Genomic DNA, 51708 nt, shown 5'->3' on the forward strand with positions numbered 1-51708 from the left:
AAAATATTAACCACTGGTCTGTGGAAACTGAAAAGTTGCAAAGGAAAGGAAACTAATTTTCTCAGTGGGTACTGAGCAGCTGAATGGTTGGAAGCGTGTTTGGGAAGCCCTAAAATTGGTGTAAGCCATCTGAGAAGTGCTAGTGGATTTAAAATCCTGAGGGAAAGGTGAAAACTTGTTGGTGTCACAAAGTGCCTTAAATATCTGTGGTTTAAGTGATCAAAATTAACCCCTTTCCTCTCGCACGCAGGCAACTATGTGGTGTTCTAAACCAATGCTTAGATAAATACCACAGCTGATGTAACAAATACCTGAAAGGGCATGTAATAAATACAAGAAAAAACCTGTCTTGATTATTCAGGTAACTCCTGCTAGTTAATTAGCATGCTCATGGCATTTGGGCCAAAGGATTGTTGCAGTTTCCTTTCAATAGATTGTCTTACCAACTTTTTTTTTTTTAATCTCATTGGACACAGTGATGCAATGGTGCTCAAGCAATTTAATAAATTCATTATAAAAAGCTAATTTTTGATTCAGGGAGATGATAGTCAATATTCCATTGCAAATTAGACACTTCTGGGGTTTGCTTGTGCAAAAAGAATTCATTCCTCACCAAAAAATGGCATTCTGTCAAATACTAATTGCGTGCAAAGGATCTTAAACAAAAATAGGTAGCATATGTATGTAACATACTTGTGTGATAAAATGTGTAACTTGTGTAATGTTGAAGGTGGGAAATACCTGAAACAGTAAGAAACCAGAGGAGGGTAATTTTTTATTTTCTATTAAGTTTTTCAACTGTACTCCTACTTGGGTGTTGTTTTTGTAGTTGTTGAGGGTTTCTTGTTTTTGTTTTTCAAAGAATGCCTGAAAAATGAGTAACATTTTTTCCTAACTTTCAACTGAACCTCCCACGCTGTGATTTATGGCCATTGCTCCTTGTTCTGTGTTATGACACTACCTACCCAGAAGAACTTGGCTGTCATCTCTGTGACTGCTCTTCAGGCAGAGATCAGTCTCTGGCCTCTTTTTTGCCAGACTAAGCAAGCCCAGCACCTTCAGTCTCTCCCTTTGGGTCTTGTGTTCTTGACCCAGAGCATCTCAGTACCCCTCTGCTGAACCTCCTGTTGATTCCCCACACTGCTCCTGAATTGGGGGAGCCAGAACTGGGCACAGCAGAACCAGCCCCATCTTTTGGAATATGCCCAGTTTCACCAAAGAGTCCCTGCATTGCTCCACCACTGCCCTTTTCCTTGCCAAATTGTGCTTGATACACAGAGATGTAAAATCTGTGTAAATCAGAGATGTAAATCAGTGTAAGAAAGGGTTTAGGAACTTCAGCCTTTTCCTCATAGTAATCTTCAGGTCTCCCATTAGCAAAGCCATATTTTTCTGCTACATTTGGCTTTAGAGACATTGATTTCTGTGCAGGACACACCAGAGACAGAAATTCCATCCCTCTATTACCACATAGATAGAGGCATGACTAGAAAAAAGGAGAGTATGATGGGTTTTTTTCATGGATGAATAACTTCTGTGCCCTGGGGACTGTAAATAGCTGGTATAAATCAATGCAAATTGGCTATTACTAATCTTGCCAGTAATGAAGTGAGAATGAATGGAGTACAAAGATGAACTTTACATATCGTTAGCACCAATCTGCCTCGCTGCATTTATGGGCAAGGCTCTACCTAGGAGGTCAGTTGGCAAAACTTACAGGTTTTTCTTTTTGAAAGTAATGATTAAAAAATGGATTTGTGCTGCACAGAAATGCCTCTCAAATATCGAGTCCGTTGGGGGATTTTACAACTATGAAAACTTGAAAACAGTTGTTTCAGAATTTCTCAAACACTCAGCAGCATGTATTTTTATTACATTTTTTTAGCATCACTGACCTCAGTATATAATTTAAAATGTTTATTACAAGTCTGTCCTGTAAAACACTGAAACTTATGATTTCAGAGTAAAAGTTTGCTTTTGGTTTAATTTTCCAACAGAAGACTGAAAAAAAAATCAAAGACCCTCTTATTGTTACCCCATATTAGTACAAAATTAGTATAAATGAGGATGATAACTGTATATTCTGCAAGAATGTCTCTTGTAAAGCAGGCACTATAGACCTTATGAAATGAGAAGTTTTCCATTAGGACTGGAAATCAGTTTAAATATCTATAAATAATGGCTTTTGCATCCTGTAAATGACTTTTTTTTCTTTTAATTCTACATTAGCAGTGACTAAATCCCTCTGACAGGAATACAGTGACCTCCTTGGTTTGTGTTTTGTTGTTTTTCTCTCTGCACGAGGAGAATAAGTACAATATGAAAATGAAATAGGTTCCTGAGACATGCATACCACTGAAATGAAAAGATGGGAGCAGAGTGTTATGACAACCTTCTGGTCAGTCATCTTTCTCCAGTCTCTGAATTTGAAGGCTATGCCCTGGTTTTCCAAAATACATTCCAAGAGAAAAAAAATACGATGTTTTATTCTATAATTGCACCTGTTTGTATAACTGAATTCTCCTATTTTGGCCTTTTTTTAGTACTGTTCCTTTCACTTCTAGCCTGAGAGATGTCATTTGGCCTTCCAGCTTCTAGTTATCATTATCTTCTTACTGTCCACTCTTTTGGTCCTTCCAGTGTAACAGTGACATGAAAGGGTTTAGGTAATAATCTGATTGCTTCACCAAAATGAAACCTTTATTTCTTTTTAGCCAGGACTCCCTGGGAATCCTTTTGCCACAGCCTTGTTCACCCCATGGAGATTACACAAAATTGTTTTTGTGACCATTCATTGAGTGGACAATCTGATTCACATCAGTTCCTACGGATAGAACCACAATTCCCAGAAAACACCATCAGCACAGTACTTGGAATCGTTAGAATTACTTCCAAATGCCAGGCCAGAACTGCCTGTGTTTCAGAGTGTGTCAGTAATCCCAAACATACACAAATCTGTAGGGATTTGGATTCTTCCAGACAACTGATGTTGTGTCATTGTCTTCCTCCTTTTAATTATGCAAATTATTTCATTGCTAATATGTTTCTGTGAAGCTGAGTATGTATTTTCCTTTGGCAACTTTTTTGTTTGTTTGTTGGCAGAAAATGGCTTTATGTAAAGTTTTGCCTTTCTCTGTCAGAACATATAAAATACATATTTGTAAATATATTGATATCTATTTTAGATTTATAATCAAGAGTACTTGAAAATCTATTAAAAATCAAAAATATTTTTGAAGTTTCCAAGAAGCAACATTTTGTTTTTCTTACAACTCCCCTCAAATGTTACAATATAAGGTTTGGCAAACCCAATTTTCTGGAAGTCAATAAACATTTCAGCAAATGTAGTCTTTATAGGATAAGCATGTTCTATAGGAATTGAGGATTTTGATGTATTGGCTGTCACAATATGGCTGAAATATCTAGGAAACCAATGAATTTAAAACTTAAAGGAGCAGTTCTCTCCTGCTTGAATCTTTAGGAGGGAAGAGCCAATATGGTGTAAGAGCAGCTGTTCAGCAACACCTATTATTTGCTTATATTACATGACTAACATGAGGCACCCTGTCGTTAAAATGAGAGTTAGGATTTGGCTCTCCTGATTTGCTTCTTAGCATTCCATAATTTTGGTGAGGATATGATCTCATCCAGCTCTCCACATCAACTAAGAATCTGGATTGGTTGATGAGCTTGTTCATTTTCCTTTTTATGAGGTATCAAACTTTACTAAAGGGATGAAAGATGACCTTCAGTTTAATTTATAAAGAAAGCTTTAGATACTCTTTTCTTAGGACTAATGGATGGATGATAGTGTCTTCATCCATTGCTTCATCCAGCAATGCCATTTCTGTATTTTTTGTTTCTTCTCCTTGGCCTATTATGGTCCCAATCTTGCATTCCTGGCACTCAAAACTCCTCACAAGCAGATCCAAACATGGAAGCCTTCCAGTGCAGTGCATGGGAGACCCTTTAACATTCCAGAGTAGAGAACATGCAGAAAAGTATTGAAATAATAAATTAACACTACATCAGATTTTTAGAAAGAAACTCTTTCTGCTAACAAGTGCTAGACCCACTTGTCAGCCACCTGTTCCTAAGACACAAACAGGAATTCTTAACTTAGAAAAGAATTCTTAACCTAGAAAAGGTACGAGTGCTATTAGCAAGTGGCTGTTTATTGTTCATTTATTGTTTATTAAATTATTGTGCCAAACTGAAAAATAGCCTGGCTTTTGCAGAGGCACAGAACTGTTGCCTATTTCTTTCTAACAACATGTATGATGTTATGAGAAGGCTGATGACCGAGATGTGAGAGCTGTCAATCAGAGACTTCAGCAAGTAATTTCGTTAATATTTTTGCACTGACTTAATTAGATATGGTGGGGTTCTTAAAGATTTAGTTAAGCTGATGCAACATCCTGTAATGGACATAGTCTTGCAGATGTGGAGATGTTCTTAGTACGTAAGTAATCATAGTAAATTATAATAATATATCTTATATTAGTAAATTAAATAAAGGGTCTTAATCAATTGCAGCATGATCTGATTGAAAGTTCCCTTTCTACTTTACCATTTTGTCATATACCATTTATCAGACAAAAAGTGTTCTTAAAAAAACAAACCAGACTTTTTGCTTGCTGCAGCTATGCATGGACACTGTACATTTGGCAGTGTGGGAAAAGTGATCACAATAGCTATTTCTGAGTAAACTATCCATAATAGCTCCCCGTGTAGATATTCTAGCCTGGAAAAGTCACGGGTCAAATAAGTTGTTGCAGAATAGCTTTTTCTGCAATAGCAATTCCAGTTCACTTTCCAGTGTAAAGAAGCCCTAAGTCCACAGCTCCAAACTCCCATTTCTGCCAGAAGATTTTCTCTTTAGAGAATAGTATAAATTTGTTCTATTCAATTCTTTAAGGCCCAAATTCAGCACTGAACTCCCTTTGGGAACAACGCATGAGATCAGCCAGGGAGAGATGGGACAGAAATACAAACTTCCATAATATAAAGTTCTCCATAATATAAAGCTGGCACCATCCTTGTGATTATTCTGGTCCACTACCTTCTGCAAAACAGCCAGAAAGTTGCCTGGAAGAAGATCCATCAAACCAAACCCAAGGCAGTTGGTAGCTGTCATCACCAGCTGTAGTGAAAAAAAGGCAAAATGGAGCAAATGCCACCCCTTCCTCCACACCCAAGTACAGGGGATGGGTTGCAGCAATGCCATCCAGCTGATACATTTGAGTTTGCTCTGAGTACAGCTCAGTAAAACATGTTTTGGGCTGGATTTGTATTTATACTTAAATCATGTTTTTTCTCTTCTCCAGAAGAAAGAAAGAAAAAAAAGAGAACAAACCAAGATAAGACATCTGTGCTATTTTTTAATTTGACATACTTTTTACTGAGCCTTAGGACCCTCAAAAGCAAAGGTTGCCGTTTATCCAAAATTACATCACAGTGCCCCTGGCATTTTTGTGGTGTGGACCAATTAACACTAGTAGCTTAATTAAAATCACCAAATGCACTTTAAAGGATGACATAAGGTTGATTTTCATCTAGGCTTCCAAAACTGAAGTGGAATGTTAAGCAACTGCCCCACCTGTTTTTGTGATTCCTACGGCCCACAGTATTCAGTGTCAGACTCCTACGTCATCCTCTGACTTCATTTTCCCCAGGCATTATTAAATAGTTAATAACAAAGCTCTAAAGCCCATCCTGAGTTTTACCTATTGGCATAAATCTGGGGCCATGACACCACTGGTGTAGGAGTCACATAAATGAAATAACAGATTTTGGCTCAAGTATCTTTAACATAGAGCAGGTGGCATTCTGGGGTTTAAAGAGCAAAATCACACCTGTGTTTTCATGCTTTCTAGGATTTTGCCAACAAAAGGAAAACAGAAAATAAACAAGCCATTTTACCTCTTGAAAGCCAGAAGAAATGGTGCAGCTGTTTCCAAGACTGCTATGTTCAAACACTCACATGAACATGGAATAAAAGACATTCTTGCTTTCCAGTCATGTTTCAGCACAAATATCTTCCATTTGTTTGTTTCAACATATTTTGCCTTTAACACATTTTTTTTAATAAGAATTTTTCTTATTAGGCTGGAGGAGTGTCCCATCTTAGTGTGAGACCAGTTAAGGAGTGAAGAATAGTGGCTATGATATTACTGGGCAAGCCCAGACTTCTCAGCACATAAAAATTGTATGTCCAAATGTTCAGTTGTACAGTGCTGCCCATTTTTAATTTAATTACTGTCAATGAACTAGAGTGCATGTGGCATTTGTGCTGAATTGGGAAAAGGAATTATTTTATTTCATTTATTTTGTGTTTCTTTGTCTCAAGTACCTGTCTTGCCTACCACTAAAAATACATTACTACCTCTAAAAACATTAGAAAATATGGATCTGAAAATTGACAGAGGTTAGATGAAAGCTACTTTTCCCTTTAAGAATGGCCTGTAGAGTTTATTTTTGGCTGAAAGATAAAACACCAAGAGAAAGGATAGTAACAAAACCTCACTTCCTCTTACAGTGATCTGGCTCACTGCAGAATAAATATTTTGCAGGTGTTTCTCGCTCTGGAGCCAGGTAAACTGAAAACATGCATTAGTTTTGGGTCATTCTTTTTAACCACCCATGTTATTTGGAAGGAGATATCTCATTTGAAGTTGTGAGCTGTTAGCAGTGAATGACTTTTCATCTCCTATTTCTCTGGGCTTTGCTCATTAGAAAAAGATCAGTAACTTTTTGTGTAAGTGGCAGGTGATAGATCTGGCTCCTGTTTCATCCTGACTGTTTCACAGTAAAATCCTTTGGCTCACAAATTGTCTGCCCATCCAAGGATTGTCCAGATCACAATTAAGGGTGTTGGAAAGAAGTTGAAGCTTTCTGGAATACATTAGGTATACTCCTAAGAAGCTCTTAAGTGGCTGGTGGGGAGTTTTTTTGTTCTGTTCTTATTGTAGTTTTTAAGCTTCCAAATATCTCCTTAACACTCCTGTCTGGCCCAAATCCTTCTGGCTTGCACTGGATCACTACCTTACACAGATGTCTCCCTTTTTAGGCTTTTAAACTTGATTTCACCTGCTGTTTGACATTCATTGAAAATAGACAGATCAGGCCCACTGGTTTTCCCACCAGCCTATGAAAGGAATAAAGGACAGATCATTTGGAGAGAAATACTTATCCCAGCAATCATGAAAACTTAATGTAAGATATTAACTACCTATGAAAAGAGGAAAAATCTTTTCAAAAGGTATGCAGTGAAGGAAACTACAAAATGCACATATCTGTTTACGTGTCATTTATTCCACTGAGGCAGCTATTTATACATGCAAAATCAGTAACAAGCAATTAAAAATCTTGGCACCAAGATAAATGCACATTTTTGTTCTATATCACTCTTTTTGTGTGTAGTATGTACTGATAGCAACAGGTTTTGATCCAGACAGGCTTTTCTTCAGCAGTTACAGTCTTTGAAAGTGGCATCAGACAGGTCATGCAGAGTATTCCAGAGCATAGCTCCCTCTAGAAGAGTCCTGATAAGAGCATGCATGGGTTATAATTGGAGAAAATGTTAAGGGAACTTTTTGATAGCAAGGTATCTTTCAAAGCAAACAAATCTGAAAGTGCTTCATTACCTATCATACTTGTTTTATCAAGGATTAGTGAAATCACGGGGTTAAATTTGACAGCCTCCAAGTGGGAATATTTTCTCTGCCATCTGTGGTGCCATCTACTGCACAGCTTTGTAGAGGCAGGATGAGAGATCTGCATTGCTTCACTGCTGCTTTCACGTCTTTCTTTCCATCTTAATATTTAATAATAGTTCTTTTTGTATTTTCATATTAATTTCCCTTCTTTTATACATATATTAGGTCAATATTTGGAATTTAATTTTGGTGGGTTTTTTTGATGAGCAGATGTTAAAAAGGGAAAATAAAGAAAGAGAAATTTAGGAAATTAACTTGCTAGTTAATTTATTGATTGCAGTTCATTTACTCATATTCTGGATATGAATTTATTTAGTTAGAAATATCTATATTTGTATTTATATGTGTAGTATAAGGTAGAAACATGGAAATTTTTTGTTGTTGTTACTTGTTTTTCAATCTCTGGTTTTTTAAAACTCAGATAGAAGCATTGAGTATTTTAGTTGTACCTTTTTACAGTTCTTGTTTGCTGCTATGAGGAAGAGATAAGTCATTAAATTGGCTTCTCGCAAGTGGATGTGTTTAGTTTTGTTTGCAGTCTGTTGCTGGGGGCATGATATAATTTTGTCAGTTCCATATCAAACAATTTTTTTTTATTTTGATGTTGAATTGTTGGAAACTGCAACAGAAATTTTACATAAATATTTCCGGAGTGATCTCAAGATACCTAAAGGCCAAAGATTTAAGATGAAAGATCTGAAAATTTCAATTTATTACTCCCATTTCTTTCACTTGCCTCTGTTAATTGAAGCACCTTGTGCTCATATCATCATAGCCTGAGGTTTTTCTTGAATAAACCAATGCATGAATTTTTTAATTACCTACCCAAGCTGGATTTGGACGGCTTAATCTCAGAAGTACTAAAGAAGAAAGGTTCAGTGGTAGTAGCTAATGGAGCAGCAGGAGAAACCAGCTGCCTGCAACATTTTAAACACTACATCATCCAACTTGCTAACAACAAGTCTAAGCACCACAGTGTTTGAAGTGCTGTTGGCTGTGAGCTGGATTGAGCACAGCTTCCAATATTGTTGACTGCTGTGCATAAAAGATGGTATCAACAGTGGGCTTTGAAAATTTTCCTCTAGAAAGGACAAGGCTTAAGTTATTTATGTCCTAAGTAACTGCTAACGTGCTCAAAGTGAGCACTATCAGAAGTCAATTATGATGACGTAAGTTAGGAGTTGAAAATACGCCTTGGCATATCATAACTGCAAAAGTAAAAGCTGTTAAAATATTTAGGATTTGCTTTTTTTTCTTAAATCTCAGCTTCCCTGGAAGCCAGTGATTCACAACTCTTAGAACTGGGGGTTTATTGTTTACTTAGAACACAAGATTTTCAGAGTGTATTGAAAAAGATTTGAATATGTATCGTGAGACCATTGCAAACCTTTGGAATGCTGAAAGCTAATGACAAAAATAGTGTTAAATCTTTAATCTCAATAGAAGTTGAATTCCATTTTGGGGAAGGAAGTGGAGCTGGAGCTTTCGGCTCTCTCAGCTTTCCTCCGGCCACTTAGAACAGTCAGGAACAGGCGTTTGACATTAAGAGCAGAAGGAAATGGCTGGTTGAGCAGAAAGGATGAGGAAAGTACTGACAGGCCATTCGGCTGCTTTCTAGGCCGGATTTGTTCCAGCAGTCTGGGTGCTGTGGAGGTTGTGCTGGGACATCTCCTCACACACGGCGGCTCCAGGGACGGGTCTGAGGGGAGGCCATGGTTGGGCGGGATGGTGGGAGAGGGGCCTGTCGGGGGGGCGGGGCCATCACCTGTCTGTCAGCAAGAGCGGGAGACGCCATTGGTCGGTCAGAAAGGGCGGGAAATGCCATTGGTCGGTCGAAAAGGGCGGGAAAAGCCCTCAGAGGGTCGGAAAGAGCGGGAGGAGCCCTTGGTCAGTCAGGACAGGTGGGGAAAGACCTCTGTTGGTCAGGAAGGGCAGGAAAAGCCGATCGTTGGTCAGAAAAGGTGGGAAAAGCCGTTGGTTGGTCATAAAGGGTGGTTAAAGCCCTCAGTTGGTCAGGACAGGTGGTAAAAGCCCTCAGTTGGTCATAAAGGGCGGGAAAATCTCTCAGTCAGTCTGGAAGGGCGGGAGAAGCCCTCAGATGGTCAGAAAGGGCAGGGAAAACCCTCAATTGGTCAGGAAGATTTGGAGAATCCTTTGGTTAGTCAGGAAGGGTTGATGAAGCCCTCAGTCGGTCCAGATGGGCAGGAAAAGCCCTTAGTTGGCTGGGATGGGCACAAAAAGCCCTCAGTTGGACAGGATGGGCAGGAAAAGCCCTGAGCTGGACAGGATGGGTGAGAAAATCTCTCAGTTGGACAGGATGGGTAGGAAAAGCCCTCAGACGGACAGGACAAGCAGTGCCAGCTGCTACTTGTTAGAAATGGAGGGAGAAGCCCTCAGTTGGTCAGTCAGGAAGGGCGGGAAAATCTTGACCTTGGCTGCTACAGAAAATTTCTGCCTTTTCTCTCTGCCCCTGGTTTGAGCTCGGATCATGAGTTTTACATCCAGCATGCAGAAGAGCAGCTTCTAACTTCTGTGGTAACCTCTTTTGTCTCTTGTTAGCATGGCTTCATCCCTTCCAGAGGGGCTGGATTGGTCTGTGCCAGCCGTCATGGGGGAGCGCGGTGTGTGCTCCACTGAAGTGCCAGCTGGGAACAAGGCCATCTTCAGGGAAACAAGTCTGTCTGGATGTGACAGCCACGTCCCCAGGTAAAATATGTGGAAAATAGCACCTGTACTCTCTTCCTATGATAATGCTTAAGTAGGTAGCACACGACTGCACGGAATGAGCTGGTTCTAATGCAAAAAACATACTCCCCTACAAAAACAAAGGGGCTCTCACGCTGCAAATGGAATCTCCATTCCCTCAGATCTCTCTAAAATGTCTGTGGCTACGGCCAGAAATAGAGAAAACCATGACAAAATGAGTATAGTGAATTACACCAACAAAAAACACTCATCAATTTTTAAAGAGTCTTTCTGCACACAGTATATCAGTCTCAAAGGATAGAACAGATTAGGAGCATCATTAAGGTATTTTAAAAAGAAAAGGCTAGATGATGATGATGATGATGATGATGATGATGATGATGATGATGATGATGATGATGATGATGATGATGATGATGATGATAAGAGTTCTTGGTCTCTGGCAGGGTATGGAAACTCATGATTTTAGAGATGCACAGTTCTAAGTTTTGGAGAGTGTTGGTTTATTACCTTGCAGATTTTTATTTGTAACTGTTTCTTTTGGGCATTTATATTTTTTGCTTGCTAAAGATGCTACAATATTAATCTTTTATGCAGTTCTTGTTTTATACAGAAACAAGTATCCACTCATGCTGCAACCTGTTAGAAGTGATCAGGCAAACCCTGTGAGTTGTGCAGCACCTTCTCCTTCTCTGCTCACATGTCACTGTTGACTAAACCACAATGAATTTTAAGTAGGCATACTTGGCCAGTGTTGCATGTTTGCTTATTAAAATTCAGATAATCTCTGCAAAAAGGGACAGAATATCAGCAGGGGGTACCCAAAGACTTGCTGTCCTCTTCCTCTTATTTTACATTTTGCATATTGCATATGACATTTACAACTTCTCTTGGCTGACAAATTAGGAAATTGGGATTGGAACAGAAACCTGGACTTTCAAATTCTGCAGCAAACCTGGAAGTAACATGTGGAATATTAAGACAGTTACAGTGGACAGAACCAAATGAATAAGTAAAATATTTATGAGTATGAAAGCAATAACATGGTTTAGATTTCCTACCTGTTCTTTCTTCCATCTGCCCATACAGATTTTTATTGTCATCAGCACTAAATTGTGTGATGTTGGAGCTCTGCACCAGAGTCAGCTTTGCTTACCTGTTTTACCTCTTGCTGCATGGCACATTGAGCTCACCAGCCAACCATTTCCTCTGTACTTAAAAGAATTTCTATTTTGGATATGACAGAGAGATGTAAGATTTTGAATTTGGGGGAAGAGACTAGGAGTCTGAAATTTAGGGAGTCCTGGAACTAATTCCAAAGCTATTATAGAGTAGAAAATTAATTTATATATTGGCTGCATGAGCAGGCCTTCTTGTACCATCAACACTGCAAATGCTTCAATGTTTTACCTTTTTGAAAGTCATTAGTCTCTTTGTCTCCAAATTTATTCATCTGAAAACCAGGAAAAAACTTACATTGTGTTTCTTGAACAGTTTAATATTAGCAGACAAAAATGTTAGTAATACCATCAGGCTTTTTTAAGTGCAGATACTATTATGACTAACATTTTAAAATAAAAGGTTAATACTCTCCAGAAATTGCTCTAAAAAATAATTATAATTCTTTTTCAGCAGAATGGGGAGTGTGTGGAAGCTGAGCTACAAAATGGAAGAAATATGGTCAGCTGATAGAGGGGAGCCTTAGTGACAATTCATTGTTATTTAAGGAGACTCAGCCCAGCTTTAAAAATCATTGCTGATGCTGTAATGGGATAATTCATTTTGTGTGGCCTGTGCTGGTATTGGCTCATCTTTTCTCAGTGTATTACTTAATGATGAAATTGGACCTTGCTGATAAAACTTTGAGCTAAAATAAGTTCTTTATAATCCTTAATTCCTACCTAGACTTCTGACAGTGTATAGTACACTTGTAATTTTAAGGTCAGCTGAAGTGTTGGAGTCAGATTGCTTATGAAAATAAAAAGCATCTGTCATAACACTCAAACCAGGCCAGGGTTTTGCTGTAAGGGATCTGCTGCAAGGTTACTTTGTCTTTTTAGGTGAAAGATCCAGATTTTATTCTCTTCATGGTGTGTCTGTCGAGACTGAACCTTCGTATAATTAGAACCCCTAATAGTTTGTTCAGGGCAGCAGATCAAAAGTTAATGGGCAATGGTACAACAGGAAGTGTTTGTGCTCTTGAACACTTTTTAAATTTACAGCATTAAAAAAAAACTTTGCTGAAATCACAGCCAAAGCCAATATTACATCATTTATAGTAAAACATTAATCATTAGTCACAAACCAGCCGCTTGGTCTAAAAGTTCAGCTGGTGAAAAATTTGATGGTTTCAGGATTGGATAGAAATATACTTTAAATTGTGTCCTCAGTCATGCATCTGGAATGGAAAGGCAAAGGTTTTAGGGAAACTGAGCAAAACAAAATTAAAAAACAAAAACATTCTTCCACATTTCTGAAACAAATGGATGCTGAAAGCAGTTTTAGCTTCCATGATTTTTGTAAGAGTGGGGATACTTGATCAAAACTCAAAGTAGAATGAGATTTTATCATATGATCTGTGTCATTAATTGTCTTGGTTTCAGTTCTGAAGTTCTTGAAGCAATAGAAAATGTTATTCAAGGTGTGCTTCAAAGCTTGGCCCAAAAAAAAGCACCTGTTCTCACAGTGGCAAACAGAACAGACTGGAGGAACGTAGAGTAAGTAGTATGTACTTTAAAGTTCTGCCTTCTATGAATATAAATGCCATGAATATAAATTTGATTATATAACTTCCAGAAAAGTTAATTGTACGTAGTTCTGTAAGTATTAGAATCCATAAATAATTTGACTTCTTAAGAAGTAATGAACAAATAAAACATAAATGCTTAGTAACCACTCCAAACAGGCATCGTGTATTAAATAATAGCAGACCATAGCATAAAGGAGAATGTAAAACCACTGTAATAGGGGTTGGACAGGAAAGGGAGGTACTGTAAACAATCATTTTCTGGAAGCAGTAGAAACCAGAAATGATATGTTTTGTTTGAGTGAAAAAACCTGTTTGGGGCTGGAAGAAATTACTAGCAATTCCACCCTCCAAACCCATTCTGTGCTTTCTTTTTTCTTTTTCTCTGCTTTTCCTCATGGTGTCTTATTTCTTAAAATGATAGTGATAAACTTACCTTTTTATTCTTCAGAGAAGCTACATCTCCCCTCTTCCCATTGTGTTTCTTACCTGTGTGGTTTGTTTTAAGTTAATCACCAGCCAAATAAAGCAAACCAAGTTTCCAATATGTTATCTAAATTTCAGGTCTTATGCCAGCTTATCTAAACAGGATTAGAATAAAAGCAACTTGTCCTCCTTTACAGCACACTCTGTGATTTGTAGGAAAGTGCTTATGCAACAGTATTTTTCCAAGGAGCTCATTCAACCTGAGAATCCCCAATACTAGGAGATTAACTGCCTTCTATAATACAGAAGCAAAAGAATAAAGGAAGACACAAATCTATCTCTGGCCTTGTAACAGCTTTGGACACCAGTGGGTTAAATAATATTCAGATTGATGCGATTACAGAGGTGCTTGTAAGTGGACACATTACCAACATTTAAGGGGGAGGAAGCACAGCACACTTTCCAGGTGTAACACTTTGGTGGAACACTCATTTAATGAGAACAATAAACTTCTGCCAATCAAAAAACCTGAGGGGCCTGAAGGTAATCAGTTAACTGAAAGGCTTGTATGTTCCAGGGAATTTAATGGTTTGTGTCTTGATAGTTTGACAAAAATATTTCACTCAGATGTCTGTAAAATTAAAATACTATAACAAAGTTATGCAATGTTTGGCAGTCTTCAGGGAAATGGCATTCCAGGCTAGAAAAACAAATGTGAGCCTTTAGTTGCCATCAGAACACATATGAGGAAAAATGTTCAAATTAAAACAAGTTAAGATCACAGTATGTTAAAAATAAGACTCATCAATCACATTAAAAAAAGCGGAACTATTATTTCTGGTGGAGAAATATAATCTCAGATATGTATTTCCATTGAACAGTGACCTATATCCCACTTTAATACAGTTCAGGAAGATTAAAATAACAATAAATAATCAAAAATAAAATCAGGATGCCAAAATATAATATGAATGGCAGAAAACACAATCAGTGGGGCATTATTTTTCTTTTTTTTAGGCAGCTTTCTCATACCCAACCTATTCCAGCTGGAATGTGCTGGGCAGGAATGAGTAGAACAAGGGAATGATTTCATGTTTAACATGTTCCTTGTAAACATTTGTAGATGCCCACAGAGGTATTTACCTGAGAGTGATGTCAATCAGTGAGAATGTCAAGCCTTAGGTAGTACAATCGCTTTCCATTTTCCAGTTTTATCTTTTCAGGAATTAAAAAAAACTAAATACACAAAAAAATTCCCAGTAGTGGAATAAAGATTTTATAGAAAACTCCTCTGCTGGAGAAAGCACAGTCCTAGGAAGAATTGGGGTGTTCCGGTTTAACCTGGGAGCAGCTCAGCCAAGTCTTGATTACAGTTTTCCTCTTCTTCTGTTACAATGTAGAGAGCAGGCAATAGTTAAGCACAAATTCCTTTTAAATGTTGCACTACAAAGGCAATAAAGTTACCTTAAAGCTGGCAGGCAGATGCTACACTGGGTTGTGCCTTCGGGTTTGTGCAGTGTGTGTGCTCTGCCACCCAAAGGATGCACGAAGCAAAGCCTTCGACAAACAAATTGAGAAACGAGAAGTGGTTTTAGGTGAAACTACAGCCATTATACCACGAGTGCTTTTTAATAGTACACACAAAACTGTGAAATGAAAAGGAGTGCTTTAAAGTTAGGACTGCCATATTATAAGGCACTAAAATAATTTTCTGTAAAATAATGAAGTGTCCTTAAGAAAATAACTGACTCTTTTGGTGAAATGTGCATCTTCACACACAAAACAGTGAAGCATGAAATGGTGGAGCTCGTTTAGATTAAAAAGCTCTTTAGAGGACAGGATGGGTCACCTTTCTGTTTCCAAAAATTAATAACAGAGTATAATTGAGTTCTTCTGATAATAATTTAAGGGTATAAACTAGATAATGTTATTGTCATCTGAAATAGTAACAGCTTTTCACACATTCTGCATCAGAAAGTCACTGTGTCAAACTTGATTTCTAGTGTTCTAATAATGGTTCACATTTTTTCCTGTCATTTATTCCTTTGTTTTCATTTTTAAACGTTATTGATGCTGATATATTAATGGTTCTAACATAACCAAAATATTTTTCTTGTCTCTGCTTTTGTCTGGAAACTTATATGTTTTATGCTTAAATTCAGTCTTGAAGCATCTTGGGAAACTCTTTCCTGCCTTTTTTCCTCTGGCCACTCTAACTCCACCCAAGCTGATGGTTTCTATGCTGAGTCTGAAAATAGCCCTGGAGTATTTGATTATAGGAAAGGGGTCTGAGGCTGAATTACCTTGCAGACAACAATTTACATTTATTCAGTGAGTTTACATTGTATTTGTTTGGAATGTGTCAGATTTAAAGATTCTGTAGGTCTACAGATGATACCACGTTGTACTACAAAACAGATAAGAAGTGACTGCCCTCAATCAGCACCAAGATTTGGTAAGTTAAAAAAAAAGTCCAAAAGAAGAATTGGGGTTTTGATTTGGGGTTTTTTTTTTGTATTGTAGTTCAAAACTTTGTAAAAAAAAAAATTAATATATTATGCACTGCAGTTTATAATTGTGTGGCTGATATAACCTGATACTATGACCAGCCCTTCAGCTTTTCTCTATTAAATTATAGTGAGTGACAGTGAAATTAATACAATATTTTTAGAGTTTTTCCCCTTCTTCAAAAAGCTGGCTAGGAAAGGAATCTTGGAATACAGACAATAAGGTCATTTCTTTTTCTAACTCAGTCATTTAATTTCTTGGCCTGGACATCAGGGCATACATTCCCTCACTTAACTCCATCATATTTTTTCTCATTATGCTAGAAATTATTGAGACTATTGATTAATACAGTTTCTCTGTATTTTCATAGCACATTAAAATTTCAGTTTTATTTATGGGTCAATAAAAAGACAAATGATTATATAATCACTTCAGAAAATTGATATTTTGTAATTTTTTTTTCCAGCTCTTATGCTCAAAATATTATCTATGATCTATAAGATGGTGCAGAGCAATACTTATGCAACTAAAAGGTAACAGACTTAATTTCTGTAATTTCAAATAAAGCTGTATTTTAAGTATGTTTCTGTGCAAAACAGCCTACAGGATGCAAACCTGTAGGATTCCTGCACAAAGAATGTTTCAGGTTGATCTGATTGATGATGCTCTTTATAAATTTCTCATGAGCCTGCAGCTGCTTCAGGATTATAATTGCAAATACAAAATTGTGTCTTGACAGAGATATATATTATTCAGATACTCTGCTGTTTGGTAGCCAAGGTGCTGTGGACCGTATAATCAATGACATTTCCTGCATGCTTAAGATACCTCGGAGAAGTCTGCATATAGTAAGTGGGTTCTTATAAATGTTTTTGTCATTATTTCCGAGTCTTACAGATTAAACTGAAAGGGGAAGTATCATGAAAAGTTATCAGTGGGAATTACGTTGTTAAAATAAAAAGTGTCGTTAATGAAAATGAAACCTAATTATGGTTTGTCGTGGCACTCAAAGGGTTTCTTTCTTCACAGAAAATTCAGAGTTTGCTTGGTGGACAAACTGCCAGCTAAAATCACAGAGGCTTTTGCTATTATCTCGTGAAGGCAGTGCTTAAACTTTAGAGTGCAAGGCATCTGTTTAGCAGTTTGTACTCAAATGGTTTGCTAACTTGGGGGCTAAATGAAAATTAAAATATATCAGAAACGTAACAACCAGTCAAATTCACTTGTATCTCGTGCCTTACAAGGGTTCCTTTGTATCTAAAATTATTTATTGTAAGTATGCCTTGATGTGCACGATGACAACAACATTGCTTAGTGTTTAAGAGGCTGATGGCAGTTGATCACTGCTTAGTACTGGCCAGGATTATTTTCAGAAATTTCTTGTTTTGCCTGTGCAGTGTGACAGCCTGTAACTTTCCATTTATTGTGTACAACTTACTATTTTTTCCAGCTGTCTACAACTAAAGGTTTTGTTGCTGGTCATTTAAGTTACACTGAGGAAGATGGTACAAAAGTGAATTGTACCTGCAGTGCAACAGTATGTATTATAAAACAGAAACAGTAATTCATAGCATCTGCCTTTACAAGATACTTCTTGTAGTTTAGGTCACTGTACACATTTATTACACAATTCTGTCACAATAGATTGACTTCTGACAAAAGTGGTTTAAGGAGATGAGGTTCAACTGACCTAGTCCTGAGAGATTTCCTATAGCCATGCAGAGTATGAAGGCAGCAATAGAACTCAGACTTGCTGACTACTGCCACAATTTTCTGGAAAATGTGTTCACTGTAAGCCTAAGTCACTCATTTCAAAAACTGAAAGGTAACCTTAGCTGCCCATTACACTTTGTAAGCAGTGCCTTGTTATTAATACTCTTCTGCAGCTCTTCATACTTTTATTTGCTGAGTTCTTCCACCCTGGCACCGGAGGTGATTCAGCAGTCAGAAATAAAAACAGACCACACACTTCAATATATACATATTCTTTTGCCAAGTTCTTCCTCCAGTTCCTGTTTTCTCATCCATATGCTTGCCAGATTGAGCCACTCCTAATAGGAGATGCAAAGTAAACACTACTGTGTCTTCAGGCTCTGGCTCCAAAATACGTATAAAATCAGGTTATAGGTCAATAAAAGGAAGGATTTAATTCTTAAATATTTTAAATTTGTATTAAATTATCTACCTTCACACCAAGCAGACATTTTTTTTCTGGCTAAGACAGGTAAAAATTAATCAGGTTATTGTCACTATCTGTCACGCCCCTATGATGAACAATCTTCTGTGATAGTTTTGAAAAGCATCTTGTCATGACAGGGGGACTCCTGGAGAATGACACAATAGAGCAGGATATGAATGGCTGAATATGCTTATAAAAAGGTGAAAATGTCAAGATTGATCTTGACAAGATGAATGGTTGTTTCGAGATGCAATTGTGTCCTTCATTACCTAATGCTGTTATTTTAAAATATATCATTTTTCTCTATTTAAAATGAATAATCTCATTTGTGTTGTTTTAGGCAGTCTCTGTGCCATCTAATGTTCAAGGAATTAAAAGTATCCTTTGAGCAAGAACTCTCATCATAGACTGAAAAAATAAAGTAAAAACAAAGAATATTCCAAGTTAAACAATGTTCTGGTAATTTTTTCTTTGCTTCTTGGCTCTGAAATAGAGTCATGATCACTGCTTTTGGCTCCAGAGCAGGTATTTCAGAGCAGTTAAGTTTTAATTGATTGGTATGATGGATCACTTTGCATGCAGCTAGCCTTAACAGAAAAGATTTAATCTCACATGCCAAATTTGTGTTAATTGTAGAAAAAGATGCAACTTTTCAGAGGCTCCTGGATGATGACTTCTTCAGCAAAGTGTCCCCATGTATCATGGTTACGGTATGCATCTTACATTTCATATCCTCTAGCTAGACCTAAGTTAAGTAATACTTCAGTATTGCAGAGGTGCTCAAACTTGGGCAAAAGGCCATAATAAAATTAATATGAAGCATATATAGCAATAATTAAAAAAATTTTATTTTCCTCATAGAAGTATGAAATATATATTCTAAATACTTATTTCCTCCAAACATCTCAGAGCTTGGTAGCTTATCAGCTTCTTGTGCTGCTGCAAAGTCTCAGAAAGGCTCAACTGCTGAGGGACCTTTTGTCCTTCAAGATCCGAGGTTTAGCAAACCCAAATGAAACAGAATTGGTTGATTTTGGATTGTACTGAAGGAGCTATGGAGCCAGGAGAATTAATAGGAATGTGTAAACTCAATATGCATACAATGAGAAAAAAACAACTCCCCATACCTGAAAGAGAGAAACACTTCTCCTATGCTGCATATCATTCCGTTTTAGTCAGTCATAGCAAGAACTTGTTTCATCTTGTTCCATTAGTGCCATAAATATTATTTTGAGGTAAAGAAGTGGCCTTCCTACACCAGCTTATACAGACACTAGGGTACCTCTATACATCAACTCCCAGACCTTACAAATTAACTCCTTGAACAGAGAAATGTCTGATACTTCTACAGTGCCCAGAACACCTGCCAGGCTGCTCCCAGCCCATCCCTCCCTCCTCACAGAGCCAAAATAGAAGCATAGAACTCTCCCTGCAAAACAGCTGCTGGAGAAATGTTTCTGCCAGCATTTTGTTTGTTTGTTTGCATGCTTTTAAATGACAAATGTAAACATATATGTAGCCAGGTGTTGTTTTAGTTAATCTAAAACTGTTTGCTTTTATTTTATTTCTTTAGGGAAGAGGTGTACCAGATCTTAATACACGACTTTTGGTCAGGAAGCTGTGGGATTCTTTTCAAATTCCTATTTTCAGCCTTATGGATGCAGACCCACATGGTAAATCTGTAGAGGTTCAGTGGTATAAAAGGAAAGCAAAATTTGCTTAGAATGTCTTTTCTCACTCTTATGGGAAGGTTCTGAGAGCTCAGAAATCCGACACAATCAGAAGGTTCTGTATCTACATTGATCTCAGGTGAAATTAGGAAGATTAATGCAAAAAGAGAAGCAGCTGCTCAAAGCAAGAGTATTAAGAAATATGGATTAGACAAGATAAAGAAAGACACCTTTGATGATAAATGTTGGACAATGTGTAAAAGAGCTGCTTGTTCTTGGGTTTGAATTGACCATGCATAGACAGTGTGAAACATTTAACTGTGTGAAGGTGACTTATTATGCTCAAATTCTGATTATTTCGACATACTCTAAAAATATTTCTAAGCCATAAAGAACCTCACTAATCATAAAGCCATAACTGTTATGCCATAAGATTGAATTAGACAGTCTCCTTAAAAATGCCCAGTGTGCAGATTAACAGACACTTGATTTTTTGGTATTCTGCAACCCAGGTGTAGAAATAATGTGCGTCTACAAATATGGATCTGTGGTGAGTATATTTTTTCCCCTTAAGTACATTGTTTTGTAGCCTAGCCTGGAAGCTGGAAGGTATGAAATGCTATAACCTTTGTTAGGAGGCTTGTTTTGTTCAGTTACAGGGCAACAGGTGTATCAAATGAAACTAGAATATGCTGTGATCATTACGAACAATGGAAGTAATTTACTTGGCTGTAGGGTGCTGTAGATGACAAAAGTTTTCATGGATTCTAAAAGCAACCTGACAAAATCCGGTAGTATACCACTACCAGTTCTGGCTCAGAAAGTTGGAGTTACAAACCATTGGGAGCAGGGAGAGTATTCTGAGAAGTATCATTAACTGCTTATTTGTTTTTACACTTTTCCCTAAGATATTTGATGAAGCCATGATATGGGATCAGATGAACTTTTGTCTGGGTTATTTTTATATGATGTCATACTTTATAGCAGAAAATATCAGAAATTTCCAGTTTTGATTGTCATTGCCCTCTTGGCTAATTTTTTTTTTTTTTTGCAATCAGACACATATTGACTGTAAAAATCCTAAACAAACTGTTCAGACTAGACCAGCCTGAACTGCACTAGTCTAGAACCTGTCCTAGGCCAAAGGGTGCCAGTTTTATCAAAGGAGGGGGTTCCTGGCAAGGGGACACGATAAACTTCAGTTGCACTGTGCTCTCCTGTACCGTTCTGAGAGTGAAAATGCCCACTTGTCTTTGTAATACAACCTGACCATGACCTTGTAAGGCATATATCTCAAATAACTTACACTAAAAATCACTGAGTGTTATAGCCAACCTTTCTTGTTTTAGTCAATGTCTTTTGAGGCCCATCATCTCGCTGTTCCATCTGTAAAGTGGCTTGGTCTCCTTCCATCTGATCTCAAGAGGTTAGTAGTTCCCCAAAGAAACTGGAGTGTTCTTCTGGTTCATAGACAGCAGATGCAATCTGACTTACTGCACAAATATCCATTTAAATCCATTATTCTTTTCATACATTATTTTCGCTTAATATAAAGAAATAAGCTGGGAAAAATATATTTTTAAGTGTGTGAGAAAATCTAAGAACTTTATTTTCTTTTCAGATTAAATATAAGTAAAGATGCCCTGATTCCATTTACAAAACAAGATCAAAATAAGTTGGCAAGTATACAGAAGAGACCTTACATTGCTTGTCAGCCACTGTGGAAAAAAGAAGTGTGTATAAACCTACTGTTTCCTATTTCTTCCTCCCCACAGGACAAATCCTGTGTCTGACAAGCAGAACCAGTAAGGTTTTGCAGCCCTAAAAGAAGGCAAGATTGGGAAAGCCCATGCCCTGGGGTGTCTCTCTGAACCAGGGGCACTCAATGGCTCTCAGAAGCATTTTAAGCTCTCCTGCCATAACTGCTTAAAGCAGTTCCTTAGTCAGTACTAGACCTCTAATCTTGGCTGTAGCTTTTAAAACATAAATATCTCAATTCAGGCACATATTCTGTGAAATGGTTAGAATGGAAGAAAAGGGGTTGTGTACCTCCTCCTTCCTGTTGATACTCATAAACTGTGTTCCTGTGAGGTGCACACAAGAACATACAATAAATAATCAATACTGTCAGCTCAGTGACAGGGACTTTGCAGCACCATTTCCAGTCATACTGACTTTACAATTTTACATGCACATCCAATGAGTGTAATTCTTACTTAAATTCTTACTTACCCCTGGATCAGGCTGTTACAGCATCACACATTAATTTTTTTTTCCTTTTTTTTTCTTTTTTTTTTTTTTTTTAAGCTGGAAATGATGGCAGCATCTAAACTGAAGGCTGAAATTCAAGTTCTAACTTCTCTCTCACAAGATTACCTTTCCAGAGTCTATTTACCAAACAAACTGCAGTTTGGTGGATGGATATGAGCACTGTTTTGCAAATGAAATGCTTTTCTATATATTGATTTGTTTTGTTGACTGCTCTTAGAGAAAAACCCTGCAGAGACAGAGGAGTATCTGTCAGCTTCTTGTAAGGTTTCTTTATCAATCTAGATTACAATTTTCTCTTTTTGCAGAATACTGCTGCTTCCATTCTATGGTTTCTGCAGTGTAAAAGTGCCAAATGCAATGATACACACAGAAAAGATAATGAAATACGTTGTTTCTTGACAGAAAAATGTTAAGTTTAAAAATGTATCCAAGAATTGCTTTACCTTCTGTCTTAAAGCAGAAGATGATGCTGTACCAACCTTTTTATTTTTGAAGGGAGTGAAAGACTTGGTTAAGAATTTATTGTATGTGACTCCTTTTGGATATTGTTTTAAGTGCAACATGGTAGGGGTTTGTGTTCACTGTAAATTCAGACCAAAAAAGTCAGAGATAATTCTTTATTTCTGCATGTCTCAAGCAGCTATAAATATTCCAGCAATCAAATTTCTCTCTGTCTTCCATGAATAAGTAAGAAAGCAGATGTTACTGATTAAGAATTTAATAAACAGTCCTGTTAATGATGCACATCATAACAGAATTCCTTGTTCATTTTATTTATTTAGTTGGCTCTAATACAGTAAAAAGGAGCAGAAAACTGTGGTGATTAAAGTGTACAATAACTTTTATGTGAGGAAGGCAGATTGACTGCCCAGAAAATAATTCCAAAACTGTCCTAGAGAGTTGGCAGCACAGATCTTACAGACAGTATTTCAGTATATTTATCCAGTTGGGGTTTTTTACTGCTCTTCCACCAGTATTAAATTCGAATTTAAATTCCTTTTTATTTACTGTACAGTAGCAGTGTCACAACTGATAGTGATGGCTGGTGTCCAGTGTGGACCCAGGGAACACACGGATGGTCCAGCAGCAGGAGGGTCAGGTCAGGAGCTGTTGTGTGTTTGGCCTTGAGGAAGGATTTATCTGCATGAGAATGAGTTTCTGGAATAGCTGGGGCAGCATTCAACCAAAAGTTTAATGCTGTTTGAAACGAAACAGGTGACACGACACAAGCACAGAACAGAACGTGCTGACTTGGAAGGGACCCACAAGATCCTCGAGTCCAACTCCTGGCCCTGCACAGGCCCATCCCCAAGAGCCAGACTATGTGTCACCCAAGCGCTCCTTGAGCTCTGGCAGCCTTGGTGTTGTGCCCACTGCCCTGGGGAGCCCGTTCAGTGCCCAACCACCCTCTGTGGGAAATCCCTTTTCCCGACCCCCAACCCAACGCTCCTCTCGGGAGGGACTCGTTGCAACGGCCCCGCCCCGCGCGCTCAGAGCGCAGCCGCGGCCCCGCCCAGCGGCGCGTGCGCAGGGAGGAGCGGCCCGTCCCGTGCGCGCCGCTGGGTCCCGTCGCTGAGGGCACGGCCCGAGCGGGCCCCGCTCCGGTGGGTCACGGGCAGGGGGAGAGCGGCCCCGCTCCGCCGCTGGGTCACGGGGAAGGGCAGCGCAGCCCCGCTCCGTCACTGGGTCAGGGGAGGCCCGGCCGGGCCCGCAGCGCCCGCGGGACTCCTGGGGGCAGCTCCGGCCTCCGCCGGCCGGGAGCAGGACCCCGGCGGAGCGGCGCGGCCTTGGTGCCCCCCAGGCGGGGCGTGAGGGGGGGGCAGCACCGCGGGGCGGTCTCGGGGCCAGCGAGGGGCACGGCGGAGATGGCTCTCGAGAGGGATCCCCGGCAGGGAATCCTCGACAGGGAATCCCTCCTCCCTCCAGGCGGGAGGTGTCAGGGGTACAGCTGCGACGAGAAGTGTCCTTTTATTTATTTAACTAATTAATTAATGAATTTGGTATATCTGTACATTCCTGAGTGCTTTCCAGGGCCGCGCTGGTGTAGAGGCTGCGGTCAGACGCCCCGGGCGCGCTGGAGGGCCTTGTAGAGGCTTTGCTGAGGGCCTTGCAGGGCTCGCTGAGCCTTTCCCTCCTTTGCAGGGCCAAGATGAGTCTGTTCGGATCCACGTCGGGGTTCGGCACCGGCGGCACGAGCATGTTCGGCAGCACCACAGCAGATAACCACAACCCCATGAAGGTACGAGTGCCAGCCCCCGTGGGCACCACCGTGCTGCTCTGTGTGTTAGTGTGTCACAGCAGAGCCTAAAATTTGCTCCGTAGGAGTAATAAGATCTCAGTTCACAGTCTTTCAAACGTGGCAAGTTTTGTTTTGTCTCCCGTTCTTTGTAGGACATCGAGGTAACATCTCCACCTGATGACAGCATCTCTTGTTTAGCATTTAGTCCACACACGCTGCCGGGTAATTTCCTCATTGCAGGATCATGGGCCAATGATGTAAGTACTCACAGTCAGACATGCAGCTGAATAACTTGGGAACATTGGTGCCTAAACGGCAAAATGGCATCCTAAAAACTTGTACCAGGGCACCTGATTATATAACTTGTTGAGGAACTCTAAAATTTGTGTCTGGTACCAAGCCACTAAGTTTGACAAAGCTGGTAAACCATCTAGTTTGACAGTGTAGCCTCGAAAAGATTCAAGTTCGTGCAACATTATTCAAGTTTGTTTGAATTGAAGGGTGATATCCCAGCTGGCAAAAGCAGGCATATTTTTTAACTGTTGTGTTTGATCTACTGGCTGGTGGCCTGCAGAGAGCAGCTCCTGCCCAGCTGGGAGTTAAAGGTTCTGCAGTAGAGCACGGTGAGGTGTTTCGTGTTCTAAAGGTATTTTGAGGTGAAGTTGAAGTTGTGGGGTTAAGTTTCAGCTGTACAGGTGAAAGGGACATAATCAGAGAAAATAAGGTTTCACTAGTTCTCAAAAAAACTACAAACCTTGGTGTTTATAACCTCACTTAATGTTGGATAAACTAAGGCTGGGACCTTCAAGACAACCTTTTAAGTTTGTGTTACTGTGTTACCTCTGCATCTGCTTCTGTTACAGGTTCGCTGCTGGGAAGTTCAGGATAATGGACAGACAATTCCAAAGGCTCAGCAGATGCACACAGGGCCTGTACTAGATGCCTGCTGGAGTGATGTATGTTCCTATTTAAAATACACAGTTTTGACCAAAACTCTAAAAAATTGGCATGCGGTTTGCAGGCAGATGAGTAGATATAGCCCATGGCTGTTGTATAGATTTACATTGCTGTAAATGTGTGCTAAGTGTGTCCTGGTGGGATAGACTGACATGGGCTCAAGAAGGTTAAAAGTGAGTTTAAAAGCTAAGAGTGTATTTTAAGCTAGATAAAACCTAGCACTGTTTGCTCTTTTATGACATACAGGCATAAATAAATGTCCATTTTTATGCTGCTTCTTCGTCTTGCAATCCCAGTATGTGTTATATTGATGTTACACTATTATTAGAAGAGACTAAGACTCGGCAGTTTTCTGACAGATACTTCACGATAGAACCAGTTAATCTCTTGGTCCTATTCTTGTTTTTTAGGATGGGAGTAAAGTATTTACTGCTTCCTGTGATAAAACTGCCAAAATGTGGGATCTCAACAGTAATCAAGCGATTCAGATTGCACAAGTAAGTAAGCAAGCCCCAAACTATTAGGTGGTTCTTTTTACTTTTCTGTTTGTATTAAAATGTACCTTTCTCAGCATTTTTATATTTTTGAGATAGTGAAATGCACCTGAGTAGGTGATCAGAGTGATTTGAGTAACCTGTGCACCTGTTTCCTCTGTTTCACTCAAAAGAACTTTTTCCATTGCTGCAGTGATCTCACTAAGTCACCCGGCTGCATTAGAGGGGAAAAAAAATTCAGATATCATTGTATTGACTTTCACAAATGGATGAAAAGTGTAAATAAATAGAAAAATATGAGAAGCATAAACAAGAAGCATGGCCTGTTATATTATTAATTGCCTGTCTGTTTGTCCTTTTTTTTTCTTCAGCACGATGCTCCTGTGAAGACTATCCATTGGATCAAAGCACCCAATTATAGCTGTGTGATGACAGGAAGCTGGGATAAAACTTTGAAGGTATGATTTTCACCTGAACAAATGGACACAAAGTGTGCTGGTCATTTGTGTATGAAAGTATGTATGTGAAGTGAAAATATTTTATTAAATGCTAATAGTGGAATAGCCTCACTTCACAGAATGAAACAACTTGTGCCAGTTGTGTGGCACAGGTTTTACTGAAGTAATTTGAATCCTCAGCTCCCAGTGTAAGTTTGTTCATTTTTCTTTTCCCATCAGTTCTGGGATACTCGTTCACCAACACCTATGATGACACTGCAGCTCCCTGAAAGATGTTACTGTGCAGATGTGGTAAGCCAGGATATACAGGAAACTGGTGTCAGCAGGATGACTGGGAGTAGGAATAAACTGGCAGATTTTGGGGCTTCTCTAGGGTAGTACTGAATACTGGTGGTATTTAATCTCTGTGCGATTTTAGTAGTAGAACATAATCTGATCTTAATTTCTCAATGGCAGCGAAAAACTGACTTGTTATGTCCGAAGATATGTCAACAAATGAACCTTGTTCTTCTTCCCTCTAATTCCTTTAAGTTCATCAGGGTTTTCTGTGAAGTAATGGACTTCTCTGCCATGCTGTTAACACAAGTGTCTCTTTTCCAACTTGTTTTGCAACTTTATCCAGGTTCATCCTATGGCAGCTGTGGCTACTGCAGAAAGGGGTTTGATAGTTTACCAGTTAGAGAACCAGCCTTCTGAATTTAGAAGAATAGACTCTCCTCTTAAACACCAGGTAAATTATAATATTTGTTATGAGTGTGTTTCTACAGATTATTGACATTCTGGGCTTGACATTTCCTGGTAAAAACAAGCACTATTTCAAAGCCAAGTTTTCTTAGTATGCCACATGACCTGGTCTGCCATTGGTTTATTGGTGATTTTCATAAGGATTTAGAAATTCAAATACTATGGCCCAAATTCTCAACAGAATTTGACCCATCTCTTGATGTTGTTTGTGGTTTTGCTTTACTTTGATGTCTGTGATGTTTTGTGTCCCCGTGGAAAAGAAGTTTCTCAGAATCCTTTGTATCTTTCTCAAATTTAGCATCGCTGTGTTGCTATTTTTAAAGACAAAGTGAACAAACCAACTGGATTTGCCCTTGGAAGTATTGAAGGAAGAGTAGCTATTCATTATATCAACCCCCCAAATCCGTAAGTATTTATGAAAACATCCTTTCTGTGTTGATCAGTTCACAATAATGAATCTAAAAAGATACTTTTTTAATTGCTTTTTTATTTCCCTCCCAGTGCAAAAGATAATTTCACTTTTAAATGCCATCGCTCAAATGGAACAAACACATCAGCACCTCAGGACATCTATGCTGTAAGTATTGAACATGTGCTACTGTATCACATATACAGGGCAGTTTACACTCATAATGTAAAGTTGGATCTGAATTGTCTCCTTGACCTTTTGTCTTGCCAAAAGTTGTCTTAGACATATATTTAAAGACCTGTCATACTGAAAGAGAGACAAATTTTTATACTTCTCATAAAACAAGCACCAGATCAGCCTTTCATGAAATCATCAACAAGTGGAGTTGAGACTTGTTAATTTTGCAGATATTGAAACAAAACAATGTAGTTGTGTAATGCCATTATGCATAGAATTTTTAGGTACTACAAAAAAACCGTGATGCTTTTCTTATTGCTTTGGTGTTTTTTGTTTGGTTGGTTTTTTCTCCAAAAATATATCTGAAAACATTGTATAAAATAAGAGTTCTATCCAGTTGATTTTTTTTTTTCCCCGTGTATTTACTCTTTTAGGCTTTAGCACATCTGTTTTGAGTGTTCCCATCACCTGTTCACACATGTGGTGTTTTACACAGTATGTTTTGTGGTTCTGCAGGTGAATGGGATAGCATTTCACCCTGTCCATGGTACTCTTGCAACAGTGGGATCTGACGGCAGATTCAGCTTCTGGGATAAAGATGCACGGACGAAGCTAAAAACCTCAGAACAGCTTGACCAGCCAATATCTGCTTGTTGCTTCAACCATAATGGCAACATATTTGCATATGCTTCCAGTTATGATTGGTCAAAGGTAAGAAGGTTTGGACTCTCATTCATGCTTGCAGCTGACAGCTGAGTCTGTCCTTGTCATGTGAGGCTTCCACTGTTTGTTATAAATAGAAACTGGGTTTTTCTAGTTTTTGAGAAAATTTACAATGGTCACTTTGGACACCTGATGAAGTTTTAACACTGAAATTGTGCATTCTGGGGGTTTTAGCTTCAGTTGGACAAGATTGCTAAACGATGCTGTCTTGCAGATGTGGATGAGCAGAATGTAAATTCCATGATTCAGAAGTGGCTGTGGTTGCTCACACACATTCTGCCCTGGGCAGTGTCCTGGGGCAGTGTGGCACCCAAACAGGTTCCCACAGATCTCTTTGAAATGCACAGCTCTGCCTCCTGTGCAGGGGAGAAAAAGCTCTGACTGTGGTTATAAACACCCCAGTGTTCGAATGCCATGTACTGAATTTTCACTACAACTCAGTGAAGCTTTTTGATGGTGCTTGTTTATGTGTTTCTCTTCCAAACTTAACAATATATATTGAAGAGAATCACAACAAATATGTGGAAAATCAGTACTTCTTAATAGTTTAAGAAGGGAGGGTAGCAAGATTGAAATGTAACTGATTCCCATGGTACTTTGAGGGTAATGTTCCTTGTATTTATGACTGACATGAATGCAGAAGTCACACAGATTAACTCAGTTGCATGCCACAAAAAGCAACATTTTAATTGACTGCATTGTATCTAGTCTTCTGCCCAAAGTAAGATAACTCACCAATGCCAGAGCAGATGAAGTCTTCACTTCTAATGCTTGGGTAGACTGCAGTGGTAGAGATGGACCAGGTATCTGTAAATCAATATTAAGTAGTAAAACCAGTAGGTGTTAAGTACTAAACTTCCTTCCCAGAACTATTCTGTCCATAGCGTTGGTAATTTCCAACTTACATGTTGGGCTTCAGTGGCTTTATTAGTGTTTACTCTCCCTGATTTGGATACTTGGGTCTTGAGCTGGTAATGTGGATGCAAATAATGTCAATATGCAAAATGACATATTTGCATCTGTAGTTGGGGAAGAGATAATTTTGCAGTTGCCTGTAGAACTTGGGCTTCACTTTGAAAAGGTGTGACCTTGTGTCATTTAAAAGAGAGAAAATATAGAGTGAAGCTGGGTGACCTTTAAAGGTTTAAAAAAATCATACTGAGTTTTTATACTGCACCTGTAAAGTAGAACTTAGAGATGTGTGGTTATTTTTTTTATACTTTTCAAATGGATAAACATCCCTTAAATATTACTTTATATGCACAGTTCTTATAATTGCTTGTTATAGTAAGCTCTTTCTAATCCACCAGCGTGGTCCAATATCTGGTCTTAAAGGCTTTCAAATTAAGCCTTAATAAACAAAACTAATGGAATATCCATATTCTTACATTTTAAGGTTATGCTGATATTTCTTGTTTGAAGAGAGTAAATGTAGATTATTTTTCTTTTTAGGGTCATGAATTCTATAATCCACAGAAGAAAAACTACATTTTTCTGCGAAATGCAGCAGAAGAGCTAAAGCCCAGGAATAAGAAGTAGAGTCTGACTTGTGATACTCCACTTGTTGTGTTGTTCCTGCCTCTGCTCTTTTGCCATCTGGGCTCTGTTGCACCATGGTTCAGTTGACTTTGGATCACAAACATTTAGCAGGAACTGTAAAAATTACATTAAGTGTAATCTGACTTGCTGGAGAACATTTTTCAAATTAGATACTCTGATGTGTTTAAGAAAGAGAGTCTTGTAATGACATGATTTAACCACTCTCTGTTCCACAGCAATAATGAAATTGCAGCAAAATCAACATCTGGGGTAGATGTTCTTGCTTTGAAGTGCAACCATTTGTATCTATGGATTTATTTTGTTAGTACAACATTAAAATTTGTTAATTATAATAGTTCTGGAGAAGTTGTATAAATACTGTATTTTTTTGTAAGTACTTGAAGAATCACCAGTAATTCTTCTCAAAGGAGGCTTGTTTTTCCTTATTAATAATTCAGGGGTTCTTTCATTGCTTTCTGGTTTTTGAAATGGAAGCATTGTCTGCTGTATGCCAGGAAGAAATGCCTTGCAGATTGTTCTCCCTCCTTTTTTCAGCTGAGTAGGAAGGTATGTAAGGGGCCAACAGCAGTGACAGAAACTCAAGACAGAAGATGGGCCCAGTGCAAACTTTAATTTTTTCTAACACTTCAGCAATGGTCACAAACTTTGAGCCACTCACGCTTTTTCTAGTTCAAAGAAGTTGCCAGTGGTGCCGAGTGTTAAAATGTTCAGTAACACAAGCAAACCATTAAAGGTTTTATTCATGACCAAACCAGTGTGTGCAAAATTCTTGTGACCTAAACTGCTTGGAAACTGACACCTTTTAGCGTTAGAAGTTGGTTGTTCTGCGTCTCTCTTAACATGATTTTGTCCTGGAACAGAGTGTTCAGGACTGAAAAAAATAGTCATTTTTGTAGTAACTAGAAAGTAGTGCTGGGGAGCTTCATCCAGATCAAAAATGCTGTGAAACAAAGCGAGTGGGTCTCTTTCTGACTTGAATCTACCACTGTTTACTTTTAACTAGTCAGTTGTATACATGCCAAAGTTTTCTTTTCAGAAGTGAATGCTTATTATTCCTGTCTAACTTGTTTATTTGATAATGACTGAATAAAAAGGGGGGGGCGCATGTATAGAAATACATGTCATATTGTACAAATTCTCTGTAAAACTGTTATGTTTTAATGCTTATGGTTATGGATTCATGCTGCATTTCAAATAAAATTTTTACTAAATGCTTTTTTATATTCAAAAGTTCTGTTTATAATACCGTGGACAGTGTGATGTGTTCACTTCTAGAAGCAGCTTCTTGTCCTTTTGCTGTAATTCAGAGGCATTTTCTGAAAGTCCACTCCTTTTCCTGCAGCTGGGAATGCATTTTCCAATTGCTGTTTCACTACAAATGATTCCTGTGGTTTTGGGTGAAGGAGTTGGGAGAACTGGTGTGAAAGGTCTTTTGTTTTGTGAGAGTGAATCAAGTTCCTTGGTATTTCGACAGGGATGATCTCTTCTATGTTTTTATTTCTCAAGACAATTTTTTTTCTTGCTATCTCTATGTATTACACGGGTTTAGATTTCACATTCATGAACTGGTTGTTTTCTTTAAGGTAGGAAAGAGTTCCCAGCACTTATATCAGTAGCTGGTCATTTCCTCAAACATTTTTTCTGTTTCTGTTGATTTTTTTTTTCTTTTTCCTAAGGTTGCAGTTGTTATGAAGCAATTTTTGGTCGTCAGCACATTTTTCCAGACTTCCCAGTCAAGTGAATGCCACCAAGCAACTGCAGGCTCAAGATTAGGTGGATGTGATCGTGGATGTGCAGAACTCCCACTGGTGTAAACAGGGGAGAATGGAATGTATCATTGTTTCTTGTTTTAAAGAACCTGGTATTTTTAGTGTAAATACTCAACAGTGTGAATTGAGTGAGAGAAAATAGATTAGTTTAGCAGGTACATTTCTGTGGGAATCCCATGGAGTCGAACCTACGTAAGTGGACACTAAAGCCAGCACTGCTCAGTCTTGTTTTGTAATTTGTTATGTGTTGATATGTTGAGTAGTTATTCTCCTGCTGGACTCAATTTCTTTGTCAGTGAGGCTTCAGAATTATTTAGTCATCACCTGCTGCTTGTTCAGACTAATTTTAGACGGGCATATTTTCCATTATGTTGCCGTGCATATTAGATATATTCAACTGGGAGGAGAGAGTCAAACTGAACTGATTTGTTTTCCATTACCAAAGTTAAGAGAACACATTGGCAATTTACTCCTCCCTGGAATTATTGTGAGGCTGAGTTGTAAAGTACACACAGCTGTGTGCCTTCGAGCATCAAACATAAGTGAGAGCTTATTCACACACTAATAAATGTTAGAGCATTTCTGGAAATGTATTAACTTGCTATTCTGTGGCAGTTACCTGTCAAAAAAACCTGAGTGAAGAATGTAAGATTCCTATTTTCACCAGTTTTTTGAAAGTTTGCTGTCAATGTTGGTGTTTTATTGCACAAAAATAATCTTTGGCATAAAGAGCAATTCAGTTAAGCCTTCCAAAATGGGAATATTTTACAATATTTTTAGATGAGCTTCCACCTGCTACTCTCACGTGTCAGTGGTTTTGCACATTGGTTTAATGAAGTGTATTTCAGAAAACTAAGCAATTGCAAAGTTTGTCTGTTAAAGCCTTTCACAAATGAAACCAGACGTGTTTGCACAATGGCAGGCAGGCAGAGTGTCTTAATTTACCATCTGTCAGAGGAAATGCAATACTGAATTGGTGAGTACTCCAGCTCTAGCACCTAGGCCAGGAAACAGGTCTGTTTGAGTTGTTTTCCAGAGAGGTATGGATTTGAGATTGAGGTGGGGTTAGGCATATGTGGGACATTTCAATTAAACTATTGCTTAGACCTGGTTTAATTTAACTGTGAAAAAGTGCTGTTTGCAGATGTGGTGTTTGGACAAATTGTGTCAAACCACTGTCACAAGGTTCATGCTGTCTGGTCTTTGAAATGATAGAAACCACTTATTTCTCATTTGCTTTTTCTTCTTTGTTTGTAGAGATGGACCCGGGCAAAGTGAAATGCTGTTATGCTTTTTATGTCCCCAGATTGGCTAAGTAAGTGTCATTTGCAGTCTGAGGCGAGGTGAGACCAACTTCTTTCAAAAGTCTTTGATGGAGATTCACTGTGTAAAACTTTTCCCTTGGGTAGTTCACCTTTACCAGCCAGGTGAGAATCACCATCTGGTGCTGCAGCACACAATAACAAACGGAACAAATTCGGAACAGAAGCAATTCCCTGATAACATTCTCTACACCAGCCGTTGCTGTAAATCTGCTGCCGTGCCAGGCGATGGCAGTGCTGATGGCTCCCGAGGAAAGCTCTCCCTGCAGCCCTGGTGGCGATGCTTGCCTCCACTGGAGTTCTGCGAGGAGCTGGCAGTGCTGCTGCATGTGTGCTGCTACATGTGTACAAAGTACAGTTATTTGTCATCTATTGTTCCCCTTTCCTCACTATCAGGCCCTGAAGGTCCTGTGAACCAAGTCAACCAAAGATATTTCTTTTTCCCCTCCCTGCTGGCCTCAAGATTCCTGGGCTCCAGGCCGATTTCTCTCTTCCTTGCTGGCCTTGAAGGTCCCAGGCACCCAGCCAGCCCAGTGCTGTTAATGATCCCACCACTGAACAGGGAGGTGTTACAGCACCCGGAGCACTGACTATAAAGTCATGGAGTTAGAAATCCTAAGTGGAGAATTCAGACCGAGACTGGTGCTGAACAGTGAGACCCATGACCACCCCGTGGCCACAGTTGCCTCCTCCATCCTCTGCTTCCTTGGGACTGAATGAGTGACTCTTATTCTATTACATGATTTCCAAGTCTGTATTATGATTGTTTTATTGATACAGCAAACCATGTACTAAGATCCTCCAACCTGCAGAGGGCCCTGGTGATAAGAAATTATAATTTACGTTATAAATTCTGTATTATTCTACTTATAGATTGTACTAAATTGATTCTTCTTGTAGAAATCCTGTTACATACTAATCATAAATTCTATGCTATACTAGACATAATATCATCTTTAAGAAAGCTTTAACTGTAACTACAATTTAGTGCTGTCTTCACTCTGAAGGTCCCTAAAATCCTGTCTGTCTCCTTACTGTGAAGTGCAACAGGCTTAACTTAAAAGACAAAAAACACCAGTAGTATTGTGTTGACAAAATGTTGTCTTTGCACACCTTGGGCTGTGAATTGGAGTTGGTAGAATTGTGTATTTCATCCTGCAGCTCACATTCAAACAGCTTTTGTAATTCCAGGTATGCTTAGGTTTATACCCAGGCAGTGCAGGGCCCATCCTCCTGCTCTCAGCAACAGCACAGCCATTTCATGGGTGGAAACTGCTGCTGCTCTTCCCTTGCAAGGTCAGAATAAATGGAGCAGCATCTGCTGGCTGGCTGGGATGGTTCCAGCAGGCAGATGCTGGGACTGCTGTTGTGCAGGGTGTTCCGTGTTCCCAAGAAACAAGCCCACGAGAATCCAGCTGCTGGAGTGGCACATTGGGTTATCAGCTACAAGAATTACGAATTGAGAAGTGGCAGTGACTCGTCTGCACAGCCCCAGGTAGGTCCCACTTGACAGAGGTGGGCACAGCATCGGGTCAGGCTGGTACCTGTGCCAGTTTGATCTCACTCCTTCCTCAAATGCAAAACAAACTTTCATCTGTTTGTACCATTTACCTGAAATGGGGGGGATGTATCATTAAAAGTATTCACACTGTTTAGGACTTGGTTGTAAGGTAATATGAGACTGAGGCAGCATCACAAAGGGGACCAAGTGCCTTGGGAACACTTGCATTGACGAGCAGTTCTAAATGTTTGTGTTGCATCAGCTCTGCAAATGCTTTTTGTTGCAGTGCATAAAAGATACAATACCTGTCAACATTAGCTTTGTAAAGAGAGACCGTTTTCTTCTGTTGACTAATTATCCAGTGAATATATTCAGTTTGAAGAGACACTTCAATAATTTAGCAGGCATGTGCCAGGTAATATAGGAGCTTTTGTCTTACTCGTGGCATGGATCTTCAACCCTGTGTAACTCAATCTCTGGCTTTATGTATTCAAGGAAGTGTTTGGTATAGCTCCTGTATCAAGTGCCACTGAAAAGCAGGCCTAGATAAAAGATTAAGGTAATACTCTCAACTGTGCATAGGGAAGGTTTACCCTTTACTGCCCAGTGTATCTTTTGCAGGCAATAACTGCTTTCTACGTGTGAGGTGTGGATATCCTGAGATGCAACTATGGGTTTGTTGTAGCAACAGAAAAATGCTGGAAACTGCATGTTAAATACCCCAGTCAGCAAAGTCTCTAATTCTTGATGGTGTATCAACAAAGGCTTTGTAGTTTGATACAGAATGCTTTGTGTCATTAATGTTTCTTAAATGCAGATTATTGATTTGCTGGACCAGATAAGGGGAGTGATGTTCAGTTCCTCTCAATGCTATGAAGCAAAACTCCAGTGATTTTTTCATCTCCTCCTGAGGTACTTACAGTTATGCCAGAAAGGTTCAAATGTCCTTTTCTGACCCACTGTCAGCTCGTTCAATCACCTTCCTCTGGCAGCCTTCAACAAAAGGAGATACATTTTGTTTAAAATAGGCCATGATTATGTACTCAGTAAACTGCACAGATAATTCAGTAGCTCAAACTGTTCTCAAAGGACTAAAACTAGAATTCAAATACAATCCTTACAATCTTTTTTTCTTTGGAAGGACAGCTGTCTGCCATGCTCCTGCTGTAACACAGGGTGGGATTTATATGGACTCAGGTATCACTTAGTGACAGGTAATTGCCTTCTGCAGATACCTGACTCTTTTCCTTGGAGGTCTCCCTTTTCTATGTAATGTTCATTCTTGGTCTGTTGCAGACAGTAGCTGGTTGTTTAAGCATTAATGTTTAATTATATAATTATAAAGAACAAATTTACATCTGTTGAGTGTTGTCGGACTTCAAACATGAGCATGTAGCATTTCAGAAACACATTTACTGGACTGAAACAGCTTTTCACAAAACCACAGAAAGATGGGAGATGTGTATTTAAAGAGAACAGCTTAGCAAAACCTTTTTCATTGAACCCTTCTCCTATAGAGCTTTTGTTCAACCATAGGCTGCGTGATGCAGTTGGAGTTGTTCTGTAGTGCTGACCTGTGTCTTTCTCGATGGCTGAGGTCATCCAGTTCATCATCTGAGCACTTTTCTTTGGTGGTCCTGCCAACAGCAGTAGGGAGATGAGAGAGATGATTGAACTCTCCAAACGATTCTGAACTGGCTTGGCCCAGGGAAATGTTCACCAATAGTAACCTACTTGCTCTTAGTAGGCCTCCTGACCTTCATGGGTAGTTCTGTCAGGACTACCCTTCTGATAAGGAAACAGAAGAACTGTTTTTTCTTCTTGGAGGCTGGTGAAAATGTCCTTTGAGGTAGGACTGACCTTGGCACCCCGAGGCTGGCAAAAGGAAAATCATACTCTAAGAAGCAGAATGGATTCCTGGTTTAGTACTGACCCATATGCTTCACTCACGAGCTTGACTTGACTTCAAAAATGCAGATCAACTGATCTGTCAGCCTTTGTGTCCTTCTGAGAACGCATGTAATACATGCCCTCTTTATTGTCTTACCCTGTTCTCTAACTAAAAGCATGATGTGGTTAGGAACTGGTCCGTGTGATTTAGCAGGAAATGGGCTGCCTTTGTTTCACTTGTCATGTCCAGCTGATGTCATTGTCCTGTTGCAATGTTGGGGACATCGTGTTGCTGGCAACTGCCTGTTGAGCTGTTGATGCTTTTCCTCATCAGCAATGACTGCGATGCTCCAGCTGATGGGATGTGGGTGTTGGACTGTTGGGAACCTGATGGTCTTGCCCGAGTGAGCTTTGACCTTTGCAGTCTGTGATTGTGCTGCACTTCTGTGGCACATCACAACTAATATTTTTTTGTAAAAGGCCATTTTGGGCTTTTTGAGACCATGCAGAAGCTGGAATCATTCAGATTTCAGTCCAGGGAACTGTGTTTTTCTTTTTGAATACCTTTCCAGGCTGCATGGATACACCTTCTGTATCCAGTGCTGATATGTTGGTTTGTTGTCCTGACATTTCAATTGTGTTCCTATCCTGTTCAGAGCCACTGATTCAGCAACGAATCTTTGCTGCCTTGTGTTTGAATAGAGTAGACATGGTAACTAGAGGGCTCTAAGAGTTTCTAACGAAACCTTTAAAGAAGGTTAATTACATACCATGCCAATATTTGTGTGTGTGTGTGTGTGTATGGTATTCTGCGCTTGCCCAGGTTCATTGTGGGCATTAAATACCTTCTAAAAGTATCACAGTTGGAGGGATGATATCAGAGTCTGTATTAGTAAGGTCTAAAATACAGCAACCTGGAGAAAAGGACCATCAGGTCAAGAAGTGATCCCTGGGTGAGACCCGGGTGTGGTCACCTGTGGGAAATTGGATAAAAAGGGCCTGGCTGAGGTCTGACCCAATGCCATCGATGTGTTCCAACTCTGGAGTCACTTTTTTTTCACTGTTGAGAATGTCTGTTATGTCCATACAACTGTGTTGTACATCCCAGAGATGAGATATCTTGTTTAATGTTCTTCTGTGTCTTATTCCCTGGCTGGACTGTGTGGACAGTTCCTACTCAGTTTGTACTACCAGTGTCATGTGCCCTCCCATGAAAAGGTCATGGGATGTGGCCCTGGCAGCTCTGGCACAGATTGTTAGAAGCCTTCTGGCATTTTCTTTTTTTAAATCAGAAAATACCACTTAGTTTTATCATAACAGCTCCACAAATATTTGGCCAAAAAAAAATAATTATTAATGCTGTTTCAAAAGGCCTGAAGTGAGCTTCCTTCCTTTAGAGAACATTAAATGATTTATTGCTCATTTTCAAATGTAGTTTTATGTTTTTCAAAATGCTAACTAAAGTATGAAGTTACAATTAATATTTCCCAACGTACGACATAAAATTGAAACAGCGAAAATATTTGTTTAACTATTTTGAGATGTAAGTTTTGCAGTTTGACTCAAATGGAATGTTTTTTTCTAAAAAAAACCTTTTTTAAGGGAGGAAAACCCTTTTGATAATTAAATCCCAGCCTAAGAGAGATGGGACAATATTTCCATTACAGAGAGGCAGATTTTCTGTGCGGGAATTCAGGAAGGGAACAGTATCTTTATTGGAGGTTGTGTTTAGCAGGTGGTGATAAGTGGCTTTATCTCTTTATCTTTCTCTCCCTTCTCCCCATGCTCTGTCTTTCAGATATGGGGATACCTGAGCCTGTTCCTGAAGAGACTCTTCCTCCATGGCATCACCAAAGGCAAACTTGAAAAAATGGTAAGTATTTTGGCCTCCATATTTAATGTCCTTCTGACATCACCTAATGTGTCATAGCAGGAAAACGTTTGCTGTATCTCTCTTTATCTTACAGCTTCTGTTGCCCACTGCTTACTATCAATGGAGGAGTTGTGGTAGAAAATCCAGATAGAAACTTCTGCCCCAGAAACTAACATGAGTTGTTTGCTTTGTCCTGATACTTTTCTGTTTCTAACCCTTTATCGTCCCTTTCCTACCTTCTACAAGGTAAAGAAGAAACTGAGATCAGCTAGTGAAGGGTTTCCTGGATTTGTTACATGATTTAGTTGCAATGTGAAGATCTGCACTTTTCATTAGTTGTTCATTAACAGGCCGAAGAGCGTCGTCCCTGTGGTTGCAGGAAAGGCAAGGGTTACCACTGCTCTAGGCCAAGACATTACAATACTGATGATGACAAAACTATTTGGCATGGATGCCAACAATGCCAGAAAACAAGCCACCATCCTAATCAAGGGCAGTATTTTCATTGCTCAGAAAGCCAGCCCAGCTCCCTGCTGTCAGACTGTGACAATCCCCAGCTGGCAGCCCCGGCCAGCTCGGCTGCGTCCCCGGTGCAGTGTCATTCCAGCTCCCCAGAGGGCTTTGCCAAGGCTGGGTAGAGTCTGTACACACACAGCTCCCAGGACTTATACCTGGATAAACAGCACATCACAGATCATGGAGGAGAAATTCCCCAAGAGCAGAGTAACGAGTACCAATAAATGCAGGTTTGACCACTCAAGGTGGGGGCATCATGGGTTCACCACTGTGCCCCTGAAGCACCTTCCTTGCTGATCTGGTCCTTCCTGGTCCCAGACAGGTGGTTCATTCTTCCCCTCTGACATGCACAACCTGCACAAGGGCATGTGGAAGGAAAAGTGCTGGCTACTGTGCTGCAGCTGAGCCTCTCCAAGGAACTCATAGGAAATGGTAATGGTGTCAAGGAAAAATGCACAAGTTCTAGTTGGCAGCTGCAGGTGTATGAGCAATGTGATGGCACAGCCTCTTAGTTTCATTGGCAATATTATGTCTTTATTTTAATCTAGACTTATATCCAAGGCTTGCAGTGCAGCTCTGCCTTCCTGTGGCAAGATCCTCCAAGGAGTTATGAGCTCTGCAATTTCTTCCCTGAGCCTCTTAGTTTTCAGGAATCTTGTAGCTGTTACCATGATTCAGTTTGTGCTTTGTCATGGCACAGACACACAACTTTAATTTTGCCAAGGGATATCAAGTGGGAGGGCAGGAAGATTTGGAGAAGTATAACTAGACTTCTAATGGCATTTCCTTTTGCCACAATTTTTAAAATATGCTTGTGGTCCAGCAGAGTCGAGGCAGGTGTCCCTTTTATTGTTTTCCCAGTCCCAGAGTTATCAATGTCCATATCCATGTGGCATCTTATTATGTTCTTTTAATGCAGGTTACTTGCACATCAAACCAGATCATTCTGTGCCCACTAGAGCTGGTGGTCTGATTGTGTGTAACTAGTTTAGCCAGCAAAAGGAAACAGAGTTCACTCAGTTCTGAAATATTTCAGAAGAGGAAATAGTCCTATTAGAAAATTCCTACAGAAGCAAAAGCCTATTCAAAAAGCAATCCTGATTGGGAACATCCTCTACTCAACTGTGTTGTTAGAAGTGGCCCAAAGAAGGATAATTTTTCAATTCCTGTTGTGGCAGCAGCTCTGGGTTAAGCAATGGTTACGGTGTGTTCAGGGCACCAAAGCAGAAAATCTGAGACCACGGGCCCAGATGCAGAACTTCCTGCTATAACCTAAACCAAATGCCACTGAATGCAGCTTCCCTCAAGATCTCCCAGCACTGCTCCTGTTCACAGCCTAGCTGGTGGCCAGCATCCAGACTGAGCATTAGTAAAACTAACAAAGCAAACAGTTCCCACAGTAGATCCCTCTCTCTCCAGCTAACTTATTTAACTGTGGAGCTTCGAAGGGGGATGTTTCTTCTGCTGTTGTTGCAACAAGCAGTAAGTGGGTATCCATGGCAAAACTGAAGGGCACTGCCCTACAGCAATGAAGTCTTGGCTAAGCAACTGCAGCAACTGAAAAAGGTCAGAGCTCCACTGTAGCTACATTATAAAAATAAAGCCCATCAGTCTCCTAAGAAATGAGGGAAGTTGGCTTTCTGATCAGACCTGGCATGTCTCAACCCAGCTCTCCTAAAGACATCAGTGAAAGAAAGGGAAGTGCTCAAACAAGTATATAAGGAGAGTACCACAGAGCTTCACTACCAAGGGAGGGACAAGAACAGAAAGGACTTTGGGGCTTTGCAGAGGACAAGAAACAGGGAACATTTCCCCTGCTACTCTTTCCCCATCTCTGTCCTGCTCTTGTGCTCTTGAAGGTATAACTTCCTGCCACAATTTGTTTTTACTTCCTTCCTTCAGGCAGGGACTATTTCTACATGGTTTTGTGCCTGGATAGTCTTGCAGTGCCACCTTCTCACTTTCAGTGGAACCCAGGACACTCGGTTTGCTGATCTGCAGCTGCTCCATTCCAACCTCTTGGTTAATGCTGCTGAAATCCACCAGAAGGAGCCTTTGTGTATCAGTTTTGCATAAGCCTCAAGGAATATATTTACATGCAAGTAAAACCCCAGTGAGTTCTCTTAACTGTGTTGAATTATCATAAAATTAATCTTCCCAATCTGAATGAGAATAGGATGCTCTGGATTTGCAATACAAATCCTATACCTTAAGAATATGGGTGGTTGTATACCCGCTGCTAAAGATGACTTTTCTCCCAGCCTCCTCATTGATTGACCAGTGTAGTTTTATTTCTTAATAACTACAAAGGACTAAATGTCCCCCCACAATAGCATGTATCAGATACGTGTTCCCCTTCTTGCTTGCAGTTGGCTCTTGGATTTATGCTAAGCATTGTCCAGTATTCCTCAAGGCAGCTTCACACTTTGAGATATGCCTGTCTCTGAAGGAACTGTCTTTGACCAGAGAAATTTGAAACATTCTCTTCTCGGGTACTCGTGTTGTTGTAGTAAAAGCAGGAGAAGGTGTCATCAAATTGGCTCAGTCAAGCTCCTGCAGATTTGATCTGATGGCTGGATTTAATCTGTTGGTGCTTTGGGGAGCATGATGGCTTATCACGAGAATGTGGGGGGGGAAATATAAAAAAATTAATTTACTCACATAAAGTTATCCTTACTCACTTTCTTTTCTCTTTCCCACTGTGTTTGTGGTAACAGCTCATCAGACCCTGCGTTTGCAATAGCTGTACCATGAGACAGGAGATTTCATTTCCCGTCCTGCTTTCCAGGGTGTGGCAGAACTAAGGCAGCCTCCCCCAGCCACACCAGTGGGACTAGGGGGTTTGTGGTGCTCACCGAGTGCAGGTTTAGCCCTAACTTCTTTCTTGTTCTGTTCTGCCTGTAAGAGAACTCCTGTTCCTGCCTCTAGGAAAGAAGAGGAGCTGGGATCTCTCCTTTGAGAGATGTGAAGCTTATGGTTTTCCCCCGACCAGTGAAAGCATCAAGAATTGAGATACTGCTGGTTGCTTTTGAGAACTCTGCAAGCCTTGCCCTGCAGAGGAGCCGGAGTCTGTTTGGATGATTTGAATCTTTGCCATCATTTGGAGCAGAATGAAGCTCTGTAAAAGGACAGTGACTGAGTGCCAACTGGGTTGTCATTAGCTCGGGCGGCCCAGGAAGCAGCTGATGTGCAGTTTGCGGTGGAAGTCATGCAGACAGAAGGGGTATGACTCAGTGGTGGAGAGGCCCCGGCCTCTGGCTGGAGTCCGACCCCAAAGGTGTATTCCAGGCTTGCTGTTGGGATGGATCAGGGACAGCTGCGCATAATCCATCACTGCATGAAACACAAAAGCTCCACAGATTTCCATGGGACTGTCTGTTTGCAGAAGGCTGTTAATGCCACAGTGATGTTGGGTGCTGCTGGCCCAGTTCCATCTTTTTTCCCACAGTAATCGGTGGAAATGTGTCCTAGTCTTGAAGTCTGGTGTGCTTTAGTCCTGAAAAGCTTAATGGCTTTCCTTGGCTTTTTGTTTTCCCCCTCTCTTTTATGAAGCATAGGGTGTTTAGAACTATGGAAGCAATGCAAGAAAAATATTAATGAATAACTACGGAGTGCAGACATTAATGCATTCCTTTCTCTTGAAATAACTGGCTTTTCTCTGTGGGGTCCATAAAAGAAAAACGTCTGCAGTTTGAACCTGCTGTATAGAAGCCAAAGTAGATGGTGATTTAGAACTTCACTGGCTTTTTTTGCTAACATGTTACCTCTGCATTTATCATGTGGCAAAAAATCTTTTTCTCTGTAAAATGATAAACCTAAGGCATAGGGGCAGTTCTTGAGGTTCTGGGAGATGGAAACCATGAATGAACAAGGACTTCTGGGACCCTTTTCTCACACCCCAGATTCCAACTGATGTTGGAGGAAATAAAGCATTGCAAGTGTTCTCCAGCAATGGATTCTGAGGTACAAAGTAGCTTTTCAGGTTTTGTTTTCCTGCAGTTATGGGCAGAGCGGTACAGGGAGTGAATATGGGGCTGTGCTACAGTAACAATACCCCAAGGTTTGAATCGCAGGTCAGGGCTGAAACCTACAGGTCAGGTCAAAGGTAGTGGCACTTCACAGTCTTATATTTCACAGTAGGAGCTGCCTGTCCTTTGAGGGACCAAAATGCAAAACGGGGACAGTGGAGGAGAATCCCTTTGCTGAACACCAACGGGAATGGTGCATCCCTGTCCGCAGAGGCAGGCTGCACAGGTAGATGCTAAAGTGTCCAGAGGAGAAAGCAGGAGGCTTAAGAACCTTAAGAAAGACACTTCTGGAGCCCTGTTCGGTGCCTGAACCTCCCTGGTGATTCGATTCAACACCAGCCCTTCCTCCTGCCTTGGCTTCGAGCACGCCGGTGCCACCAAGGCTGCCAGCTGCCGGGTGGCTTTGTCCCCGCGCCCGAACCTGCCGGGGTGAGATCGTTGTGCAATAAGCGCGGGCCGGGGGTGCCGAGCGCCCGCTCTCGGGGCGGTTTCTTTGGCGGGCTCCCCCCGGAGCGCTCCCCTCGCCCGGAGGGGGCCGGGTCTGCTCCCGGGGGGAGCCGCCGGGACTTGTAGTCAGCGCCGGGCACGGGCAGCGGGGCGGCCGCCGGGGCACCCCCACGGTGCGCCCGGGGGTGCACAGGGCACCGCGGGGCCCGCGGGGGCCGCGGCCGCTCGGCGCGGGGCAGTGCCGGGGGGCAGCGGCGGGGCCGGGTGAGGGGCCGGGGACCGTGAGGGGCCGGGGCGCTCCCTGCGCGGCGGGGCCGGACTACGCGCCCCGAGCGCCCCTGCGCGGCGGGGGCGGGGCGGGGCGGCGCGGCCCTACAAAGGCGGCGGCGGCGGTGGGGCGGCCGCTACTCACCGGCACCGGCGGGGCGGGCTCGGGGCCGCGCTCCGGCTGCAGGCGCGGCCATGAGGCGGCTGTAGGAGGGCCCCCGGGACCCGCCGCCGCTGCGCTGCCTTCGGCCGCCGCGGGGGGCTCGGCGGGGCGCGGCTCCTGCTCTGGGGGGGTGGATGCCGGCCGGGGCCGGCCGCGCCCGGGCACCATGCACACCGTGCAGAAGGACACCACCTTCACCAAGATCTTCGTCGGGGGGCTGCCCTACCACACCACCGACTCCTCCCTCAGGAAGTACTTCGAGGTCTTCGGGGACATCGAGGAGGCGGTGGTGATCACCGACCGGCAGACGGGCAAATCCCGAGGATACGGCTTTGTAAGTGCCGCTCCCCGGCGGGCCGGGCGGGGCTGCCCCGCTGTGCCCCGTGCCCGGGGAAGGGGACTGGCAGCGGAGCCCCGCGCTGGGATCCCCCCCGTGCCGGCGCTGCGGAGCCGCCGCCCGTCCCGTCGCTGCTGCGGAGCGCCGGCTGCTCCCGGGGCCGCCGAGGTTGTGCCCGGTGCGGACGGGAACGGGGGCTCGGCCAGGACGAAGGCCGGGCTGGGGGCTCGGGAGGGAGCCCCTCGTGATGGCCGAGGCCGTGCCGTTCGTTTCAGCACCTCCTCCCCCCGTCCCTCTCCGTGTGTCCGTGCGGGGCTCAGCGCGGCGCTGGGATGCCCCCGGTTCCCGCATCCCGCCCGCAGCTCCGCTGAGCTCCTCTGCTCCGGGGCGTTTGGGGAGAGCTCCACCAGCTCCTTAAAAAAGGCACGGAGAGGAGGTGGAACGGCCGGGGAAAACAGCTGGCACCAGCCCAGCGGGGTACTGGGCGAGGGGGGAGCCCACTTTTCCATCGGGTCCCAGCAGCCCCTTCCCATCTTGCCATGCAAGCGAGGCTGCTCGGAGGGAGTTTAACTCCTGATTCAAAATAGAACAATAAATAAACTCCACTTAGTGCCTGTTGCTGGAGTGTTTACAAAGCACTGTTGCTACAAACAAGGCTGTGCTTGATTCCAGGTGACCATGGCAGACAGAGCTGCTGCAGAAAGAGCATGCAAAGACCCAAACCCCATCATTGACGGCAGGAAAGCGAATGTGAACCTGGCGTATTTGGGAGCAAAACCAAGGAGTATTCAAACTGGTGAGGCATCCAGGAGAGACCGTCTCTATTAGAATAACTTGTAAGACGAGGAAACAAGTTCCTCAGGCTGGATTCATCTGATCTGGTGCACACTTATCTGTCTCCCATAGTTCCGATTGTTGGCTGAGGACACAGCGTAGTCCAGTTACCTCCCTTCTGTATCTTCTTACTTGTACCTGTTACACACCGAAGTTCATAGAACTGAGTTAAAGCTATTTTCTTCCATGGCTGATCTGTTTGCCTGTTATTCTCTTCGTTAAATGGGAATTAACTCTAAGATCCATTTCATCATTCCACCCTTTGGTTTAATGAGCACGGTACCCAGTGTGTAAAATAAGGCTTTTTACCCCATTGTCTGTTCCATAACAGCGCGTTCACACTGGTCTTTCATCTGAATTCCCATCTGCTCCTCGTGCATATGACATACGCATGTTAAATTTAACTTGCTTCTAAATGGAGCTCTGAATTTGCTCACATGCATAGCAGATAAAATGCATATCCATGTGGTGTAATTATGCCTGCAAGTTACGAATTGAATGGTACAATGGGTGCCATTCATTAATATTTCTTTTTTTTCTGAACCTTTTTTTTTTTTAGGTTTTACCATAGGTGTGCAGCAGCTACATCCAGCCTTCATTCAGAGACCCTTTGGGTAAGTGGAAATGTTTCTTAACGGTCTGTTTGAAATCAAATTCACGAATCAACTTCCTCATTGTTTAAAATGTGTGAAAAAAGCCTTGGCCGTCAAGACTGGACAGTTTCAACAGCTGTTGTTAATGTTCGGAGTACTTTATTTCTGGTGGAGATTTCAGAAGTTTTGTGCATTTGTCAGCTTTAATGTAATTCCCAAAGATCCTTCTTTATCCTCAGCAAATCGTAGTCATAATAAACCCGGTGCATTGCTCTCTGCTTTGCCAACTGCAAGAATTCACAAGAATTCAAATAAATGGAAAATAGTTTCTCTATTATAGTACTTAAGGTGTCAAAACAATTAAGCAAATTCTGTTCTCATGTTTCTCAAATAAGATTTTCTGCTTCCTCTGTGCTGTTTCCCACGTAATAACGCTTAGGATACAGTTTTATCCTAGAAAACAAATTGCATTGGAAACAAAGTCTGTTACTTAATGAAAGTAACATTAGGTCAAAAATTGATTTTGGACAGATGTTATACAAGGCTTGAATAGTCTGCAAAAGTGGGCTTTTGTCTGCTGTTTTCAATAGCTTATACCATCCCTACTCGGTTAGAAAAGTCCTCTTTTTATACATCTAATAGGATCTGGCAGCTGCTCGGCAAAAGACAAGTGTGCTTCACGAGAACAATAGTGACTGTCATACTGCCTTCATTTAACTGTTTAATGATTGATGCAGCTCTTTTTTTACACCATTTCAGAAAGTGAATATTGATAGGGGGTTTTTATTATTATTTTCTAAGAGCATTAAGGAAGTAGGTGCATTTTTTAAAGCTTCTGAGCAGTGCTCTGTTGTGGGGTTTGTGTGCCTCTAATATAAATAGATGGGATTTTGGCCTTTGTCAACTGGGATACTTCATCCCTTCCCTGCTCTCCGCTCATTTTTTTTTTGGTGGGGGGGAGGTGTTTTGTTTTTTGTTTTTGTTTTTAAGAAAAAGAATCTAACAATAAAACAGAAACTTCCACTCCTCTGCCCTTATGGCTAAAGTTGCCGACTGCCTGGATAATCTCACTCCGATGAGTTTGTGGATATAAGAGGATGTGTTGCCACAATAGTGCACACCCAGCATACGTGTGTTGTGTGTGGTTCAAACATGCCGGTTTTCGTGAGCGGTTACAGCTCTGTTGGAAAGACTCGAAGAACATCTGTCATGAAATGAAGAGTCTCCTTTTTTTTTTTTTTTTTGGTGCAAGAACCACAGTAATCTGCATAGCCAAGATGCTGCTTTTTAGCAGCTCTCCTTGCATGGGAGGTAAAATAGCTTTTGTAGCCCCCAGCACAGGCAGCAGTGGTACCTTTGTGGATGTGAACTCGGAGGTTTTCCACATTGCACAGGGGTGCAGGAGAGAAGTTGACAATAAAAGCAGCCTGTGGTGAGTTCTGCCATGCATGCAAATAGAGCAGAGCAAAATGGTGAAGCCCATTAAGCTCCTGGTGTTGGCAGGAGCACCTTGCAGATTATGTGCCGTTCTGTGGGTGCTGTTCCTACCCCACAGCTGCAACTCTGGAAAACACAGGGTTTTTTTGAATAATTTGCTTTTGGTTTCACATACAGAGGAGTGTGGGATCGACTGATTACGTGCTCTTGGTGATCTAGACAGTTCCTGTTCCAGTTCTTAGGCATTGGTTTCATCATTAAACCAGCAGAGCTGCAGTTAGCACATACGGCACTATAAATTATTTATCAGTTGCCAAGAGACAGGAACCAGGAGAATGGAGGGTTGTAGGCAGGGGATTATATATCATTATTTGCAAGCATCAGTAAACAAGAATTTTGTTGTATTCGGTCACTGCTGCAGCAGAATCACTGGAAATGTGGGTTTGGCAAAATGTGGAGCCATTTACCTGAGCACCACAACTGGGGCTGCTCTGTGGCTTCTGTCAGGTGCTCAGTCAAGCAACAAAGATTGGCTGCCAGTTCCCTCTTTGTTTCATCAGTAGACCAACAGAATTAAGAGCCTGCCAGGCTCCACTCTAACATTCACTTGAACCCACAATTTCCTTGGCCCTCTGTGGAATGTGAGGATAGATGAGGAGTTTATCAGGGTCTGTCTTTGGAAGCTTCAAGGAATTGCTGTTGTCTGTTTGCTCTGCACTGTACAGAGTGGATCCTGACCTGTCTCAAATGCAGTGGCTCATCTGCTTTGCCCGTGGTGTGGGATGTTGCCTGGTTCTCCCTCCTGCACTTCCTGTCTCTGCAAAGTGTTTGTGCCCAGGGGTTGGCATATGGTTTCCAAAGGATGATTGTTAAGGGGCACGGGGTACTAGGTGTGTGAGCTGGACTTGGCAAGGCAGAAATGAATGAACAACCGTTAACTTCTGGGCAGTTAACTGAGAGCCAGGCAGCCAGTCACGTTCAACCATCAAACCACAAAATGCAAGTTTTGGTGAAACCTGAAATGAATGGAAACTATGAAAATTACCCAAACATCAGTGAGGATTATTTATAAACTGAAGGCTTCCCCCCCCAGCCCCAGGCACCCAAATGCAGCTGTAAATATTGCCTGGGCTATGCGGAACAGAAAGAGAAACCATGAGGAGCCTCTCTCATTCCTCCTGCTGTCCTGGCAGGGGAGGCACTCACATGGCAGACAGCACGGAGTCGGTAGTAAATCCTGTTTTGAGAAGGAGTTTTTGGCTTGTTGTAATCGGAGATCTTAACAGTAATGCAAGGCAAAGGATGCGTCTGTGTCAGGGTGACTTGGAGATCTGGCTCCTGAGTTTAGGGAAGCAGCATTAGGCCTGGGGCTCAGCCTGAGGCTTACAGACTGCTCTTTGCTTGGAGGCACCTGGCAGTGCCACAGCGTGTCCCTGCAGCTACCATGCTTAACGTGATCAGGTGATGTGGCAGAGCTGCTTGGTGCCCACCTCTTAGTCCCCTCCTCTGGGACTCTGGTGCTGGAGACAGGTTTGACTCTGTGCAGGGAACGGGGATTCCCTAGTTCTCTGCTTTGCAGCCATGCTTGCTGCTCTGGACACAGGCAGCATATGGCAGATGCATTCCTGTGGCTGTGCCTCAGCAATGGAGCTATCTGTGTGGGAGATCTACCAGTGACTGAGTAAGTGACTGAGCTCTTGGAAACATAAAGCTGTCTCTTGTAGCAGGATCCAGCTCTTTCCATATCAGCACATGGGATGTCATTACTCCAGAGACCCCATCCTTGTGTAATTGCTTGTTGTGGTGACCCCCTGCCTCTGGCCCACATTTGGTCTCAGGCAGCATCACAAAGAGTTAAATTGCTTTGAGTTTAAAATTTCATGCACTGATGCTGCTGAAGTTAGGAAGTGAAGAAAGTCCCTCTTTGTGTCAGCCCACCTTCCCTTGCAGCTGTTTATCCTTAAAATTTCTCTATTGGGTTAAAAATAAAAGGAAGCAAACTTTCATCTTTTCTGTGGTTATGCTTGTAAAGCAGCACACGCTGGCCATGCTCTGCTCAGCCTCTGTCAGCTGGCATCCCCCTGCTCCCACTTCCTACTGCTCACTTATCCAGAGCTGGGTAGCTGCAGGATCACATCCCAAACCCATCCCGCTCTGCTGGCCACAGGTGGCTCCTGGGGATGGAGCACCTGGCACCTGATGTTATCCTGTACAAGTAACATGAAAGCTTTGCGGGGATTTCCTAAAAGAATGTTCAAATCCAGTTTCCAAACAGCTTCAGCTGCTAGTGCTTGGGCATGGTGGCTGCTTTTCAGACCAAATGCTTGCCAGGAGGAAAGAGATCCTTTATTTATTTATTTAGTGGGTTTTAAGCATAGGCACATATTTATAAGCAGATCAGATGGCTATGTGAATCAGCTTGGATGTCTGCTTCAAGATGGCAAGTACTAGTGTCAAGCCCAAGGGCTTGGTGTACCGTTTGTTTTGGGTTTAGGTGCAGTTTGCTCATGTCCTGCTTGTAGAACAATACAAAAGGAAAGCTCGGTCTGATACACTGACCTTACACTTGGCTGTGTAAATGGTGTGCCAGGCTCAGGACAGTCATAGACCTGTTGCAAGGGACAGACTCTGGGTGAAGGCTCTGAGCCATTCCTGTGCAGTCAGAGCACAGGTGTGTGATGGAGAGGCTGAGCTGGCTCTAATTTTGTCTTTATGGCACACAGCTCAGGTTGTGCCATCTTCCCTGTGTGATTCCACTGCCTTCAGTGGATCTGCTTGTCACCCTCCCCAGCACAAGAGCAGCCTCCTTAGCAGCAGCGACCCGAGTCCTTTCCCCTTGGTGCAGGAGCTGGGGAGTGGCAGATCCAAAATTCTCCTCTGCTGCACTGGCTGGTGCCAGTAGTCCCAGCGTGGCAGATTGATGGACGCATCTGAATTTTCAGAGCAGTCCAGCTTGTACTCGAGCTCGTCTTTCCTCTGTGCAGCTGTTGGCATACTGGTCCCTAACTCGTAGTGTTAAGCACATGCCCAGTAATTCGAATGATGAATGCAGCCCTGGGCATCCTGCCTCCGAGCTGAGGGCACCAGCCAGGGAACCAGACAGTTGTTGTGCTGATAATTTGGTAGCAAGGACACCGGGTCACTTCTAAATATGACATACGTGAAGAACTTGTTCCCCACAGATGGGAGCAAGCTACATACCAGAGCTAAATATACTGTATGATCACAAAAGATGGAAAGTCATGGACCTCGGAGTTAAAACTGAGTCTCCTGTTTCTCAGTTTCCAAGTGCTGTAAACAGGATTGTGCTGTCCCCTGCAGTTTCCCTGTCTCCAGCTTTGAGCATTTCACCTCTCCCGTGTCAGAGCTGAGCTGCTGCTGGCTCTGCTCTGGCCAAAGCAGCAGAGGCTGGGAAAGCCATGCTGGATCCAGGCTCACACATCCCCCTGTGATTCCAGCTTGCAGGAAGGTGTGGAGGGAGACATATCACACGTCCTAGGCCAGCAAAGGCACAAACGGCAGCAGAGGTCACAAACTCTTAAAATGGAATTTCTTTCTTGACTGAGAAATTACTTAATTACTTGTTTTATCAGCGTAGGCCTTCTTTTATCAAAAATAGATATTTCATTGCTTCTTCCATAGCTGAAGCATTCTACTTCAAAATACTTCATCTCTCCAAGAAAGGGTTTTTGATAAATCAAATGTGTGGATGGTTTTAATTAAAGGTCAGTGGAAGGGATCATGTGTGTAAAGAAAGAAAGTCTGTTGAAAATGGAACCAATTGAAAGTAGTCACTGTAGTGTATATTATGCCAAAACTTGTCAGGTACTTCAGAAGACTTTAGAAATGTTTCTGCCATTGATTTTCTCTAAACTGCAGAAGAAAACTGGAGAGATCAGTTAAAGGCAGAATTGCTGGGGCTTCCTGGGTTAATCTTTCAGAGCCTCTGTTTTTCCCTAGAATCCCACCAGGTTCCTCACACCAATGCTGAAGGACTCAGGTTCCTGTCGTGCACTGGTGTGAAACAGTCTCTGTTTCTTCTGTTGGTTCATTTCTGGTTTGGCTGTGCTGATAACTCCAAAGGGGAGGGCTTTTTCCTTCTCTGGATAGCTGACTAGTTGCGGATAAACTTCCTTGTGGCTTTTTCCTTGGTGCCAGATGGCTCTTGTTTCAGGCAGATGTTATCTCCTGCTACCTGAGTGTTTTTCAGCCTGCTTCTCCAAAACTATTTTTGGTCTGGCCCAGCATGCCTTTGTTTGGGATTATGGCTCTTTTTTTTTCCTTTTTCCTTTGGGTGTGGGGGAAGCAAGATGCAGAGGATAAAGCTGAAAATTGTTGAGCCTGGCTATAACTCGTAGTGGAGCTCAACATGTTGATCTCAGACTCTTGGTTGAGCTGAGAAAAAGGATTAGATCTTTGTGAGGTGTACTTTCATCTTTGGTCTGCAGCCTCTTTTTTATTTCTTTCATTCCTTTTTCCCCACTGATTGCGGTCTAGGACGGTCTGTTGTGACATGTTATCCCTTTGTGATTCCACTGGTGTGGTGATGTCTGATCCCAGCAGGGAAGTAGGAAATACAGTCATGTACCTCTTTGCACAAGCTGCTGTGTAAATTTTCTCAAAGGGCCAGAGAAAGATGAGTAGAAGACAGACAGGCAAATTAGTTACAAGGTGAGCAGAAATTGTATTGATTGGTTTGCTATTCTGTGTTTGTGTCATATTGCAGCAGGTGAGGATAAATACCAT

At 41.5% G+C, this 51708-nt stretch overlaps 3 protein-coding genes across 5 annotated transcripts in view; all 3 read left to right on the forward strand.

Moving 5' to 3' along the window:
* Positions 1-9188: 9188 nt before the first annotated feature.
* On the forward strand, positions 9189-23656 carry SPO11 (SPO11 initiator of meiotic double stranded breaks). 3 transcript variants are annotated; one of them, XM_051803441.1, is made up of 14 exons: positions 9189-9619; positions 10278-10424; positions 13028-13141; positions 15963-16051; positions 16571-16637; positions 16844-16952; positions 17555-17641; positions 18624-18660; positions 18884-18993; positions 19857-19956; positions 20466-20503; positions 21303-21379; positions 21575-21686; positions 22261-23656. In XM_051803441.1, the coding sequence occupies exons 1-14, from the start codon at positions 9444-9446 to the stop codon at positions 22378-22380; spliced, it is 1383 nt and encodes a 460-aa protein (XP_051659401.1). In that variant the 5' UTR covers positions 9189-9443; the 3' UTR covers positions 22381-23656. The 3 variants fall into 3 exon arrangements, with proteins under 3 accessions (XP_051659401.1, XP_051659403.1, XP_051659402.1); XM_051803443.1 differs by having other exon boundaries at positions 9545-9605; XM_051803442.1 differs by having other exon boundaries at positions 9588-9679.
* Positions 23657-23732: 76 nt separating this feature from the next.
* Positions 23733-31204, forward strand: RAE1 (ribonucleic acid export 1). Its single transcript, XM_051803444.1, has 12 exons — positions 23733-23828; positions 24367-24463; positions 24616-24720; positions 25327-25419; positions 25831-25917; positions 26286-26372; positions 26592-26663; positions 26995-27102; positions 27415-27521; positions 27618-27693; positions 28219-28413; positions 29878-31204. The coding sequence occupies exons 2-12, from the start codon at positions 24374-24376 to the stop codon at positions 29962-29964; spliced, it is 1107 nt and encodes a 368-aa protein (XP_051659404.1). The 5' UTR covers positions 23733-23828; positions 24367-24373; the 3' UTR covers positions 29965-31204.
* A 12538-nt stretch (positions 31205-43742) lies between these two features.
* Positions 43743-51708, forward strand: part of RBM38 (RNA binding motif protein 38) — a 14804-nt gene continuing 6838 nt past the window's right edge. Inside the window, exons 1-3 of the mRNA XM_051803445.1 lie at positions 43743-44095; positions 44771-44894; positions 45492-45546. Coding sequence (XP_051659405.1) covers positions 43928-44095; positions 44771-44894; positions 45492-45546 — 347 coding nt within the window. The 5' untranslated portion in view covers positions 43743-43927. The remainder of the gene's footprint in view (positions 44096-44770; positions 44895-45491; positions 45547-51708) is intronic.

Source organism: Manacus candei, unplaced genomic scaffold (assembly GCF_025592945.1).
Source record: "Manacus candei isolate 608988 ecotype Guabito, Panama unplaced genomic scaffold, ASM2559294v1 h1tg000057l, whole genome shotgun sequence".
Taxonomy (NCBI): Eukaryota; Metazoa; Chordata; class Aves; order Passeriformes; family Pipridae; genus Manacus; species Manacus candei.

Excerpts from the sequence above, each read along its gene's own strand:
- SPO11 (XM_051803441.1), top strand. The coding sequence starts at position 9,444 with ATGGTGGGAGAGGGGCCTGTCGGGGGGGCGGGGCCATCACCTGTCTGT. Across the intron at positions 9,620-10,277 it reads CCCTTGGTCAGTCAGGACAG|CATGGCTTCATCCCTTCCAG; the intron begins GTGGGGAAAGAC and ends GTCTCTTGTTAG. Across the intron at positions 13,142-15,962 it reads ACAGACTGGAGGAACGTAGA|ATTTAAAGATTCTGTAGGTC; the intron begins GTAAGTAGTATG and ends GGAATGTGTCAG.
- RAE1 (XM_051803444.1), top strand. The coding sequence starts at position 24,374 with ATGAGTCTGTTCGGATCCACGTCGGGGTTCGGCACCGGCGGCACGAGC. Across the intron at positions 25,420-25,830 it reads TAGATGCCTGCTGGAGTGAT|GATGGGAGTAAAGTATTTAC; the intron begins GTATGTTCCTAT and ends CTTGTTTTTTAG. Across the intron at positions 26,664-26,994 it reads GATGTTACTGTGCAGATGTG|GTTCATCCTATGGCAGCTGT; the intron begins GTAAGCCAGGAT and ends AACTTTATCCAG.